The sequence below is a fragment of the Tripterygium wilfordii genome, chromosome 1 (genome assembly GCF_013401445.1).
Source record: "Tripterygium wilfordii isolate XIE 37 chromosome 1, ASM1340144v1, whole genome shotgun sequence".
Lineage (NCBI taxonomy): Eukaryota > Viridiplantae > Streptophyta > Magnoliopsida > Celastrales > Celastraceae > Tripterygium > Tripterygium wilfordii.
The window spans coordinates 5,492,485-5,564,573 of NC_052232.1; the positions used below are offsets into that span (position 1 = coordinate 5,492,485).

The 72,089-nt window shown below is 37.1% G+C and overlaps 2 protein-coding genes, 1 long non-coding RNA gene, 1 other non-coding gene and 1 pseudogene across 10 annotated transcripts; 3 read left to right on the top strand and 2 right to left on the bottom strand.

Moving 5' to 3' along the window:
• Positions 1-14,713: 14,713 nt before the first annotated feature.
• Positions 14,714-19,768, bottom strand: LOC119995913. The gene is made up of 3 exons (XM_038842391.1): positions 19,481-19,768; positions 14,890-15,352; positions 14,714-14,802 (listed from the first exon to the last, which is right to left on the bottom strand). The coding sequence occupies exons 2-3, from the start codon at positions 15,341-15,343 to the stop codon at positions 14,714-14,716; spliced, it is 543 nt and encodes a 180-aa protein (XP_038698319.1). The 5' UTR covers positions 15,344-15,352; positions 19,481-19,768.
• Positions 19,769-28,268: 8,500 nt separating this feature from the next.
• LOC120004254 lies at positions 28,269-28,375 on the top strand. The gene has a single exon (XR_005469475.1). It is a non-coding gene; the product is annotated as a small nucleolar RNA R71 (small nucleolar RNA).
• Positions 28,376-34,553: 6,178 nt separating this feature from the next.
• On the top strand, positions 34,554-55,439 carry LOC120000142 (fanconi-associated nuclease 1 homolog). Of its 6 annotated transcripts, none has more exons than XM_038848080.1 (16): positions 34,555-34,889; positions 35,087-35,258; positions 36,115-36,617; positions 36,706-36,810; positions 37,724-37,988; positions 38,080-38,142; positions 40,009-40,083; positions 40,177-40,295; positions 44,259-44,329; positions 44,432-44,519; positions 44,611-44,751; positions 51,694-51,920; positions 53,163-53,436; positions 53,563-53,796; positions 54,664-54,702; positions 54,794-55,124. In XM_038848080.1, the coding sequence occupies exons 1-16, from the start codon at positions 34,800-34,802 to the stop codon at positions 54,980-54,982; spliced, it is 2,655 nt and encodes an 884-aa protein (XP_038704008.1). In that variant the 5' UTR covers positions 34,555-34,799; the 3' UTR covers positions 54,983-55,124. The 6 variants fall into 6 exon arrangements, with proteins under 6 accessions (XP_038704018.1, XP_038704008.1, XP_038703990.1 ...); XM_038848071.1 differs by having other exon boundaries at positions 34,560-34,889; positions 51,694-51,760; positions 51,860-51,920; positions 54,664-55,439; XM_038848062.1 differs by having other exon boundaries at positions 34,559-34,863; positions 54,664-55,439.
• A 3,350-nt stretch (positions 55,440-58,789) lies between these two features.
• On the bottom strand, positions 58,790-60,965 carry LOC120013060. 2 transcript variants are annotated; one of them, XR_005471357.1, is made up of 5 exons: positions 60,565-60,965; positions 60,322-60,380; positions 60,101-60,200; positions 59,403-59,477; positions 58,790-59,004 (listed from the first exon to the last, which is right to left on the bottom strand). It is a non-coding gene; the product is annotated as an uncharacterized LOC120013060 (long non-coding RNA). The 2 variants fall into 2 exon arrangements; XR_005471356.1 differs by lacking the exon at positions 59,403-59,477 and having other exon boundaries at positions 60,565-60,937.
• A 7,519-nt stretch (positions 60,966-68,484) lies between these two features.
• The window catches only part of LOC119995923, a 10,075-nt pseudogene continuing 6,470 nt past the window's right edge, over positions 68,485-72,089 (top strand).

Below are 72,089 nucleotides of genomic sequence, written 5' to 3' on the forward strand. Positions count from 1 at the left end.
TATTTCCCCTACATCAAAAATCAGAGGTTCTAACTGTCTTCCTCCAATTCAAACGTATTGTTGAAAAACAATTTCAAAAACAAATTCGCACCCTCTACTCCGACAATGGAGGTGAATTTCAAAAACTCCAGTCCTATTTAAATCAAGAAGGTATCAGCTGGTGTCAATCTCCTCCCCACACTCCTCAGCATGTTGCCCTCGCCGAGCGCAAACATCGCCATCTTTCTAAAACTGCACGTACACTACTTCATTCTGCTGGTTTACCCGCTTCCTTCTGGAGTTATGCCTATCAAACAGCTACTTATCTCCTTAACCGCCTTCCCTTGGATTCCACTTCTCCTACAACCCCATATCAACGTTTATTTGGTCAAAATCCCAACTATCTCAAACTTCGCATTTTTGGCTGCAATTGTTTTCCGTGGTTACGACCGTACACTACAAACAAGCTTCAACCACGTTCCAAAATTTGTATTTTTGTTGGTTATTCTACCTCACAAAGTTCGTATAAGTGTCTTGACCCTAACACTAATCAAATCTATCTCTCTCGTCACGTTATTTTTCATGAGACTGATTTCTCCGCATCCCACCAATATGCCTCTTCCTTCATTTCACCTTCTCTGTCTCCTACACACCCACCTTCATGTCCCTCCTTAACTTCTCCAGCTGCCCCATTGGTTCGTCTTCCAAGTCCCAATATCACTCCATCTACTGGTCCATCCAATTTGCCCCCTTCTTTAGTTCCCGATTCTTCACCGTCACCAACTTCTCAATCTCACCTACCGCCACAAATTCCATCTGACCAACCTATTCAACCGTCTACCTTAGCTGCTCCGTCTTCTCATCCTATGGTTACTCGCTCTCGCAATAATATCTTTAAACCTAAACGGCTACATCACACCACTTTGCATCCTCTTCCTCCCTCTATTGAGCCTTCTTCCGTCTCTGCTGCTCTCTCCAATCCTCATTGGAAAGCAGCTATGCATCAAGAGCATCAAGCACTTCTTCGTCATCAAACTTGGATCTTAGTACCTCCTTCCCCGGATCTCAAACCTATTGGTTCTAAGTGGATTTTTCATATCAAATACAACCCCGATGGATCCATTGGTCGCTACAAAGCTCGATTAGTCGCCCAGGGTTTTGCTCAACGCCCTGGCATCGACTACACAAATACCTTTAGTCATGTCATTCGCCCTGCTACAATACGTCTGGTTTTAACCATCGCGGTCTCTCGAGGCTGGTCATTAAAACATCTAGACATTAACAATGCTTTTCTTAATGGTGTTCTCCAGGAAATAGTTTACATGAGACAGCCTAAAGGCTTTGAAGATTCTCAGCATCCTAAATATCTTTGCAAACTTCAAAAATCAATCTATGGCTTAAAACAGGCTCCCCGGGCTTGGTACACTGCGCTGCATAACAGTTTGCTATCCATTGGATTTGTCAACTCCAGAGCCGATCCTTCTCTTTTTATTTTACAAACTCAAAGTCACCTAATGTATATACTTGTTTATGTTGATGATCTCATTCTAACAAGTTCTTCTTTTAAACTGCTACGCAGAGTTACTGATGTTCTTGCTAAAAAGTTTTCTCTAAAAGAACTTGGTGATCTTGCCTATTTTCTTGGAGTGGAAGTCTCTTCTCAACCTCATGGCTTGTTTCTTTCTCAACAAAAATATGTCAGAGACATCTTGGAACGTGCTGATATGGCCGGTGCAAAACCTGTTCATACACCATTGCCTGCTCGTTTTATAGTCAGCACTCACGATGGCACTCCCATGTCTGATCCCACTCTCTACCGTCAATTGATTGGCTCTCTACAGTACTTGAGCCTAACTCGCCCCGACTTGTGTTTTGCCATCAACAGATTGGCTCAATACATGAGTCGCCCAACTGATGTGCATTTTTCTCTCCTCAAGCGATTGTTGCGGTATGTCAAGGGCACTCTGGATTTTGGCATCACTATCTCCAAATCAGCAACTTTGAATCTTCAGGCTTATTCCGATTCTGATTGGGCCGGCCACCCTGATGACAGTTCGTCTACTTCTGCCTATCTGATCTTTCTCGGCTCCAATCCAATTTTCTGGAATTCCCAAAAGCAGCGGGCCATCGCCCGTTCGTCCACCGAGGCTGAATACAGAGCCCTTGCTTCCACTGCCTGTGAAGTTGTCTGGCTAACTCATCTTCTTCAAGATCTCCGTCATCCTCTCCAACATTCTCCAGTTATTTATTGTTACAATCAAGGTGCAACTTCACTTAGTCTGAATCCCGTACTCCACTCTCGGATGAAGCACATCAAAGTTGATCTTCACTTTGTTCGTTCACTCGTGCATCGCGGCGTCTTTCGTGTTTATCACATCTCCACCACTGATCAACTTGCTGATCTACTCACCAAATCTCTGTTGCGTCCGCGATTCACTCTTCTTCGTGACAAGATGAAAGTTCTTTCTCAGACCTTCATCTTGAGGGGGTGTAATAAGGGATCCAGCCCAGTATAGTTTCCAATCTCTCTAAGGCCTTGGCAAGCCCAGTCCAGTATCAAAACTGTGCGTTTTAATGTTCTTCTTTTCTTCTTTAATCTTCTCCAACGGCTACTGACATCTCCCTGTCTTTAGTCTAATCAAGTTTGTATCCGTTACATTCATCTTGTATTTATATGTGCAAATGTATTCAGTTTGCGAGGTTAATGAAAATAATTTCTTCAAGTTCTCTTTATAGATATGGTAAATGGTCACGCCACTGAGAAATAAGAGGAGACTCAGAACCTTGCTTTACTATACGTATACATATATGGTTTCTCACTTTCTGTAGAATTTTATATTTACCTCCATGTTGTGCTAAGATTGAAAGAGAGAATGTTTGGTTTTGGCCGTGTAAGTAATACAGAGTTGTTATGCTAAATTGACGTCCAACAGTTTCAATTGAATACTTAAAACCTATTTTCTATATTTTTATAAAAATTGTGTTCAAACATATCAGAAAACAAAGTGCGCAAATTGCTATGAGAATTTGTCAAAGACCCAAATAAGTCACGTGACCGGCGCATGACCCCAATAGACTCGGAAGCACACGAGATCACACAAGCCTCAAAACAAAGTAAATGACACAAATAACTGAATATGAAAATAAATACAAGAAATTCCTTAACTGTGTTTAAGCGGAGCATCTAATATCAAAGTTTAACATAAAATCTGAGGTACCACTGAATACAGAAATTCCAACATATCAGACGCCAAACTCCTCCCCGGAGTGGTAGAATAGCCTAACAAGCTAAGGAAGTGTTGGACCAAGACTTAGTGTCTAGTCAACATTGTGTTTTTGATGATTGTGTATGATTGTATACTAAAATGTGTGTGAGCATGCTTGACTTGAACATATCCTAAAATGCTAGAAAACATGCTTAAATGGTTATTTGGTTAATTGTTTAATATCTTAATTGTGCATATACACTTAAATGAAGGATTATGCATATCTCTATGTGAATTTGATATCTATATATTTTTGAGATAGTGCTAGAAATTCAGTTTTGAAAACAAACATACATGGACTAAGTTAGGGCATTAATCTTCTAATAATCATAATTTATCTTAACCAACTTAGGTCCAAATGACTTGAAACTTGAACCACATGCACATAAAGGTCTAATATATGTTCTAGGACTATAATCATGATAAATTAAGTGCATCACATATATATTTGGTCATATGCTTAAATTCCGCCAAAACTAGGTTTTACCTAATTTTGTGCATATGTGTTCTTTGTGAACGTGGTGAACCAAATGAACTCCGATTTAAATGAAATTTCGTGTGCATCTTAGTTTTATCACTATGAACATATTTGACCTAGTAAAGTTTAAGAGAAAAGGTCATTTACACTGAGTTTGCAAAATGACATTGAATTTACACTTAGAATTCATCGGTTTCACTATTAGTGACTTATTTGCTTGGTTGAGTGACCAAACGATTTCCGATTGTTATGAAATTTTATATGGACATTCTAATATATATAAAATGATTTATCATGCAGTAATATGAATTTTCTGGGTTGTTTTTCTAATGTAATTAACCTATGCGCTCTATATGAAGCTCTTTGAGCTTACATGCAATTGGGGAGTTCTACCTCTTATTTCTTTGTAGGTTAATCATCATGAGGATATTATATCACTCAGAATTCAGTTTTCTCAAGTGAATTGAAGTCCGGTTTTCAAGTATGAGCTTGGATCTCTAGAAAACCAAGAAAAACCTATGTTCATCAACCTTCCACTAAGGCATTTTGATTGATGATTGGAATTAGCCTTAGGGCTGTATAATATGGATATATTGGTGCTGCCAAATTCAGAGTTTGAAGTCAAGATTGGAGGGACATGTTTGGTCACGTGAAGGATCTCTTATCTTCATCAAACAAGATCTTGCACATGCTTCCTTTATTGAGGTCAATAATCAGATTTTTGTGAGAAGACAATTGATGAAGCTAAAGGACAAATGCAATGGTTGATATTTGTAAGAGATGAGAAAGTATATTTTGCAACTAGACAAGACTTAGATTATGAAGATATTCTTGAAGACTACAAGCTCCAATGGTACACTAATCTATGGCTGAGATTGAATTGTTTTGAATTATGAATGGATCAGATTACAACAAGACTTGAAGGGTTAAGATGACCATTTAAAAGGTGAATCCAATGGTTGTGCATAAGACCATATTCTTGCTTGCAATTTTTGACTTAAAAGAAGATCTTACTTGATTTTTGGAGTCAAAGATGGTTGCAAGTTGCTACACATTTTGTAGGAAATCATTGGAGATACCAAGGCCAAGATTTGGTGTAAGTTTGATCAAATGGTCAAAGATGACAAAATTGTTGGAGATACCAAGGTCAAGATTTGGTGCAAGTTTGATCAAATTGTCAAAGATGGCTGCAAGTGCACATGACAACTCAAATCTTGGAAAGCTAGACTTGGAAAATGATGCAAGTGCAACGGCTACATATTGCAAGGTTGAGATTTAATGATCTATTCATTCAATGGCCAAGATTTGCACATGTAATTGAAGGTCGAGATTTGAAGATAGAAAAAGATCCAATGGTGGAAATCACAAGAGCTTGGTAAATTATAAAGCGGGGTTCTTCCTCATTCCAACTTGGAGAAGCCAAAATTACATTGAAGAAATTCTTGCTCTCAAAGCTTTCAAGCTAGTTTGTGCCATTGAATCCAAGCTTCTACCCAAGCCACTCTAAAGGCTTCCTCACTATTTTGCTTTTGCAAAGAGGGAGTGCTTCTCATTTGGCTTCTTATTTTCAGATTCGAAAATCCTCATTATTCTTCATTTTCTATCCAACCCGTGAGGTGATATTGTGATTCTTGAGTGTTCCTCAACCCCATTTGCTTAGTGCAAACCTTGAGTGAACCATTTATACCGAACACTTGTAAAAGTCCCTTCATTGGGCAAAAACCTTGTTGAGGTTGAGTTTAAGGGAGTGCTTGAAACCCTTGGTTGTAAAGTTTGAAGATTATCTTGAAATCTTCAGTTTTAAGGGTGACCTAAAAACCCTTGTGAGTTTTGTGGAGCTCTTGAGAAAACCACATCCTTAGTGGAGGTTGAAAAATCCTAGGTTGGTGAACCTAGGTAGTAGATGTAGGAGAAGAGTCTCCGAACTACTATAAATTGCTGTGTGGACTTTATTGATTGCATTGCTTGCTTGTTGATTGATTAAGTGTTTTGATTGCAGAATTTTCTGAACCACTAATCTGTCCATGCACTGTTCACATAGCTAAACTTTGAATTTTAATCTGAATTTTTGATATAGTATTCATTAGGGTGTTGTGATACTGCATACCAAATTTCATTGAATTCTGACTTGATTTGCTAGGTGAAATTTGAGTTGTAAAATCTGTGTGCAGTGTGTTGTTTAAAAAATCTGTTTTTACAATTCCTTGATTATTTGATAATTGATCATTCACCATATTGTATCACATCTTGCATTGAAATGAATATTGATTAAGATAATTATTAGAGTCCAAATTTGTGTGCTAATTGTTAATTGACATTGATTTCCTTTTAAATTATAAAAAGAGATTCCTATCGGAATTTGGGGACACAATTCACCCCCCCTCTTGTGTTAAGTACGATCCATCAGGAAGGTCCTGACCCAGCTAGCTCAATCCTATCTGAAAAAAAAAAATGTAAACAAAGAAAGCGTGAGTCACAAGACTCATTGAATGAACAGTAACTCAAACAACACAAAGGGGACAAGTCAACAACCATGAGGCAAAAACCGAACAATCAACAAATCAGAAGAGAGTACCATCATACAAAATCAATTAGAATATCATACAGCACCTACAGTGCCCATATCAAACAGTACACTAAGTGTCGATATCAGACAGCACTTGAAGTGTCGATATTAGACAGCACATGAAGTGCCGATATCAGACAACACCCAAAGTGCCAATATCAAACAGCACATGAGATGCCCATATCAGACAACACATGAAGTGCCAATATCAAACAGCACACGCAATGCCGATATCAGACAACACACGCAATGCTTATATCCAAACATATCCAAACTTGATGCACCAAGGCTAACGTATCTTGCCATTAGCGTACAGTATTCTGACAGATAGTAACTCCCAAGGAACTGATAACAATCAATCAATCAATCATCAAACTGAACCAGAATAGGATACGATCACAAGTCCAATAAGAACATCATTATAATTACAGAATCAGAATCTCATAATCAGAGTTAGGATCTCAGGGTCAGAAGCAGAAACTCAAACTCATAAACTAGTGCCAGAATTTCAGAATCAGGACAATATCAGAATCAACTAAACATACAGTACTAGAATTGGAATCGGAATAGACACAGTTTCAGAAACAATAATCGGACGATTAACATAATCAAACTGGAACCAGCATAACAAACTTGTATCCCAGTACCTGTCCCAACATGTATATCAGTTAAAGGATTTCAACAGAAGTCGATAGAACATAAGAAGAAACTGATATCAGATCAAATACCAGAATTCAGGATCATAGGAGTGTGTACAGTGTATCAAATAAGTTATCTATCCACTCATCTGATATGTCGCTGGCACGCTATCTACTACCACTTCTTGGAGTAACCGTATAACCCACCGAACTAGTCACCTAAGATATACAGACATTCACTTAGATACTTTTAAAGCGTCCCCGTTATTACAATCATTTTTTTGGAAATCCAATAGCATAACGGCGCCCGGTTTCAAAACCCCAAACTAAGTACATATCCATCTCAGTTCAGAACAATCAAACACTTCAATTATTTGATTCAACACATACCCACCCAAGCTGCCACCGTTCAATTTCAGGTATGGATTTAACTCAAATTCCACAAAATACTAGCTACAATCTGAAGTTAAGCTTACCCTTGCACCCGGTTTAATTTGTTGGATCATGTATTGCTAAACCTTCTCCGATGGATCTGATGTTGTAGTTTTTCCATGTGCTCAACTTGCTCACCACTAATGTTGAAATTCTTAAACTCCTCTCAAGATGCTCTCGGCTTGCAAGGGAAAGGTGAGGCAAAGTGAGTATATTTTGTCTCCCGTACCTTTCTCTCTTCACTGTCTCTAAGGTTCTTCTAGACTTCTCTCCAAAACCTTCTATTTCAACTGGTGTGTGGGTGTTGGCTTCCATGGAAGCCAAACTTGATTTTATTTAGATATATATATATATATATATATTTTTACTTGATCTAATTTCATTTCCACGCCCTTAACAAACAAACTCATTCACATCCCATTTTCCTCTCTCCTCTCATGCGCACCATCAACGGCCATCACTGCCATTGCTTGGTCCAGTCACTATTTTTGGACAATGATCTACCGAAAAGCTTCTCTCGACCCTCACGAATATAACCCAACCAACCTCGTTTCACACCGTCGCCTGTAGCCTCCGGAATTGTCCTTGGAAGAATGCGGTCATCGTGAAGAAAAAGCTACGATCCGGCTCTTGGCCGGCCAAAGCCCAACCCAGCTGAAACTGACACCGAAATGCCCGATTGGAGTTCACCGACCAGAGACTCGGGGTGGCTAAGGGCCACGTTTGAACTTTGGGGGAAATGAGGTGTCAATGGGAATCTGGGGAGTGCAAATAGTCCCCACCTTGTTTAATGGCCCTAACCAAAAACCATTATGACCTCAAGTTTTCAGATTTTACAATTCAACCTTACTATATTTATGATTTTGCCATTTGAAATTCAGTATCCTATTTGCCTTTTAAACCGGATATTACAAAATTATTGCAACAACTAATACAATTTCTGCATCTAAATATTGTTCGCTTTGACTACCTCTACATCTGAAAATATTATCTTATTTTCCCACCTCCCCACTGCTAGATCTAACGCAGAGCGGAAATTGATAAAGGTATGATCTTCGTCAATACTTTGAGTAACAAGTAAATCTAGAGAATACTCTGAAACGTGTGTCTATTTTATTTTCAAGATGCCTCTCCAAAGAGGTAACAATACCGTAAACCCTAATTGCGTCATCATTAAAAAAAGAAAGTAATATAATTAAGCAACAAACTAAAGGAAATCATAAAAACACACCGAAATTACTTTACTACGCAAAAAGTGGCCAAAATCCATCAACACATCAAATTTTGAGGCCGAAAATGATGCCTAAAAGCTTTGCCTTAAGCTTCCATGTTGTCGGGCCCGAAACAATATTCGATTTGATATATTATGGACCCAAAACAGACATATAAGGCCCAAGTTATGGCCATTTCAGTGAGCATGGGTCAAAGACCCCTACTTTCAATCTCAAGCCTTACAGAACACATCTATAGCCTGTTCTACATCAAGATCTCATAACATGTTGCGCAAATTCCCACCAAAAGTTGCGGCGGATTAGCGGCGAAATTTAGTAATGGAGTTGGTGACGGAACTTGAATCCGCCGCTAACTTAGCGACAAAATCCATTTCCGTCTCTAAATGTAATTGTTATTAAAAAAAAGAATTATGTCGCTAATTGAGCGACGAAATCTATATTATGTTGCTGAATTAGAAACAGAATTCAACTTTTGTCACTAAATTAGCCACAAAAGTTATTTTTCGTCACTAGATTCTATCGTTTGACACATTGTTCCTATAATATCGACACAACTTAGTGATGGAACTCAAATTCCGTAGCTAATTATAGAATTCAATATCCGTCCCTAATTTTTTAAAGTTAGGCAAATACCGTCGCTAAATTAGTGATATAATTTTAATTCCGTCACTAAATTCTATCTTCTAACAAACTTGCTTAAGAAATTTTACTTTTTTTGACACAAATTAACAACAGAAATTAAATTATGTCGCTATATTCTATCCTCCATCACATGTTACTAAAGCATCAAATTTTTCTGACACAACTTAGCGACAGAAATTGAATTTTATTGCAAAATCCGTCACTAAATTTAATCATTAATGATTTGGTATTTCTCCATACTGCCTCATTTGTTCATATCTCTATTTTTTTCATTCTCTAATTCCCTTTCATCTTCCTTGCCGCCAGTTTCTCCTTATTACTTCCACTCTTCCCATCTGGATTCAAGAATATAATGAATGTGCTTGAGTCTCTTATATGGATGTACTAATAGGAATAGTATGCTAAAGACCATTATTTTATGTAATATTCAAACTTGATTTATTTATTTGAATAAAATATATTTAGCATTCAAAATGAGAAAAGACATATTGACATCAGTGTCTTTTATTCTATATGGTATATGAATTGGTGTGTAGAGTCTAAGCTTACACACGGAAGATCAATTCATAAGTTCCTATCGAATATAAGTAAGCGATCACAGCTAAGATGGAATTGGACAAACCGTCGGCTTGGCTGTGGTATAGTATTTAAGTATACCTATCTTGGTTACGGAGAGCGGCAAAGCTTGAACTTACTATACCAGTACACTTGGAGTGTATTGATCAGGACTACGGGTGAGTCAATTTTCCTAGTCTGACTATATGAAAAATTGTACACTCACACAAACGTTATAGAATTGTTCATATTCTTAATTTATTAAAGATTATTGGTACATGTGCATTTAATGTACGGGACTTTGATTTACTAAAGGGTGAGGTCTTTTTGTACAGGCCAACAAACACCAAGTGAGTTGGGCCACCGCATTAATTGTACGATGGAATTGGACAAACCGTCGGCTTGGCTGTGGTATAGTATTTAAGTATACCTATCTTGGTTACGGAGAGCGGCAAAGCTTGAACTTACTATACCAGTACACTTGGAGTGTATTGATCAGGACTACGGGTGAGTCAATTTTCCTAGTCTGACTATATGAAAAATTGTACACTCACACAAACGTTATAGAATTGTTCATATTCTTAATTTATTAAAGATTATTGGTACATGTGCATTTAATGTACGGGACTTTGATTTACTAAAGGGTGAGGTCTTTTTGTACAGGCCAACAAACACCAAGTGAGTTGGGCCACCGCATTAATTGTACGATGGAAAATAATCTGTTAATAAAATTCACGTCCAATTATGGATTGATGATATCCTCTTGAGAATGCTTATAGGATTTGAGATTGTGTCAAAACCCTGCAGGTGGATTTTAATTAATCCGACACATTCAAATAAGTTAAGCGGTGAGATCAAGGAAATATTTAAAGATGTCAATTAAATATTATATGTTAGTGGCATATTTAATTGACGGGTATCTGTAACTTAACGTGAGGAATTTATGAACAAGTATAACGAAAGGCTCAGATTTAATTTGAGATAAAACGGGGAGTGTAATTATAATATTTTAGTGGAATATATTATAATTTATGAATTATAATTATGTCCATGAGTTTGGGCTGATAATTAAATTCATAGGAAGCCCATGTTTTATTTTTCCTAGTTGGTCCCCACTGTCGCCCAAAAGCCCAATACTAGAAGATACAGGAAAACCAAAACGGACCGGAATTAGGAGAGGGAGAGGCTTAGGGGCCGGCCCACCTAGGGAGAAAACCCTAGGTGTGGCCAAACCCTATAAATACACACATAGTGTGTGTTTTGTTAACACAAGTTTTGAGACACCAGTTGGCCTCTCTACTCTCTAATCGTTTCCACTAGTTTTGGTTTGTGTTCTTCAGGTTTTTGGAGAAAAGAGACCACCCTCTCAATCCAAGTTTGGGAATTGGTGCATACGGTGGAAGATCCGTAGGTTTGAGCTTAATATCAAACTCGCTGACTCCATCCTTTGTTCCTGATTATTAGAGATCAAATCAAAGAGATCTCAAGGTATATAATCTTCTTGCAATTAATTAATATATGGCTTGTGCTATGGTGATTACTATTTGATAATAAATTTTTGAAACTTATCTAGTTATCGTTTATGTCTATGAGGTCCTTATACGCTTCCGCTGCGTTGCACGTTTCCAACAATTGGTATCAGAGGCCGGTCATAGATACGTAATCGATGCTAAACAAAATCAAAAATTTGTCAAATTTAATTTGTCAGCATAATCTATGTTTTTCGGTGTTATTGCTTACTTGTTTTTGCAGGCTGAAGTTCTAACTATCATGGTCTAAGTTTTTTTTAATTCTAATTTTAGAATTGTTCACTCTGAATAATGGAGTAGAAATTATTGTAAATCGAATTTTAGATTGTGAACTCCGGTTTGGAGGAGGCTAGGATTTTTTTTGTAAAAATAGATGAAGAAACGAAGAGACGAAGGGTACCGGCAGCCTTGCTACAGCTGCCGGCTACTGCTGCCGGCACAGGCAGCTGCTGCCATCACAGGCAGCTGCTGCCAGCAGCAGCAAACTGCTGCCAGCGCAGGCAGCAAGTGCTGGCAGCAGCTTTGGTTGCAGCCAGCAGCTGCTGTACCGCGTCCAGCAGCCGGTGGTCACCACCGGAAGCTGCCAGACAGATCGGGCAGCGGGTGCGGGGCAGTCCGGGCAGTAGTATTTCGAGCAGTTTCCAAACAGGGATTCCTAATCAAGTTGAGATTCGGCTTGATTGAAGACCATGATAGCTAGAACTCTTGATTGATTTGGTTTCCTATTTTAACTATGTCTCTTATTTTAATTGCATGTGTGATTGTAATTAAATGTCATGCTAGATTAGGATTCCTATTTATTTATGGATGTTATCTAAACATGGAAAATAAAATATTAATCGCCCAAAAATAAAATATTAAGTGGGAGAAAGGTTACACATCACCCTACGGTCTCCATCATTGGTTCAAAGAAAAATATCACTACCAGAATCTGGGGTATTTTGCAGCGGTTAGAAACCGTTGCAAACTTACATTAAACAGTTGCTAGTAATATTTGCAACAGTTCATATCACCGTTACAGAAAGCGTCATTACAAAAGGTTATGGCAACGGTTTTGTAATTTACTATAACAGTTATTGTAATTGTTGCAATTGACTACTTTATGCAACGGTCCAAAATTTATTAGCAACGGACGTAACCGTTGCCTATATTATATTCTGCAACCGTTATTTAACCGTTGCATGTTATAATTGATATTTAGCAACGGTTAGAAACCGTTGCTAAATAAGATGCTTAGGGTGCAGGCGCAACGAGTTCAAACCGTTGCGATTGTATTGGGTAACCGTTGCTGTTTATTTGCAACAGTTTTGTAATCGTTGCAAGGTTAATTAACTCCAACAGTTAAAATTAGTAATTGCAATGGTTGTAGATTTTGTTTAGGCAACAGTTTAAGGTACTATTTTGCAACGGTTGCATATAGGCATGATGATAGTTGCAAAATCATTGCAAATCAATTTTCATATTTGATGCCTGTAATGCCTAATAAATTTTCAGAATCAAATCAAATGCAAATATTTCACATCATATAATCATCATAATCTAAATCAACCCACCAAATTAATATCCATAAATAAAGTATATGAACACAAAAATTCATATCCATAAAAGTTATAATCCGAGCAACAACAAAATTACTTATCGTATCAAACATAATGCAAAATAACAACTAATTGCTAGTTCATTAATAATTAAAACAAATTCCAAAGAGAAGTCAAGAGCTCACTCATAATCCCTATTATGCATCATCCATTATATCCTCTTCATGATCCTCCTCATCACGACCAACATTGTCATTTCTGGTAACCTACAAAAGAATGGAAAAAATTTAGATTTTAAGGTAAAGTTTTATTAAACCTACTCAAGGGCTAATATCATGAAGTAGGAGCACAAACTACCATAGATAAAGGGATGTCTAGCTAACAAGTGTTATTCTCAAAACCCAACTCAAGCATGTCCTCTATCATGTATTTTGAGTTCATTCAAACACTATTAAAGCAGAAAATTGTATCACCTCTCTAGGGCTATGTGTTGATGTAGATGAATGCTGTTGATCTACTCGAGGAGCACTTCCAACATCCGGAGGTTGGTGTCTATTAGCCAAAGGACTTTCCATCATCTCTGGAGGTATTTCAACTCCAGGGTAAGTGTGCTGAATTTGTGCCACAATGCTCTTTAAGCCAAGCATCATCCTTTCAAACTTTTCCTCCATCTATCGCCTTCTTTTCCCTTGCAGCTAATCCTTGAAGAACTTTATTGGATGCTTGAGTTGTTGATTTTCCTCTCAAATCAGATAGAGTGACACCTTTTCCATATAGAGGTGCTCGTCCAGGATGGGGTTTAAAGATTTTTTTCATGAAGTTTTCCCTAGCATTACTACTCTCAGGTGTATCATGTGATTGGGATGTCAATTGCTCCAATTCAACCTGAAAATAGAAGTTATAAAATACTCAATTTACTTACTTTATCATAAACTAATATTTTCAGTTTTAATGATTGAAGAATCTTACCTTTGTTTATTCATCAAGTTTCATTGTACCATCCTTTCTTTTACGAGTTAAGACAAACATATCAATCTCAGATGGTTCTTCCCCATTAGTTATTTTTTTCCTCTGTGTTGGAAAAACATAAATTATTATTAACACACTAAAAAATATTTAATTAACTACAATTAGTGTATTGAGAGTACCTCATCTTCTCGCACCCGAGCAAAACTCTTAGAGCCCATAGTGTGAGTGTATTTTTGTCACATCCGGTTCTTGGTATTTATTTCACTTTCAATCTAGAGTGAAATTGTAAAGAAAGTGTAAGGCAATTGACTTAGAATTATACCAAATGATAATAGAATGCATACAAAAAACACCAACTACGCCTTAATTTTAATCTCATAGAGCTCACAGTCACTTTTATGATGTGTTCAGCACAAAAATAAAACACATATATACCTTTGCCTTATCAGACATCCAAAAATCAACAAGCTTACTCCATTGTTGAAAAGGCACTTTGTTAGGGCGATCTCTTAAACAAGCCGACTTTCGTTTGTGAGGCTTAAAATGCTTTCTCTTAATACGACTTTTCCAAATTCTCCAAGCTGACCCTATTGTAGTGAATACCCACTTCTTAGCAACATCATCGATAACAAACTTTTCCTGCATCATTTTCAGGTTTTATAGAGAGAAAAAGAGTACAAAATTTTCATAAATAAATGAAGGAAATAAATGAAGGAATTTGAATGGGAAGTATACATTGATCATCTTCCAAAGTTCAGATTTCTTTTTCTCCGTGATTTTATGCCAATTTCCCATGTTGAGAGGGATCAGATGCGCATTCCGAGCCAATGTCCCACAGAAAGAGCTCAAATTTGCTACATCACCGATTGGACCGATTGGCTGATTTTTGTCATTTAATATTATTGTTGGTATCACCCTCCTCCCTACCCACTAGTTTCAAGCATCTGGTTTCCTTTCTTACAATCCTCTTCTTAGGAGCTTTGCCCAATGAAAATTTATATAAGTAAATCTCAAATTAAAAGTGAAAAACAAAAGTTAAATATTTCAAAATCTGTATTGTTTTACCTTCTGTAGATGCATTTGTAGCTTGTATTGCTGCAAGAGTGTCTTCTGGAGAATTACGTTCTTCAATTTCTTGCTCTTCTTCAATTTCTTGCTCTACCTCCTCTTGATCCTTTCTCTCAGTTGATCTTTCAACCTCTGAATCCCTCTCCATGTCACTAGAATCAGCATCATCATTGCTATGAGTTGCATCTGAACATGCTTCATTAGAATGAGATGTTGCATGCCTACGAGACCAACTTGGGGCCATTGTTGGCCTTTCTGTAACACGATGGGGTAGAGATGTTGATGCTATCCTTTTTTCTTTAACAACCCTCCTAGACAAGGATGTTGATGTAGTCTTCTTAGCATGACTATTAGACCCACTACCTTGGAACAATAGTTTGTGGTGCTTAGTCTTTTTAGCATGACTACTAGACCCACTACCTTGGGACAATAGTTTGTTGTGCTTTCCCATCTCAAAAACCTGCAAACTGAAATGGAAACAACATATAATTAGAAAAGAATAATCTTTGTGTATTTAGACATATTTACATGCACCAGAAAATTAAGGGAGCAGTTGTGAAATACAAACTCAAAGCAATTCACCAGAAAATGAAAACGAAAGCATATTTAATTAAGGGAGCTGTTGTAATTGACTCACATTATATGTCATGACACTCTCTTTGTGTTGCCTTAATTACATTGTACCAATCCCCTTCAATTGGGTCTTGCACATAGAAGACTTGATGGACTTGGGTTGCCATGACAAAAGGATCATTTTGATAAATTTTCTTTCTAAAATTCACCATTGGAAGATTGAATTCATCCCTCTTTCCTTGAAACCAATCACATTTGAAGAGTATGAACTTATGGCAACCATAATAATCCAACTCAACTATTTCATTTACTACTCCATAGTATGTTACATCACCAAGTATTGGATTTTGATCCTTATTACTTGCAAAACTTGGTGTCGAGGCTGTTACACCAACTCCAGAATTTTGAGTCCTCTTTCCTTTATCACGATCAAAGATACGGAACCTAAAACCATTTATCACATAACTTTTAAATCTTTTGGCTACATAACAAGGTCCACGGGACAACCATTTGACCTCTTCTGATACATGTTCATGTTGCACACGTGCTTCAAACCACTCATGAAAATCTTGGCTATGTCCATATGCTCTATTCCATGTTTTGGATCTCCCTCGGTGTACTATACTTTCCATGAGTTCTCGATGCTCTCTACAAACAAAGAAATTATATCCATGGGTCAATTGAAATATAGTGTTTGTAAAGAACAGAATCAATGATTCTATGGTAGTTTCTTACTCAAGATATCCACTGATTGAATCACAATTGAATAACACATATCGATGTGCTTGAATCCATTCAGTCTCCTTCAATGTAAACACTTCACTACTTCCTAACGGCCGACCTGTAGAATCTGAACCTTGTTCATGGTCACAACCTGCATAATTTCGAGATACTCTATTGAATCGTGTATCTACATCCTCATGTAGATACCTAGAGCAAAAGGCTAGACACTCTTCTGCAATGTAGCCCTCTACAATTGAACCTTCCGGTCGACTTCTATTACGAACATATGACTTTAAGACACCTAAATACCTATAGCAACAAGAGTATTCAATAAAGTGAATAGAAATAATGGAAAATCATTTCCGATCTTGACGTTTAATCTAGTTTTTTTATACTAACCTTTCGATAGGATACATCCACCAAAAATGGACCGGTCCACCAAGTCTAACTTTATGTGCCAAGTGAATTGGCAAGTGCATCATGATATCAAAATATGATAGAGGGAAAATCATTTCCAATCTACAAAGAATTATTGCAATTTCAGCTTCCATTTTATCAAGCTCATCTAATGAAATAACCTTTGCACATATACTTCTAAAAAAATCTCCTAACTTGATCAATGGCTCGGCAATATTGTGAGGCAAGGCTCTTCGCACGGCTAGTTGAAGTAAGTAATGTAAGAGAAAGTGGCAATCATGGCTTTTTAAGCCAATAATTTTGTGCCCCTTAAGTTGCACACAACGGGCAATATTAGATGCACATCCATCCGGAACTCTCACTCCATGTAGCACTTTGCAAAAAGTATATTTCTTTTTTGAACTCATTGAAAAACAAGCAGGTGGCAAATACATTTTGTTAGAGTCACCCTCCACTGCATGTAGTTCGTGTCTAACATCCATTTCTTCTAAATCAAGGCGGCCTTTTAGGTGATCTTTGGATTTGCCATGCATATCTAAAAGTGTACCAATGACATTATCACATACATTCTTTTCAATATGCATCACATCCAAATTATGGCGTAAAACATTCGACTCCCAGTATGGTAAGTCAAAGAATATGCTTTTTTTTCTTCCATGGATTATTTTCCTTGCCTCTTTTCCTCTTTTATCTCTTCCCAAACCTATTTTCAATGTTGTCTAACTATTCTAAAACATCTGTTCCAGATAATATGGGTGGAGCAATATCTAATTCTTTGCCCTCAAGAAATGACTTATCATCAAGACGCCATCCATCATCCAAATCTAAAAATCTGCGATGTCCAAGATAACAAAATTTTCTGCTATTACGTAAGTAAACATATCTAGTATCATGACAACATATTGGACATGCTAATTTCCCTTTTGTACTCCAACCTGAAAGCATCGCATATGCAAGGAAGTCATTAATTGTCCACAACAAAGTTGCACGCATTTGAAAGTATTCGCATCTTGATGAATCATACGTCTTTACTCCAACTTCCCACAACTTTTTTAATTCATCGATTACTGGTTGCAAATAAATGTCAATATCATTTCCTGGTGACTCTTTCCCAGGAATAAGAAGTGCCGTTATAAAGTTGGGAGCTTTCATACACATCCAAGGGGGAAGATTATAAGGTATCAAAATGACTGGCCACATGCTGTATTGAACACTCATTGTTCTGAAAGGGTTAAACCCATCACTTGCCAACCCGAGCCTTACATTGCGACAATCAGATGCAAAATCAGGGTAAACTGAATCTAAGACTTTCCAAGCTTCTGAATCTGCTGGATGCCTCATTTTATCATCCTTTATGCGCCCTTCTTCATGGCATCTCATATCTGCAGCAGTTTTAGAGCACATATATAGACGTTGTAGCCTTGTTTTTAAAGGAAAATGGCGCAATATCTTTTTTGCCACCTTTTTTTCATGTGGAAATGTGACTTCTTCAAGAGGTTCTACATTTTGGTTCTTAGCTTGACCATTCTCGAAATTACTATCCTCATTTGTAACCCATCTACATGCACCACACTTACGACAAAAATTTGAATTAGCGTGTTCCTTCCAAAATAGCATACAATCATTCCTACAAACATCAATCTTCGTTGAAGAAAGTCCCAAGCCTCTCATAATACTACGAGTCTCATTAAAATTTTTTGGAATGGTTTTCACATGTGGGAATGCCTCATTTAAAACCTCTAGAATTGTAATGAAAGATATATTTGACCATCCATGAAGACACTTTATGAGAAACAACCTAACAATGAAACTGAGTTTAGTCATTGGGGCTCCTGGATATAGTTCTTGTCTACAATCCTCTAATAAGCTTTGTAATTTCTCCATATTTGCATACTGTCCTTCTCCATTATGCTCATTGTTGCCATTCTCATCATTCTCTAGATGTTCATAAATTTATGGGTGTGCATCAAATAGCATTTGCTCCCCATCATTGTACGACCTACCTTCCACCGGATCAGTAAAATCGATATTGGAAGAAGAGAAACACTCTCCATGGAATCTCCAATTAGTATACGTTGGATCAATACCTTTGACAACTAAATGAGTGTTCACTACCGTCCGATTTTGCCATTCATTATTGTGACAATCGACACAAGGGCACAAAATTTTTCCTTCTTGAGCTGAATTGGCAAATGCAAAATCAAGGAACCCTTTAACCCCATCTCGATAAATTTCACCAGTTCTATCATAAAAGATCCAACTTTTGTCCATATCTAGAAGTATCATCAATGACTGTTTTACCTAATAATGACAATGACAGAAAGCTACATCACTACAATATCAAAACAGAGAGCACTTCCCACAAATCAAATCACATGAACAAATCCACCCCATTCAATAAATCCATTTCACACAAGAATGCACTTTCTCAATCATTTTTCAAGAATATGAAACTAATATTTGTTTGTGTATTTTAAACACAAATGCAACTGTGCAATAAATAATGCACACACACATCCAGAAATCCATACCGATATATAGACGTGAGGCAAAGTAGTCACACAGAGTAATACCAAACAATTTAATCCAAGAACTTGAATAAAAATGTTAGTCCAAAGGATTCAATAATTAATTATCATAAGAAATTTCCAAATAAGTGGCATCCATAAAAGAGCATCGCGGAGGGACAAAAACAAGTGCGAAAGAAGTACAAACAAATTTAGAGGGAATGCGAGCAACTGTGGAAGGAAACAGAGCTCACTTCGCAGCAGAGTGATGGTAAATTACTACCATACAACAGATAGTAGGAATTACTAGATCAAAGATCCGGATTACAACCCCAAAGTTAAATAAATTGAAAGTAGGAATTCCCTACCTCTTGAAGCGTGCCTAATTGTAACCAAAGCCTAAATATCGTCCCTTAGAATCTTTAAGAGCAGCAGTAGCAGCTTGTCTCAATCTGTGTTGGTGAACCTCCCAATTATACAGACGAGCAATAGTAACCTGCGTAAGAGAAACAAAATATGATGTGCCTAACAGTATATGAGAGTAAAAGCAAAAACCTCTTCAGATGAATATTCCAACATGACGCTCGCTCCCAGTCATAACCTACTAAATCATTATCCTCAATGCGTGCCCGTGAATATATGGCTTCAGAAATCAACAATAAGTGTTGTATTTAAATATAAAGCCAAATAAGAACTTAGTTCCGGTTACGCAATGAAGGACCACCTAGTTATTTGCTTAAGCTTGTTGCAAAATAAAAATATTGGTTGAAGAATTAATCATGGTTCTACAGACCTAGAAAATAAACAAGACTATGTTAGATTGTTGGCTTCTACGTTAGAGAAAACACCTGTCAATATGATATTGACATAGATTTATCAGAACAAACAAAAAGATATGAAACTAGTGACTTGAACTAAAATCATTCATTGTTCAACACTCATTCAAAAAACTTCATACTTGCACTCAAGCCAGCTCCAATTGGAAGATGCGCATTGCCACCTCAAGCTAGCTCCAATTAAGAATCGGTTTGCAAAAGCTATCATGTTTGCAATAGGGCGTTAAGAGTCTGCTTATATACCAATATTTATTGTTGAATTTGTTGATGAGAAGGTCATGCAAAATCATTGATATAGTTATTTACATAGTCATTGCTACCAAATATATATCATCATCAATAGTGACTTAGCCAAATACTGGCTGCAATCCCAATCTCACCAGAATATAAGACCATCTTCAACGGCTCGAGCTATATGACAGAGTATGAAACCTAGTGTCTTAAAATATCAATAACAATATCAACAGCACGAAAATAGAGAAAGTCAAAAATTTAGCACATATGAATTTTCAGTTCTTGTGGTTGTCAGAGATCAAGAAGTTCTTCCAGGGACAATATGACACGAAATGGAGCTTGAAAACGAAGAGAGAGTAAAGATGTATCTCTCACCTCCTTTTTGTGACTAATATTTCACAGGTTCCAAAATTTTTACCTAGAAGAAACGGAATCAACACCAGTAATTTTTGTAATTGCGATAGTATACTAAAATTGGTCAAAATTTTGACCTAGAAGAATCGAAATCAACACCATACCTAAACATCAAAGACAGGACTGAGAACAAATTACCAGCAATTTCTGCGATTGTGTTAGTATACGAAAATCGACAGCATAAGAAATTAAATAAAAATCAAAACATTTTGTATTCCTATAAAGAAAATCGACAATATACGAAGATGAAGAAGAACAGGAAAAAGAATAAATTACCTGCAATTTCTTCGACCGCGTCTTGCATTCTTCGAGAACTGAGAGAGAACATGTTTTTGAGAGATGAAATCCCTGGACTTTGGTTTCTTTGTGCGAGGGAACGTTGGGCAAAAAGTTGGAATAACCCGCTTCGTGAAAGCGGTGTCGTTTAATTTAGGGCTTGAACTGCTTTTTAATTGCGTAATTCTATATCCTAATATTTTACATCATAAATCTTTGTATTTGGAGTTAAAGTGAAAATTACAAAATTTTGAAGTCCACCAAGGAAACTTGGTTGTAAACCAAGAGTTTACCAAATAACGACCAACCAACAACTTAAATAGTCACCAGGAAACCCTAATTAAGTAAAAAGACCAACAAGGACATTAATTAATACAAAACAAACTCAAATGAAAAGTTGACCAAAAATAATAAAACTTTGACCACTCGCCAGCCTGTCTAAAATAGGTAATAGGAAATCAGTCTTCGAAAACATATTATAGTAAGAAATCTGTCAACCGAGTCAAAAGTTACGACTATTTCTTTTCTACAGCTCCTTTGAGTTTTCCCTTCTCAATTTCTTCTTGATAATTCCCATCAATTCCCTCCTCAAATGCAATCACCACTCATTCTCAAATGATGTTATGATCATAGCTAGAGAAGTTGAGAGAGGAGTACGATTACTATAGAAGATTGATAAAGAGTGCTCAATATAAATATGTGTTATCAAATACCCCCAAACCTGAACTTTTGCTAGTCCCCGAGCAAAATGGTAAACAGAAGATAAATAATAACCTAGGCCACTTTCGTAGGGAAACACGATACCACTTAGCGTGTGTCACAAGCCTTTAAACCTCTAGGTGTCCCTAGTAGGAGGAGTTGTGTCTCCTGAGGGTTTACTAGAACGATACCCACAAACATTTATGAAACCAAAATTGTAAAAGGGCATCCTTTAAACAAACTAATAGAAACCAATGTGTGTCAATCGTACTCAATGAACTAAGATCATGCCACTATAAGGAAATACATCACAATGTATAGACTAATGCAGATACTCATAAAATCCAAGCTTAAAGAAACACCATACCCGAATGCCATGGAATAAATTCGCCTCGACTCTATACCTCACATGATAACTTTCTTTCCTTTTCTTTTGGTTCACTCAGAACCTAGGGCTTGAAATCTCTCACAAGCATACGTGGCGGAAGTTATGTGAAACAGGTAAGGATATTCCACGTATGAATAGATGACAATGAAGCACATTTATAGAAAGAAGATCTCACGAAAGAAATCAGATACTAAGAACACAGATAAACCATAACACTTATCTTCACTTCCAAGAGAAATTCACCCAAAAATCAGTTAGGTCTTTTGTTATGGTTGTAACGTAAGGTAAGGCTTATGGGTAGGAAAGAAAGAAATACAAAGGGATCAGAGCTTGAGCTATACTAAAGTCTTGCATTCATGAAGTACAATAGGTTGGCCCGCTTATAAACTTTGTAATTGGTGTCAAGGCCTTCAGTGCCCTCTTTTTCTTTTTTTTTTCTTTTTGTTCTTTTTTTTTTTTCACTTGGGAGCTCAAATGATTTTTCCTTAATTTGTGAGCTCATATTCTTCTCAACTCCAATTTCGTTTCTTTTTTTTTTCATTACAACATATTTCTTTCTTCCAATCAAAGCACAATCTGCCTCGGTACACACCATATATTTTTTTTTCTTTTATTTCCAGCTCAACCTTCGAATTTCTACAAGATTACCTTAACATAGCTCAAGCTATAGGGTAGGTTCAGAACAGGGCAAGCTGGATAAGTTGAGGGTAATGAAAGAAAAGGCTTAAGTGTTTGGTTTCAACAGGGTAAACGGCGCACACAAAAGGTAATGAATTCAAAAGGTTTAACAAGGGTAAGACACACATAGCCTAACTTCATCTTTCAGGGTTCATTCAACTCAAAAGCAAAGGCAAGCATCATGATATCTGTATAGAGATTAGTTCTTTAGTATCCAATGCAAGGCCTAGTGAGATCAATCTAAACGATGAAGTTGAGAGTGTTTAAGAATAGAAATAACAATGCATCTCTCAGAAAAAATCAGTATAGGCTCAAAAATCTCACAAGGTAGTCTCCACTATTTTTCCACAGTTCATTCTGCTATGGCATCCTTGTCCACCAAGATATTAAGAGCACAACACAATTAAATGAATCATCTATGATGCAATCCCTACGTGACACTCTCTCAGTCAAAGATTATTGATCAATGCACACCATATACATCTCCATTAGTAAGCAAAAGTAGCACTTCAACTCAAGGTTTCAAAACAGTTTTTTTTTTATTTTTTTTTTATTTTTACTGACTCTAAACATTTCCCGCACCCCCAAACCTAAACTAAACATTGTCCCAATGTTAAGAAATTAAAACACAGAACAATCTAAGCCAAGCATGGAAAGAGGGAAACACAACTAACTATTAGAAATTAAAACTGAAAAGAAAAGAAAAGTTACTAGAGTGTGGCCTTTTTCTCCCTTGTTGGGTTGCCTCCCAAGTAGCGCTTGAGTTAACGTCTTCAGCCAGACGGCACCACAAATCATGCACTAACATCAGGGTCACGGAGAGGTACATTCTCCACCAACCGCTCTGTGACCCACTCAAGGTATGGCTTAAGCCGATGCCCATTCACCTTAAAAGTGCTCCCTGTTTTTGGATTCTGAATTTCAACTACACCATGAGAGAAAACATTAGTAACAACAAATGGTCCACACCAACGAGAGCGAAGTTTACCCGGAAACAACTTAAGTCGAGAATCAAAGAGAAGGACTTTCTGGCCAACTTCAAAGGTCTTCTTGGCAATTAGCTTATCATGAAACGCCTTCGTCTTCTCCTTGTAAATTCGAGAATTCTCATAAGCTTCAGTCCTTAACTTGTCAAGTTCGTTCAACTGAGGACGTCTATGATCACCCGCCAACCTCATATCAAAATTGAACTTCTTGATGGCCCAATAAGCACGGTGTTCAAGCTCCACTGGAAGATGGCATGACTTCCCATATAGTAACCGAAAAGGACTCATGCCAATGGGGGTCTTGTAGGCAGTTCTATATGCCCATAAAGCATCGTCCAACCTATCACTCCAATCTTTTCGGTTTGTATTGACGGTTCTTTCTAGAATGTGTTTAATCTCTCTATTCGAAACTTCTGCTTGACCATTCGTTTGAGGGTGGTATGGTGTAGACACTTTGTGAGTGATATTATACTTCTTCAACAAAGCTTCAAAAGATCTGTTACAAAAATGAGTTCCTCCATCGCTGACAATAGCTCGAGGCGTACCAAACCTTGAAAAGATTTTAGCTCGAAGAAAGCTGAGAACAACTTTAGAATCATTAGTCCGAGTGGCCTGTGCCTCCACCCACTTAGAAACATAATCTACAGCGAGAAGTATATAAAGGAATCCATGAGAAGAAGGAAAGGGACCCATGAAATCAATGCCCCAAACATCAAAGATTTCAACAATATTGAATGGGTTTAGTGGCATTTGATTTCTTGGGCCAATATTACCTGTCCTTTGACAACGATCACAAGTCTTACAAAAATGATATGCATCCTTGAACAATGATGGCCAATAAAAACCACTCTCAAGTACTTTAAGAGTTGTCCTCTTAGCTCCATAGTGGCCTCCATATGCATAAGAGTGACAGAAAGTTAGAATAGAATCAAACTCACTTTCGGGTACACACCTTCTTATCACTTGATCCGGGCATTGCTTCCATAAGTATGGATCATCCCACACATAGTACTTTGCCATCGTGACAAGTCTATCCTTTTGTGCTCTAGTGAAGTCCGCCGGAATCTTCTTGGTAACAACATAATTGATGATATCCGCATACCAAGGATCCGCAACCTGCATAGCAAAAATTTGTTCATCAGGAAATTGTTCTTGTAAGGGTAAAACCTCACCTTCCCAAGTTTGAGTATGTGTCATGCGGCTGAGATGATCCGCCACAACATTCTCACACCCCTTCTTGTCTTTGATTTCAATATCAAACTCTTGAAGCAAGAGCATCCATCGAATCAGTCTAGGCTTAGCATCTTTTTTTGTGAGAAGATATTTTAATGCTGCATGGTCAGAAAAAACTATCACTTTAGTGCCTATAAGATATGATCGAAATTTATCTAAAGCGAAAACAACAGCAAGTAGCTCCTTCTCTGTGGTGGTATAGTTGACTTGAGCCTCATTGAGAGTCCGAGATGCATAGTAGATAACGTGAGGCAGCTTGTTTACTCGTTGTCCCAAAACAGCGCCCACTGCGTAGTCACTTGCATCGCACATTAATTCAAATGGAAGGCTCCAATCTGGTGGCACAATGATAGGGGCTGTCGTTAACATTCCCTTAAGCTTGTCAAACGCCATTTTGCATTCTTCATTGAACTCAAATTCCACTTCTTTTTGGAGTAGGCGGCAAAGAGGCCTTGTAATCTTTGAGAAATCCTTGATGAAGCGCCGATAGAAACCTGCATGACCAAGAAAAGAACGAACCTCCCTCACACATGTAGGGGGTGGTAAAGAACGAACAAGATCTATCTTTGCTTTATTAACTTCAATACCCCTAGGAGATATAATATGGCCTAAAACTATGCCTTGTGTTACCATGAAGTGACACTTCTCCCAATTAAGTACAAGGTGAGTTTCTTGACAACGTTTTAAAACAAGTGACAAATTATGAAGACAATGGTCAAAAGAATTACCGAAAACTGAAAAATCATCCATGAATACCTCAATAATTTTTTTGACCATGTCAGAAAATATGCTCATCATACAACGTTGAAATGTGGCAGGCGCGTTGCATAAACCGAAAGGCATCCTCCTATACGCAAATGTTCCGAAGGGACAAGTGAATGTCGTCTTCTCTTGATCTTCCGGAGCTATGGCAATTTGGTTGTAGCCCGAGTAGCCATCCAAGAAACAATAATATGCATGACCTGCAAGACGCTCAAGCATCTGATCAATAAAAGGTAAAGGAAAGTGATCCTTACGCGTAGTATTGTTGAGCTTGCGATAGTCGATGCACACTCTCCAGCCCGTTTGCAAACGTTGAGGCACTAGTTCATTGTCCTTGTTCTTGACAACTGTTATTCCAGATCGTTTGGGCACAACTTGTACAGGACTCACCCATTTACTATCAGAGATAGGGTATATCATACCGGCATCAAGAAGTTTGAGAACTTCTTTCTTTACCACTTCCATTATAGGAGGGTTCAATCGACGTTGGGATTCTCTTGTAGGTTTTGATCCTTCCTCAAGAAGTATTCTATGCATGCATGTGGTTGGGCTTATGCCCTTGATATCTGCTATACTCCAGCCAATTGCTGTTCTATGCTCTCTGAGAACTCGAATCAGCTTATCTTTATCCTCTACCGAAAGGTTAGCTGCGATAATAACTGGTAGTGTCTCATTGTCTCCCAAGTATGCATATTGTAGATGGTCCGGTAGCTGTTTAAGCTCCAATTTTGGTGCCTCAATCACAGAAGGTACAAGTTTTTCATTAGAAATTGGAAGAGAAATAAAAGGAGAATAATACTTACCTTGTACCCGTGGCAAAGCTTCAAGGGCAGCCACCGAAGTCTCCAATTCTTCACACCAAATAGCTTCTTGGTTGGTCATTGTGATGGCTGATTGTTGGCATGGTAATAAACCCAATTCCAGCACAGTTTTTAAAGAGTCATCACCCATGCTTGTATTGAATGTATCCTGCACCAAATAATCAAAAGTATCAATGGAAAAACAAGATTGATCATCACAAGGATACCTCATTGCTTCGAAAATTCTAAAGCCAATTTTTTCTCCTTGAATTTCCATGGACAAGGTTCCTTCATAGACATCAATCTTGGTACACGCAATTCTCATGAAGGGCCGGCCAAGTATGAGGGGTAAGGAGACCGGCATAACAGCTTCTTCCATCTCCAACACAAAGAAGTCGGCCGGAAAGATCAATTCATTCACTCGTACCAAAACATCTTCCAACAAACCTCTTGGTCGTCTAAGTGATCTATCCGCAAGTTGAATAGCCACACTAGTCTCTTGGAGCTCACCTAGATCAAGTGCTTCATAAACAGAAAAAGACATTAAATTTATAGAAGCACCTAAATCAAGTAAAGCTTTTTCAAACCTTTTTTCACCGATGGTACACGGTATGGTAAAGCTTCCATGGTCTTTCAATTTGGGAGGTAGTTTACGTTGGAGCACAGCTGACACCTCCTCACTCAGAGCTACTGTTTCATGTTCTTCAAATCTCCTCTTGTTAGTGCAAAGCTCCTTAAGAAATTTCGCATACTTGGGAATCTGTTTTATAGCATCCAAGAGAGGGATGTTTACTTGGACCTTACGAAAGGTATCCAAGATATCTTTATCGTGTTGCTCCTTCTTGGTTTTCATGAACCTGCGAGGGAAAGGAATGGGCACAGTATACGAATTTGAAGCATTGGTTACCTGATGGTCGGTTATTTGCTTCTCCTCAATATTTTTTTCCATCTCCTTTTGCCCAAAAATTGTGTCTCTTTTGTCCTCCTCCTCTACCACATCATTCTTTCCTTTGTTATTCAACATTGGTTTGTCCAGAACGTGCTTTCCACTCCTCAAAGTCACAGCTGCTGCTTGTTCAGGGTTTACTCCTTTAGGATTAATTTCGGTTTGGCTAGGGAGTTTACCCGGTTCCCTTTGAGAAATAACAGTCACAACTTGACTCATTTGTCTCTCAAGGTTCTCTATAGCCTTATCTTGCTTTTGGAAACGACTATCTGCTTTCTGTATAAAGGAATTAGTGCTATCAACCATAGTCATAACCAAATCTTCAAGTGACTTACCAGGTGCACGTTGCAAAAGTGCTGGAGGATTCATAGCTCGAGCTATCTGTCCTTGGCTCGAGCCTTGAGGTGCAGTAATTGCTTGTTGGACATTGTCATTGTTACTCCATCTTAAGTTTGGATGGTCATGCCAACCCGGATTATAAGTATTGGAGTAAGGGTTATACCTTGACCTTTGTGCCGCATAGTTAGCTTGCTCCAGCTCTGTAGAATACATGTGACAAGTTTCAGTTGTATGATCAATATTGAAACATTTAGCACATACCTCACTTTGAGTAGCTTGTCTTATTGGGAGTATGGTCTTCATCAGCATGTCTAATTTATTTTCAATAGCTGTTATTTGTGAGGAAGATCCATCTCGAACATTTACTTCATAAACACTCCTACTCCTTGATCCTTGTCTTCCTCCAGTAGAGAATTGCTGAGAATTTTCACTTAAAGTCTCAAATATTTGAAAAGCCTCATTACTTGTTTTATTCATGAAAGCTCCCCCACATGCTGAGTCCACTAAGACTTTGTTGGCATCGTTCAAGCCTTCATAAAAGGATTGAGCTTGGTCATCTTTGGAAAAACCATGATGAGGACACTTGCGAAGCAACTCATTGAAATGCACCCATGCTTCATGAAAAGAATCTCCATCTTTCTGCTGGAAGGCATTTATCTCCTTTCTCAATTGCCTTGTTTTCTGAGCAGGGAAATACTTTGTGATGAACTTGGTAGCCAGCTGATCCCATGTGGTAATAGATCCTGCTGGCAAGGAATTTAACCACCACTTAGCATCATCCTTTAGAGAAAAGGGAAAAAGAATTAACCTGAGTCCCTCGGCATTTAGGTGTTGGATGTTCTGTGTCCTACACAGATCATAGAATTCCCGAAGGTGCATGTTCGGATCCTCCATCGACTTTCCATAAAAGTGTGGTACAGAATTGATCAATTGAGGAGATATGCTATATGTAGATGCCGCAGTGGGAGTAAAGGCAATGCATGACGGCTGAGCTAGATTTGTAGGGACAAAAGAAGCCTTGAGTGGTTTCTCCTCTTCAGCCATTGCGTTATCCTCAAAAATATGCTGCTCTTCCTCTTCGTCCGAACTAGATCGTGGCAATGGTGGTAGTGACTGAGAGGATGTGGATTCCGTAATTCGGCGTTGGGCTGCTTCTTTACGGTGTAGACGAGCAGTGCGTTCAATCTCTGGATTGTAAACAAGGTCCTTTCCTTGAGAACTTCGAGTGTGCATACACTGAAAAGAGAAACAAAAAGAAAATCAATTTGCAATTAAATAAAACAATCCCCGGCGACACGGCGCCAAAAATTGTTCAGCTATTTTCGAACACCAAAATAGGTGCTGAAAAATAACTCAATTTAATCCTTGCAACTTAAGAAAAACGTTGTTGAGTATAGTGAGAAGCAAGGGTATCTCCCGCAGAGGATTGGAATATAACTGCAAATCAATTCTAATTGTGATTCGAGCTAAACAGTATTGTGACTCGAGCTACACGACTAACTTAGAATAATCATTAAGAAGTAAGAAACTTTTTGATTCTTATAAGAGAAAGAGTCAAGGGAAAGCTATCCACCACTAACAATCATGTACTGCTGCAATCTTCAACTGTTATTCTTGATTCACGAATGACGATGTTTAAGATAAAACAATGGCATGTTGATTTTATCTTATTGCTCTCTCTTAATTAGTATGTCAAGTGCATGGCATGTACTCCTTAACTTAGTTCTTAAGATGCAATCTAGAATGGCATGTTCATAGATTCAACACTCAAGAATCATTAAGCACAAAGAAAGCAAACATCACTAAATTCACAAGATGTGGCATGCATCTTATATCACTTAGAAATCAATTCACATGAATATGAGCTATCTTATTCATTGGCTACTTAAGACTTTATGAAGATATGGGCGATCAATCATATTGTCCTAGCAATAGAATTCTAATACATGCATCTAAGCGTGCACTCAAAGAAACATATCTCAGATTTCATCAACGAGTAATATAGTGAAAAGATTTTCATTCGATCTCAAGAAATAAGATTAAAGATTAACGAAGCATCAGTACAATCATGTTCGGGCTTCAACCAGCCCCTTAACTGAAGGAAAACTAGCTACTCATCATCTGTTTTGAACACTAAAACACAAAAGAGAAAGAGACAACCAAGTAGTAGATCTTCGCTTGCTTGCTGCCGATTTCACCTTCTCTTTGCGTCCTCCGTTCGTTCTTTCCTCCGTCCGTGTGTTCTTCGATGACTTTTACATCCCTTTTATAGTTTCACAATAGGGCACGACTGAGACTTTTGAGACAAAATAGGAATTAAGTCCAATTACCATAGGGAAGTGATTCTCCTAATTGATACAGAACTCGACTTTCGATACACTTCTCCTTATAGAAACTGAACTTAATTGATTGAGAGAGTTGTCATTGACTTCTAACACATGATTCGAGTGCCCCGTAATCTCCCAAGATTTGTTCCTTGTCTTGAGTACCAAGAATGGTAACTTGAGGTATCAAATCTTCTAATTTCGTATATAATTTCTGCATTGAACCACTGATGCTAAAACTGATGCAACTTCCTCTAGGGAACTCCAAATCACGAACCGTAAAATTCTATGGAAACTAGACTTCTAGATCGGTATATCACTCGTTGTCCAATTACTCCTGAGCACGTCCAGTTTATTCCGTGAAATTGACGAATCTGTTTAGGAACCTGACTTGGCTTCAAAATTGTGAACATATTCATCTTTTCTTATTTCACCATATTTTTGCCTCTTTAGCTCTCAATCACTATTAGGGACGTATTCCTTCAAAACTTACACAAAACACATCAAAACAACCAATTTCACAAAGGAAACTAGTGCAAAGTATCGGAATAAGGGATGTAAAATGTGCATAAATATGTGTTATCAGTTTCCTTCAATAATAAAAGGCACGTAAACCTCAAAGGAAACTCCTAAAATAAGTCAAACTTCTATTTCTCAGATTTCTTATTATGTCGAGCAGTTGTTGAGCATCTATCGGACATTTGTTGAACATCAGCCATTGGCCAATATGGGTGTGCCTACGCTTGAGCATCTATTGAACAGCTGAAAAGCACAAAAGTATAATTTATGCAAAATCTGATTTCATTTCGATAAACAAAACACCAATTCAAACTAAAAGCACAAGCAAAAAAGGTGTATAATAATGTGCACATCACACAGCCGCGAGGGCTTTTGGAAATGTAAATCTATGTATTAGTTGGGATGGAGCCATGCTAAATAAAAAGATAAGTGGCCGGAGTCATACCTAAGAAAGCAAATAAAGGATTGAAGACGCTGGGTCTGTGTTTGACGTGGGATAGTTTGTTGTTTCTTCCTCTTCTTCTTTTATAGTTCTAGGAGATGAGCACTTCTCATGTTCTTCTTCAAAGATATGTCTTGGGGCATCATGGGAATCATGGTGAAACCACTCTCTTGTTGCTTGCTGGAGTGACTGGTTAGTGAGCTTTGTAACCGCAACCGCAACCTTCTCCTAAATGTGGGAATGATGGCATCATCTCTCTGGTCATGCTTCTTCTCTATGAAGGAAATAGGCTCTCCTGGATGTCGTGGTAATCTCGGCTCACGAGTCTTCAGGCTTTATGGTCGAAAATGTGAGAACATGGCTCATGGCAATCATTTTGTTGCTGCCTCTACATGAAAGATCATGTAATAATATGAACTTCTAAGATGTGCAGGACGAACGTGGGTTGAGCCTTGTGGAGTCGTGCTTTAGCTGGAAACATGTTTGAGAGAAAACTGGGTTGTTCAGCTAACATGATTCTGTTTCTCCAGGTATCTCTTTTATGTAATCTTGCTAAAATCTTAGTAATAATCCAACAAACCACGTTTGAAAATAATCTATTCGTTAGGACCAAAACAAATCTTGGACTATCTTGATTTCTGGGAAAAATCACTGGATTTCATGCCAGCAACCAAACAAAAAATGTACAAAATGAACACCGATTAGTATTAAATTCTCCTTGTCTTCACTAGGTGTCACTAGGATATTGATCGCTTTTTATGCATTGTGGGTCCCGCCTTGTCATGTGTTGACTTGTAGGATTTATTTTTGATACAAACTGAGTGTGTTAGATAAGTATGTGTAATAAGTGGACTTATGTGTACATATAATGACTGACTTCCTTAAATATAATGACAATAAATTTTTTTTGGTCTTTCTAATTGTGTTTTTATTTGTGAGTCCGTCATGATTTTGTAAGAGAGAAAATAGGGAAGAGAATTTTTTTTTTTAGTTTTGAAATATTGCAAGTAGGGATGGCCATGATCTGCCCCCGCCCCGCATGTCGAGGCGACTTTGACGCCCCATCCTTGCCCCTATTCAACACATGTCGGGTCGACTTTGACGCTCCATCCTCATCCCTATTCAACATTTTTGAAGCGACTTTGACGCCCCGCTCCTGCCCCTATTCAATATCTTTGAATATTGAAAAATTAAATTGCAAATCATAGGGCACCGCATGTCGAGGTGACTTTGACTCCCCATCCCTGCCCCTATTCAACACATGTCGGGGCGACTTTGACGCTCCATCCCCGTCCCTATTCAACATTTTTGAAGCGACTTTGACGCCCCGCCCCTATTCAATATCTTTGAATATTGAAAAATTAAATTGCAAATCATAGGATTCAACATTTTTGAAGCGACTTTGACGCCCCGCCCCTGCCGCTATTCAATATCTTTGAATATTGAAAAATTAAATTGCAAATCATAGGGCACCGCATGTCGAGGTGACTATGACGCCCCATCCTTGCCCCATTCAACACATGTCGGGGCGACTTTGACTCTCCATCCCTGTCTCTATTCAACATTTTTGAAGCGACTTTGAAGCCCCGCCCCCGCCCCTATTCAATATCTTTGAATATTGAAAAATTAAATTGTAAATCATATGATTCGAACTTGAGACTTCTAGTCTGTAGAGTAATTGAAAAATTAAATTTGCAAATCCTAGGATTCAAACTTGAGACTTCTAGTTTGTAAAGTAATGGACTAACCAACATACCAAAGATACTTTTATGTTACATTTGTCAACTAATTACAATATAATCTTTACATATCACATATTATATTTTTACCGCAATTAAAAAATTTTAGTTTTACTTAATGAGTATTGATTTTAAATTTTATACTATACACCTCAATAGTTTTAAATTGTTTGATTTTATAATTTATTTTATTAAATCTTAGGGTCTTAAGATTTTATCAACATCTATGAGTAGATTGTCACATTATGGCCTTAGGGTTTAGTGATTAGGTTTATGGTTTAGGGCTTTTAGGGTTTTGGAGATTAGGATTTATGAGTATAAGGTCAAATTTAACTTAAGGTTTAAGGCCTTTAGGGTTTTGGAGATTAAGATTTATGAGTATAGGGTCAAATTTAAGTTAAGGTTTAAGGTCATATGTTTTTTATCAAGATGAATTCAATTGACTTAGAAATAGAGACCAAACAAACATATTTAACTTAAGATTGAGGATAAGTTTTTATCAACATTTATTCAATCTAATTAAGAGTATGATAATATTATGTTTAGGGACTTAACATCTAGGTGTTACTTTGATTTTAATAATAATATCAAATTAATATATGTTTAGATAAATAAATATTTATCTATATTATGTTATATATATATATAGGAGTTTTTACCAATAAGGACAAAAACTAAAAGTTGTATTCCAACAAGGACAACCTAAAAAAAACATTAGAAAAAAGTACAAAACCTACCAACTTACCAAAATACCCTCTCTTCTTCTTATTCTTACTCTCTTCTTCTTCTTCCTCTCGTCTTCTTCCTCCTTCTTCCTTGCTCCACCATATATGAAGTTCACTTTCCGGCCACCGTTTTCAATGAACCAACTATCGAAATGAAGCTCTAGGTCAGCTCGATCAAAGCCCAGCCATCACCGATAATCGATTATCGCTTGAGTCGTCGAAAAAGCTTCATGAAATCACATTTACCATTTGAAAACGAGCTAGATCCATCCAATATGGCCAATGTCGGCGACTATCAACGCCCCCAATCAACTCCATGTACCAAGGCGCATCACCTATGAGGTTTTATTGCCTTTTCGAACTCTTTTTTCCTTCTTCTGAAATTATATATGAATCTGCAGATATTATATCTGTTTCAGATCTGTTCTGATATGTTACCTGTTTCGAAACTTCAAAAAAATAACATTTCATTAAAGACAGATAACATTTTAACAAGACAGATAACATTTTGCAAGACATATAACATTATGACAGATATCAAATTAATCGAAACAGATAACATATCACATGCAGTCTGTAGATCCCAAAAAACCACGAAAATCACTACAGAAAATCACGAAAATAATGATGTGATGATAAATCGAAGGAAAACAATAAGATCTAAAGGTCTCGTGGTGAGTATGAGTAGATCTAGGTCGAATACAATAAAAATTGAGATGAAAAATCACTAAAAAATGTCATAGAACTCTCGAATAAGTCATGAGGGGCGGAGAAGAAGCTTCTGGTGGCGGAGACGAAGTTTTCGACAGAGGTCAGAGATGAATCATGTGTAGGAGGCATGTGTCATGTTTGAGGATGAAGATGAGGACATTTTAGACAATAAAACCATATATTTTAACCTTTTGTCTTTTTTGGAATATTAATTCAAACCAATAGACTCTATGCAATAAGATTTTTAAAAATGTCATTTTCGGAACAAAACTCTTCAATAAGAGATTAATCTTTAATTTTCCCATATATATATATAAACATGTATAGCGGGGCGTGACGGGTTGAGAGTCATACCAATTCCCATTCCACCCCATAACGGATTAAGAATTTTTACCCCGTTCCCGTCCCGCACAAACCTCGGGTAGGGGATAAATTGCCACCCTTCATTGCAAGTTACGAATTACCATAACCCATTTTGGGTACCATTGGAGATACCCATAGGGATTTAACTTCAACATTAACGTCTGAAAGGGCGGGAGGGGACATGGTAGAAAAATATGGAGAGCTCACAAGGACCAATCAGCCAACAATAATCGATTCGGTGGCTCTGTGGCGGGAGAGATTAACGGTGTAAGAATGCTAGCCGGAAGAGAGAGCTTGGTCAGATTGGTTGGTAAACGCAGGCGATTCCTCCCTAATGGTCACTCTCTATCTACCCTAGTCCAGGTTCTTAATATCGTTCTTCTCTTCCGTCGCCAATGAATCTATAAATCTCCATTTGTTATTTTTTCCCCAATTTTCTACGCAAAAATTTGAACAATCAGGATGTTCTCTAGGTTGTATTTTCCAGAGAAGTCAAACCAGGAATAATTTAATTTAAATCATGAAATGAAAAATTAATGCCTTGAATTTATACTTTTCAGAGTAATGATGGAGAGGTTGTATCCGTAGAGACTGTGGAAGGATTATCAGAAAATAGTACTAAAGTGGAAGATGAAGATAGTGCGGTTGAGATGGTCACTTCTGATTGGGTCATTTGTCCTGTTTGCGGTAACAGAGTTAGAGGAGAAGCCTACAACGTCAACTGTCATTTGGGTACGCATTTCAGTATATTCTTATTTATTTTGCTTCATAAAGTGATGAGAGTTAAGTATAAGAATGATGAGAGTTAAGTATATTCTTATTTAGTTTACTGTTTTTGATGCTTGTTTGTGAGGCTTGTTTTAATGATGATAAGTTAAGTAGGATTTAGGCTGGCATTGTCAGTATAAATGAAGGCAATGGCATAAAGAATAACTAAAATACTAGATAGGTACGATGACCAAGACCTCAATTTTGATGACTAAATCAATCTATTTTCTCTGATAGTCCTTGAAAATTAAAATGATGATGAATTTCTACTTAACATGTCTCAGCTGAGGAAGATGAAAAAATATCTTGGATATTGTGTCACGGTGATTATCTTTTTAACTTGTGGAAAATTGGATATGATATCCTTTCATTGGCCTAATATAGAACAGAGTTATATTTTTTAAAGGTTTTGAGGGGTTCAATGAGATTAAGGTTTCTATCTTAAAGATTGGCTTTTGCATTGCTTGTGGGTTGTGTTTTCCCTTTCTCTTACTTCAAAAACAATTCTTCAACTTCTTGATGATAATTATTAGCTTTAATGTTTGGCCTCTGTAGGATTGTCATGTATTCAATTATATCCATTTAGAGAATATTTTTGGGTTGAACTTATGCCAAGTCCCTTTTCATTGATTATGACACATTGATCGTTGGATTTTATATTTCATTGAGGGACTTCTTGCTGGGAACCAAATACCAGCATTGGGAAAATAATTGTCCTGTCCTATATTCATCAATTGTTTTTTGAATTGCACAATGTCGTATTTTACCTTAAGCCTAATAGTGTAATATCTTTGTTCATTTTTTGGACCTTACCTTCCAGATTCATGCCTATCTAGAGGGACCAAGCGGAAATTGACTCAGCGCACTCTTCTTCAGATGAAATTTTGCTCTGGATCTGTAGCTCATACAAGTTTCTGTGAATCAGAACAGTTGGAAACCAATGTGGATTTGATGGGTCTTGATAACAACGAAGGAAAAACTGCTTTATCTGGATTTATCTTCTCTAGTACCATCGAAGGAAACTATAGTAATTGCGTCGTCATACCATCAAATCCAGAGTCCTCTATGGAAACTTGCATGGATGGTTCAACTGTGAACGGAATCAATAGTGATGGGGTTGACAACAAGGTTGAAGCTTCGCTGGCCATAAATAATGAGGTGCCTAATTGTGACATGGCTGTTTCTGTGAACAACTTATCCGGGCTGGTAATTGAAACTTTTATAGTTGGCCGTCGGTTTAGTGATGAAAAGGAGATAAATCTTGGGGCAGCCATCTCTCTTTTAAGAGACCCTAAGAATGTTAAGGATCCCAATGCTATCAAGGTACATAAAAGTTATGATCTTATTTTGGTTGGAATCTTAATTTATTTTCTGATTCATTTTAAGTACCTACATGTCCCTTTTGAGCCAGGTTATTTCTGCAGATGCTGGATGCTCTAAAGTTCTTGGTTTTCTGCCTCGAGATTTAGCTCAGCATTTGTCTCCTTTGATTGATAAGTACTCCCTGATATTTGAGGTAATAGGGTTATGAAGCTGAAATTTTAGTATTCAGCAGGATTTACATTTCTTGTCTTATGCCATGCATGTCTAGGCATTAATTGTTCAGTTATTAGTTCCAATGGAAAGAAACTCACAAATAAGTTAAAAAATATACTTTTCTCAGGCAACATTAAATGCAGTGAAGGTTTGGTGTGGGTGGGGTGTGTTGCGGGTTGATAGTCCCTTTCTTTCAGTTTATCTTTTTCCAATTTTATTTAGTTCCTCTTGGACATTATTGCCTTAGCGTAATATGTGTCTCTCTGCTCTCAGCAGATAAGTGAGACAGTATGTTGATCTGTGATCTAATTGGTCTTATATTGTAGTCCTACGAAGTGCGAAGTTAAAGAAACTTGAAAAACAAATCTCAATGAATTTGTTGCATACATATCGTCTTCAATGCTAATATTACATATGATTATCCACCCTTTCTTTTTTATTATTTTCATGTTTTCTTGTTGTGGAGGCTAAGTTGATCATGTCTATGATTTTTTCTGTCATTTTGATACTTTTTATCTGCAAAAGAACATGACGCTTGTCCGGTAACAAACTGATGTTAAGAAGTGGAGATCTGCAAATAATTATTTGTGTGTCCAGTGTCCTCATGAGCCATGATTTTCTAGTGAATATATCTGTAGATATTCTTACTGCTGTGGTTCTTCATTTATATGATTGGATGATGTGTCACGTGATCAACTAAATATGCCTCCTTCGAGGTTTTTGAAACTTTGGGGCCTTTGCTTGACCTTTCCATTCTGCTGTCTGTGCTCATCCTTTGGACATTGCAATGACTTACACTTCCAGTTGAACTTTATAATTTTATTCTGAACTAGACTTATGTTCAGATCATCATTCCTTTTGTTATTTCTGAATCAAAATGCACATGCTTGCAGGGGTCTGTAACTTCTATTCCAAAGCATTCTTTAAATGTTGTTCCCATCCAGATCGTTTGTTGCAATATGAATTTGCAAAGTTCTATGGAGTCTGGTGACATTGAGGTTTTCACATTTTTGTGGAAAAATGTTCTTACTGTAGCTACCTCTGCAAAAATTCATCCTCCTGATGTGACAAAATATCAGCAGAACTTTTGTTTGTTATTGCAAGAGGTGTTGAGGAGTAACCCTCACCTTTTTACTGATGATGAGAAAGAATACATGGGTATTAACTCCAAGATAGGGTGTCATTTTTTAATCTATATTTTAAATCTTTCTGAATGGATGTAATAATGCTTAGTGTTATCTGCTGACAGAATCTTTCACTTCACTCCCAGTTGACAGTCAGAGGCTCTTTGTTCGGCTCTATATGAGGAAAGGTTTGTAATTAGTCATTGTAATTTCCTATTTGGTTCTAACTTTGCATGTAAAGGTGGTTTCCTACATTGATAAATTTAGTTTTTCTGACTTTCAGTTTCACAATGGAAAATAACCAGAGCTATGAGGTTTCTTTTACTTGTGTAAAGTAAAGCATTGTGGAGCTGCTATAATGGCTGCCAGATATTTACCATAGTCATGGATAAGACATGCTGCAGCCTTATTTGCCATTTGATAATAGCCTGTATGCCTATGTTGCTAAGGTGGCTGCGATGTTCTGAATAATTATTTCTGGCTCCATATTAGTTTATAAGAGAATGCATATTTGGGAATTGTGAATTTGATAGATGAACGAGAAGTTAATAGGTGGCACATATGACTTGGAAAAAAAAAAAAGAAAAGGGAAAAATGTGGATTGAAGCGATTAGAATTTAGAATGATGTATGATTATAGATGAGGACTATTTGCACCCCCTACTTAACTAAGTACATCCCATTTTAAATAAACCCCAGTAAAAAATATAACATTTATTAGTACACCCCAATTTCAATTTTTTTCAATTTTACAGTCTGCACCCCATAATTTCAGCCGTTGATCTCATCAACGGCGGAGATTAAAGAAAATAAAAAAATAAAAAAACTAAATAAAACTAAATCCAATACCCTAATTTACCCAGTAGCTCTTGGAGTGATTTCCTTGCCTTTCAAAGCAAAATTCTTCTTTCCTTGGACTATCTACTCTTTGACTGATTCACTTTGTTCAGTTACTGAGATGTGAGTGGCTTTTAATGTGAGTGGCTTTTGTTCAACCTCCCGTATAGATCTCACACTCATACTGAAAGAGTAAAGTGGAGCAGAGACGAAAGAGTAAAGTGCAACAAAGACGAAGGAAGAGAGAAGGAGATAGGTTGAGCTATGACGCTGTCGTTGCTCACACCAACCTGTCGAAGGCCTGTCTTCATGTAAGGGAAGGAGGAGAAGGAGAAGGAGAAGGAGGGGAGGAGAAGGAGTGATGGGTCTGGTGTTGCAAGGGAAGATGAAGAGGGAAGGGAAGAAGGAGAAAGAAGGGATGGAGGTAGGGTCAGCTGGGGTGTTATTAGATTGAGTTTTTTTGTGATTTTGGGGTGTTCTTAGTTAACTCTGGGGTGCAAATAGTCCTCATCATGATTATATCTCAAATAATGTTATGAAAAGTGGATAATATTGCATCAAATTCAATCAAGAGACAGGATTGTCATGCTATCTGCTACTAGCTAGTGGCCAAGGCTTCTGGATATGAGTTGCAGGCTTCCATTTGAGTGTTGCTAAGTATTCATGTGTAACAATGGACATTTGCACTCTCCTTCGCTTTTGAAACAAATAATGCATTGTGGCTATAGTTATATATCTGGTTAACTTTATGATTATGTGTATGCTGCATCAAGCTCGGTTTGCCAAGCTGCAGATGGCTTATTTAATCGGCTGCATTTTCTTTGCAGTGTTTTAACATTTATTGAGAAAAATTTAGTGTTGCTCCTATATGTGACATATGCAAATTCTTAGAATGGATCTCTGTCGCCCTTTCATTTGGATTATACGAATTAAAAAGTTACAATTTCAGCAAACCTGTTGAATGATTCAATTTGCATAACATAAATCATGTATACATCTTTGTTTCTCAATTTCCATTTCCTAATAAAATGTAAAGTTTTTTGAGCAACATAAACTATTCTTTGCTTCGTCTTTCTTTATTCTTCCCTTTTCTCCCTTAATCTGCTAAAGTAACTGAAAATTTTGCTGAGGAACTTGAGCTTAGTGTATCTTCATTTTTTTTTTCTATCTTCTTCAATTATTACTTCAAAACGGTGTGATTTTATAACTTAATGTCAGGGCCATGGTTCCGAATGTCAAATATTTTATACCGAGAAGTTTTAAATTCTCAAGAAGCAGTCAAGGCGCTTTGTGGTAATTCAACAAAAAAATTATTTGCTCCCTACTGAGTTATGACAAATATCCATTTTATCTCAATTTTAAGTTTGTTTCTTTTGGAATTTGCAGCAGCCGGTTACTTACGTCGCTTTGAAGACTCATATGGCATGCATGACAATGAAATGAAGGAGATTTTAGATTTAGTCACTTTGTCAGAGCTACGTGAAATTATGTGCATGCTTAAAAAGGTTTGTATATATCAGTAGTTTAATTCGTATTGCATTATTTGAATACCTTTCTTAATGAGAGGAATATGATAGATTTATATTGAGTTAAATAAGTTGTGCATTTGTGACATTCCATGTAGGTTTTGAGGAAGTGGGATTATCCGTAGACAATATGCCTAAGACAACGGTTTTGTTTAGCATGTTATTGTTTAATTTTTTTTCGCCTATGATCTTGGCCACGAGTAAGCAGCCTCTTAAGTAGTGTGACATGATGGGCTTAGGAGATGTCAACTTTTTATCCGTTGTTCTATATCCTTTCTTTTTCTTTTTCTGCTATGTAGCTTTTCAAAACAAGTGCAGTTTTTTCAGTACTGATGAAGGTGTGTAATGCCTGGTCAGTAGCCAGGACGAGATTATCAATGCGTGTATGCAAATCTTAAAATAACTGAAATTTTGTAGCCTAACTTGATGCAGTTCTGCTTAGACTTTGTAAAATTTGCTCTTTGTATCATCTGCTCTTCTAGATTTATCAATTTTTTTTCTTCTCCTGGACACCCTTATTTCCCCTTTTAATAATTTATATCTATAAGGTTTGTGTTCTTTTGTCACCTTGTTTTGTGCATCGACAGATTATCTGATCTTTTCCCTGATGTATAATTGTGCAGAAACTTAAACATTGATTGCTTCTCTTGCCCTTATGTAAACAGTTGGTTATGAATGGAGGATCTTATTTTATTCTCTTCAGATGGTTCACTTCACTATCTTTATTTTCAAATCTCCAATTTCTTCCTCTTCAAATGGCCCAGAATGCTCAATGATTGTTGCCAACCATACTCTCCTATCGGTCTTTATTGGATGTCGTATTGCCATCAATAGGCATGTTTTAACATGTTATAAGGCATCACCTAAGGCACAACTGCGATGGTAAAACAGATTTGCCAAAGTTCTTTGGTAACAGGTGCAACATATAAACAAGTGATTACTATCCCCCGTCTCTCTTTTCGCAAATAGCATCTGCTGACTAAGAATATACTAGCTCAACTATAGAATGGATTCCCAAGCTGCTATCCAGTCTTACGTTGTCCTGTTATGTTATGGAGTATTTTGGATGGATCCTTCTAAATTTTGTTGTGTCCATAGTTTATGCTCCGAAAGTGAGTTGGCTTCTGGTGACTACACAGAAAGAGATATTCTGTGTAGACAGGTACGAGCCAAACATTTTATCTATTCTTGGTAGTGAAATTTAGAAGTTATAACTTATAAGTAAATATCGATGAACAATTAGCAAGTCTTATTCTATAGGAACCTTTTTTGGCTCCAGACAGGTCACATAGAACCTTTTTTGGCTCCAGATAGGTCACACAGAACTTTTTATGGCAGTTCAAAGCTATAATTCTATGTTCTGTGCGACTTCATTTTTTTCTATTTCAATATCTTTTCTAGTGATATAGAGGTTTTGATGGAGGTGGATTGATTGTATTAATCCTTCATTATTCTTTTTTGTGTGTTAAGATTAGTTATTTTGCCATTCAATTCAATAAGTTAACTTGTTGGGTTGGGGCATTTCACATCTTTTATATATATTCTAATACTCCCCCTCACATGTGGGCTGGACAATCCAACACGTGCACAACAAACAAGGCACAACACTAGGGATACTTTCACACAAGGCCCACACTTGGGGAACAACAACTGGGGATTTCAATTGCAGGAGTTAAGGTTTGAACTCAAGACCACCTACTCCAATACCGTGTTAAGAACTTTAGATGAGTTATTTTTCCATTCTACCCAATAAGTTAACTTGTTGGGTTAGGGCATTTCCCATCTTTTTTAGATATATATATATATTCTACGTTGTGTTTATATTTTGAAAAATGGTACTTTAGAATACCTTAATTTAATTAAATAGTCATCATCATCACCAGCAGCCCTCAAACCTATGACCTCTACACTAGGAAGCACGGACGTTCCTAGAATGGTCACGTCATGTACCAGTGTCGAACACCAACACGGCTCGGACACGTGTCGGGGACATGTGTTTGGACCGTGTCCTGTTTTTTCTCCTCTTTTTTGTGAAGGACATGGTATAGACACATTTTCTAATTGAACCCCAAAACAGAATTCGATGATGTTCATGTGAAACAAATCTAATATTCCAGTAAGGCATGGGAGCGGGAGAACAAAAGTGCCAAAGCTGTGTCCTTGGGGGAAGTGGGTTCCATCACCGATGAACTTATTCTAAATCAATACAGATGTCGCTGTTAGGAGTGATTTCTCAGGTATCGCAGCCATGTGTCAAAGTGTTGATGGACAAATCCACTTTGCATGCTCGATCAAGCATAAGCGTACATGCAACCATGGGAGAAACTCTAGCAATTCAGAAAGCAGTTCTGGAGGGGAAGAAGTGAGGCTTGTGGAGTTGAAGAAGCGAGGCTTGAAAAAGCTGCTGGAAGGTTGGGATAATGAACTGTTGTTGACAGAAGGCAGAGGTCTCTTGGATAATGAATTGTGGGCTTTAGGAAATTTGGGATGTCATTTGGGATGGGCTTAAGTTCTTTCAATCAGGCTTATTATATGACTACATAGTAGAAAGGAGGGTAATATGACTACATATTGTGTTTGGATTTACAGTAGACAAATATTTATTTATATTAATTATCATATATATTTATGTATGTGTGTCCTTGTCGTGTCCGTGTCCTATAAATTTTGAAATTCTCGTGTTGGAGTGTCCACGTCGTGTCGCGTCCCGTGTAGGTGTCGGTGCTTCCTAGCCCCTACACCAAAACAATGATAGGGGGTATCTTGTAAATTTTCTGGTTAGCTGAAACAGGTTCTAGTTTCAGTTCATAGTCTCTAAATCTTGTGTGGTTTTGGGTCTCTCTGTGTCAGTGCAATCAAGAAGTCAAGGATTTTCAATTGTTTAGTTTTACAACTTACTAGTTATCCTGTTAGAATAAGGAGTCTATAAGAAAGTTCAACTGTTCAAGTAATCATGGTACCCCTAGCATAGTAAATTGTAAAAATTTGGTCTGAATCCCTATTTCAGAATCATCAATAGAGTATCCAGGCCTTTATATCCAAGTCCAGCTTCATTACAGAAGTGAAAGTGTAATGCCAAAAATGGTTTGACTTGAATAGCAATAAGATAGGTAATATGCATATTAAGATCTAAAATATTATCTAGGATGCTTGATCCACACCATAATCTTGTTCATGCAATGTGTAACTCTGGCCTGATTTTGCTTCAGGCATGAATTTTAATTCAACTAGGCTTTTTAGATATAGCATTTGTTCTATCTTTAGAAAGAGCTAGACTTTGAGTTAGGCAAAGTACTGAAAATCTTTGTCTATAGTGAAATTACTTAAACAAGGTATGCACTCTTTTTCATTTTAAGATTTTATACCCATAGCATTTGTAAGTGTACTTGTTCTACGGATATCGAATTAAGTATTAGAGACAACACATTTGTCAATCTAAGACCACATAATAGGGAGGCAAATGTAGTTGAAGTTGTTTGTGTATGTATTTTCTGGTATTCCTTTTTCCTTTGTAACTGGGTTTATTTCTTGGGAACCACATAATTTCAGTTCTGGTGGTAGTTACAAAGTATAACTTGCCTTTATTGGTACTGAAAGGCTTTTAATGGGTTATTTCACCAATGCTTGACCGGTTGACCCCATCATGCCCTGCAAGGTGTTGGAATAGCTAACATCCTGCCTTAAGTGAATTTGGCTACAAATCCTATTACTTTCAAGTATGGATGACATTCCTGGCGTCCCTTCTTTAAATTCTATTTTTCCTTTATGTTTCAGAGTGGGCATGGGGGGACATACATGACATGGTTTATTTATTGCAGAAATGGTTTATACTGGTGCATGTGTACATACAAGTATTCTGTCGTAGTTCCATATATTATGTTCCTTTTTTGGGCTCAGTTTCCTAAATTCTTACAAATTTCTATGCTATTATTGGGGTATCAGAATTGCAAGCATGGTACAAGAAAGCAAGACCTTATTGCGTCCCTTGTTTCTTTATACAAAGATGGGCTATGGTAAGAATCAATGGCTTGCTTCAGAGAATTTAAATTACTTTTCTGATTTAGTGAATATATTGCTAAATTATGTGTTGCCTGTTATTGGCCTCTCATGTGCAGCCTTTTGCTGCCCAATTTAATTCTGGACCGTACAGGAACTTGTATCAAGATATCTTCGAAAGTAGAATCTCTTCTCTGGCGCGCTGAGGTATTTTCTTAGCTTCTACCTCCTCATGCATATAGGGCACTCTTCTAGATTTTGTTTACCTTTGAAAATTTTCAATTGGTTGTCCATGCAGAGGCTTTTCTTCCTAAATTCAGAGCAGGATTTGTCGGCATTTCTTTTAGTTGATATGGGCGTAGTTAAATATCCTACATACAGGTGTATAATATCGGAACCAATTTTTACAGATCGAGAGGATCTGCTAGCTTATGAAGAGGTGAGCTTCTTTCTACATTGAAGTACTTGTAACTTGTAAGTGATTAAATAAAATATTGATTCAATATTATTCGATTTATAACGTAGTACAAAGAGAGCGCTTGTGTAGGGGAATAGAGCCAAAGTCAAACCTAGAGACTAAGGAGACCTATAAATAAAGGAAACATAGTCATATCCTCAGTCAACATAAACTAGGAAATCTAAATCAACATAAACTAGGCAACCAAATCATAATAATATATTCTAACATCCTCACGCAAACTCAATATGGTAGCACAATATTGAGTTTGCAAATGAAGATCTTGTACTTCAGTCAATGGCCATCCGCCATCAAGCAAACTTCAAATCAAATTTAAATCCAAATCATGGTGTAAAGTCCAACCTTAGGCCCCCGCCTAAAGGATGGACAAACCCTCTCCAAAACCTAACTTCGACACAAATCGAGACCAACAATCTCGCATCCAACCTTCAATTCAACCCAGCTTGCGACCATCAATCTGGATCCTTGTTTTATCGTGACAATCAATCACCAGAAGCCAACTCATACCGTGTATAGAACTCCACCAATAGTAACCAACCAATAATTCTTTTTAACACCATCAATCAATTCACCAAGAAATAACCACCCAAGCAAAGAGCACCTCAACACTGTGCACGCATATTCATATTTGCCGACCATGCCCTAAATTCCATGCACCAGTGATACCAAAATTTTAATAAGAAAGTTAGCCACTAATGATGACTTAAATAGGCCACCAATTTGAATTCAACATTAGATGGGTAAAGGGACTGGGGTTCCCCGTACTCGTTAAAAAAATCTTACCCATCCACGCTAAAATACTTGTTGGATTTTTTATTTTCACTCCATCCCTATATCCGTCGGTATGGGGCAACGACCATCGGTATGGGGAATTCTTGCCCCTTTATTCGTCCCACCAACTATAACAGTAGTAAGTGTAAAACTAAATGAATTAAAAAGAAAACTTGAATGTATGAATCAAACTAATGAAGCAAGGACACTCCTACTGGCATCCAATGCAAGTGTCGGACACTCGTTGGACACAACACTTGCCCGACATGGCGACACGTGTCGGACACTTTAGTATTAATATCTTATCTTTATCAACAACTCTTCTGACCATAAATATCCTGTGTGTTGGTAACATATACTATATATTTGTGTCACTATGTTAAGAACAATGCCATGTGTGCGCCCATACACACACCCAACTGGCCCTTACATTTCTTAACCAACCACACGAGCCCAACCACTACCCATATATGGGTGGTTGTAACTAATAAGCCCAATAAGCCACTACCTAGAAAACTTGTTGGCTGATTGAGGAAGACATTTGCCCTCCTTATCAATAGATCACCAGGTCCCTTATCGCGCACTAGAAAACTCACCAGAAAGTCCGACTAAGAAGAAGTCCACATCTGATCGGGAATATGCTTGGATTAAGTTAGAGTTACCTCTGTTTTCTGTGGATGATCTGATAGGGTGGCTTTTCCTGGTAGAGCGTTATTTCACGGTGAAAATGTTTTGGAGGTGGAAAAAATCTCTGCGGCGGTGGTTTGTTTAGAGGGCAAGGCCTTTAGTTGGTATCAATGGACTGAGACACACTCTCCTATCTCGTTATGGCAGGAGCTCAAATCGGAACTATTGCGGCGTTTTCGCAATTCACAGGAGGGTTCCACCCATGAAGGTTTGGTCGCTCTCCGTCATTGCAACACCTTCGCCGATTATAGAGAACGGTTTGAACATATTTTTGCACCCCTGGAGGAAATGTTATTTGGTACTTTTTTTAATGGGCTTCCTGAAGAAATTAAGGCAGAAGAAAGGAATTAAGGCATAAATTAGGCTAAATCCACCAACTACTCTAGTGGGCCTCATGGAACTGGCCCATAGAATTGAAGAGCGTAACGTGATAGTGAACCGTGCGCGACCACAACTCGATTTATCTTCGTTTACATCACCTTCATCTGGGATTAGCAGAGGAGGGCTGTCTTCGAATAACTTGGGGAGACCACCGGATTCTTCTCATTCCACAACATCGATTAAAAATGACCCAGTCAAAGAGAAATCTAACCCAATACAGGAAGCTCGCACCACAAGAGTGAAGCGAGACTCATTTCGTCGCTTGTCAGAAATGGAGATTCTACACCGATGTGAGAAGGGGTTATGCTTCCACTGTGAAGAGAAATACCACCAAGGCCACAAGTGTAAAAATCGAACACTGCAGATCCTGATTGTTGCAGATGATGAGGGTGAAGGAAATACCCCTATTGTTATGGAGGAAGAAAACTGACAACAGTCCCCAACTAACAATAGTGAAGCTGATTCTCCTTTGGAACTGTCTATGAATTCTATCCTCGGGTTCTCGGTAAGTAAGAGCACTTTGAAGGTTAGGGGAATGATGGAAGGCAGGGAGATAATTGTTATGTTGGATAGTGGAGCCTCACACAACTTCATATCTCCTGAGGTTGTGAAATTATTGAACATCCCTGTGACTAGTACTAGGAGTCTAGGAATTTTGAGGTGTAGGTAGGGAATGGAGTGTGGGTAAAAGGGGCTGGAATTTGCAGCGGAGTTTCTTTGGAGGTGCCAAGGCCTAATTATTATAGAAAAATTTCATGTGTTTGATTTAGGGAGTGCAGATGTCGTGTTGGGCATTGCGTGGTTGACCAAGTTAGGAGACATTTATTCAAACTATCAGAAGCTAATAATGCAGTTTATTTGCAGTGGGAAAAGGCGAGCTGGCAAGGGGATCCCTGGCTATCCAAAACCATTCTCTCTTAAAACTATGTTGAAGCCTCTACAAAATGGGGGATGTGGGCTTTATGGTGGAGTTTGGAGAATGTAGGGTGATTGAACCGCAAACTCAACAGTCAGTGTGTAAGGTGCTCTCAATGGAGGAATCTCGTATTTTGCAGGGGTTATTACAAGAATTGAGTTCAGTTTTTACTCCTAATGGTAGGCTACCATTGTCTATGACACATTATCATGCAATTAGGTTGAAGGAAGGGGCCTCTCCACCCAATATCAGGCCGTATTGTTACCCGCATTATCAGAAAATTGAAATTGAGAAATTGGTCAGGGAAATGCTAGCAGCAGGCATTATTAAACCTTGCATCAGTCGTTATTCCAGCCTGGTTTTGCTAGTGAAGAAGAAGGATGGAGGGTGGCGAATGTGTGTGGATTATAGAGCCCTCAACAAGCTTACGATTCTTGATAAATTTCTTATTCCAATCATAGATGAGTTGCCGGACGAATTGCATGGAGTTTAATTTTCTCTAAACTCGATTTAAAATCGGGTTACCACCAAATCCGCATGAGAGCTAAGGATATTGAGAAGACGGCCTTCCACACACATAAGGGGCATTAAGAATTCCTCGTCATGCGCTTTGGTTTGACAAATTCCCCTTCAACATTTCAATCTTTGATGAATGAAATTTTCAGACCATATCTACGCACTTTTATTTTAGTGTTTTTTGATGACATTCTCGTGTTCAGCAGGGACTTTACTTCTCATGAGCTCCATTTACATACTACCTTTGGCATTTTACAATAACAAGATTTGGTGGCCAACATGAAGAAATGCATTTTTGCCCAACCTAGTGTTGAATACTTGGGCCATATTATTTCGACCAAGGGAGTTGAAGCTGATCCCTCTAAACTCTAGAGTATGTTACAATGGCCAATATCTAAAAACATCAAGGCGTGAGAGGTTTATTGGGTCTCACGGGGTATTATCAGCGCTTTGTTAAGGATTATGGCAAGTTGGCAGCCCCATTAACTGGTTTACTCAAGGCCAATGCTTTTAAGTGGAGTGAAGTTGCTCAGATGTCTTTTGAAGCATTAAAGACTGCTATGACTTGTGTGCCTATGATGGCGCTATCAGATTTTATAAAACCTTTTGTGATAGATACAGATGCGTTGGGAAGTGGGGTGGGGGCTGTATTGATGCAGGAAGGTCATCCGATTGCATATTTCAGCCAAGTTTTATCACCACGAGCTCAAGCAAAGTCAGTTTATGAGAGAGAATTAATGACCATTGTTTTTGCAACTCAAAAGTGGCGACATTATTTATTGGGTAGAAAGTTCATTGTTCGATTTGACCAGCACTGCCTCAAGTTTCTTATGGATCAGAGATTGATGCACGAGGGCCAGCAAAAATGGATTATGAAGCTTCTTGGGTTTGATTTTGAGATTTGTTATCGCCCGGGATTGGAGAATAAAGCTGCGGATGTATTGTCCCACAGAGGTGAGTTGTTGGAGGTGGACAATCGTGAGAGTTCTACAAGTTCTAAACTTCAGTTGGCTACCCTGTCTATTGTATTATGGGATGATTTGAAGGAATTGCAAGAAGAAATCTTATTCGATACGGTGCTCAAGGAGATTGTCCAGTCTTTTCTCATTGCTCCTACTAGCAAACCACCCATTGTATGCGCGGGGGATGTTTATTCCATCAAGGGAGAATAGTTTTGCCCAAGAATTCACCTCGTATTGCGGCTCTTATACACGAATTTCATGCTACTCCCCAAGGAGGGCATTTCGGCTATTTCCGCACTCTAAAACCCATTTCGCAGGTATTGATCTGGGTAGGCATGCGTAAGGATGTCAAGCTATTTGTCGCACAATGTGATGTTTGTCAACGACACAAATATTCGACGTTAAGTCCTCAAGGATTGCTGCAGCCTTTACCCATTCCAACATCTTCTTGGGAGGATTTGACAATGGATTTCATTGGAGGTTTACCTAGAGTGAAGGGTATTGATACGGTGCTTGTGCTGGTAGATTGTCTCACTAAGTATGCCCATTTCCTCTTGTTGTGGCATCCTTATTCTGCTAAAGATGTAGCGGCTTTATTTATTAAGGAAGTCGTCCGCTTGCATGGTTTTCCACAATCAATTATTTCGGACAGGGATAAGGTCTTCTTGAGCAATTTTTGGGCAGCCCTGTTCAAGCAAGCAGGGACAACTCTGAAGATGTCAACAGCCTATCACCCACAAACTGATGGGCAGTCCAAAGTTGTTAATCGATGTCTAGAAGAGTATTTGAGGCGTTTTTCTAGCCATCATCCATGCCAATGGCATAACTGGATTTCTTGGGCTGAATTCTGGTATAACTCCACCTTTCATATTTCTGCAAATATGACTCCTTTCCAAGCCCTTTATGGGCGACCCGCACCTACATTATTAAAATTTTATGGGGATCTTTCGGTAGTGGAAGAGGTGAATGTGTTAATGAAGGACCGTAATATCATGTTGGAGCAGCTTAAGGAGCACTTAGTTGTGGCTCAAAATCGTATGAAGCAATATGCTGACAAGAAGCGCAGGAATGTGGTATTCAAACCAGGTGATAGTGTGTATTTGAAACTACAGCCTTACAAATTCAAATCTTCAGCAAGACACCCCTTTCAGAAGTTGCGCCCTCGCTATTATGGTCCGTATTTGATTTTGGAGAAGATAGGAGAATTAGCTTATCGTCCGGAGCTCCCTTCGAATACGGCAATCCACCCAGTTTTTCATGTGTCCCAGCTCAAACAAGCTGTTTCACCATAGAGCATCAGTCAGCCTCTACCAGTAGCCTTGATTGAAGAATTAGAGCTGATAGCTATGCCTGAAGATATCCGTCAAATAAGGACTTTGGAGAATGGTAAAATAGAAGTGCTTGTCAAATGGTGTGACCTACCTAAATTTGAGAATTCATGGGAATTGGCTGAGGATATCAAGGACCAGTTTCCTTCTTTCAACCTTGAGGATAAGGTTAAACTTTTAGGGGGGAGTATTGATAAGGTTGTTATGAAATATTACAAGAGGAAAGGCAAGAAGAATCAAGGGGGGACAGGTGGATGGTCTTGATCTCTACACATGGGTCTCTTTTACTGGTGCAAGCATGTTGCTGTTTTGTGGCAGGGTTTATAGTAGTGGTAGGGTGGCTAGAATCAAACAAACTGGGTTTTGGTTATTTGTAAGGAGGTACTAGCTCCTCGAAAGCTAGGGTTCTTGTAATCATAGTTTCCTATTTCCAGTGCATATCAATATCACTATTTCTATCCTGGATTTGTGCTTCTTTCTTATTCCTTGAGTATTTTCTAGTATTGTTACTGGGTGTATTCTATCACACTACTTCCAACCTTGTACTGATGTACACATATATACTCGAGTGTATAAATTTAAATGAATTAAATTTAAATATATTCATTAAATATTTATTTGTCGTATCCCTGACGTGTTGTTTCCTTAGAATGTTGAGAATTGTCGTGTCGACGCATCCGAGCAATGTCATGGCCGACACCCATGTCCGTGTCTGTGCTTCCTAGATCAAACTAATATATATGTGACTGTGTGAGTAATATATCAAAGTAAAACTAATAAGTATTATAAATAATATATATAAGGGTACGTGGCAGGGTGGATTTCAACAAATCTGCACCTGTAGTTTTCCCCATAAAAATACACGTAGCTATTCCTCGACCCGTTAATTAACGGGGTGCACCCGTTTGATTCGGGACGGTTTATGCGAGTACCCGATGAATAGACTAAACCCTCGAGACAGAAAGAAAGAACAAGAGAAAACAAAAAAAAAAAATTGGTGCTGCCACTGCCCTCAATCACCAAGAGTGGTGGCTGCGCAACGAAAAAATATAAACCAATGATAAGGACCCTTGCTTCGATACCATGAAAAAATAAAATATTGATTCAATATTATTCGATATATAGCTTAGTACAAAGAGTGCCCTTATATAGGGGAATGAGCCAAAGTCAAACGTATATACTAAGGAAACTTAGAAATAAAGGAAACATAATCAGAACCTCAATCAACATAAACTAGGAGACCTAAATAAGCATATAAACTATATGATAATAATATATTATAACAGTACTGCTGACCTGTCTTTGCCTGAAATTTAATATATTCAATCACCATATATTACAGGCCATTGGAGTGGCACAGCTAATGGATCAATCTCTTGATGATAATGACAAGGAATCAGTGTTAAGATGTATGAAGATAGCTGACTCCCGTATGTGCGGCTCTAGTACTAACTCATTTCGGTCCACAGAATCTGAACCTCTGGTTATTTTTCTTTCATGCTTCTCAGCATCATGGGTATACTCCAAAGTGGTGCTGTTAGGAGTGTCCTTTCTTGAGCGTGAGCACAGGTGTGTAATATAGAATTATGTGTTTCCTTAGCTTTGCTGGGAGTCCTTTCTTATGTTCCCTCTTTTCTTCTGGGGTGAGGGCAATTTGAAGCTTGCCAAGTCATTAATCTCCGGTTTTAATTCATGTATACTGCCACTCTTTTCCCTCAACAACACTATTATCAAGGCAAAGTAAACCTACTAAAGTGTGTTTTGTACTTGTGAGCGCTCCTCTCTTTGGCTGCTTGTCTCAATCACTATGTTCTAAACATGTCTTTAATCAATATAGTTGTGTAGGATGTAATACAAATATGTCAGAAGTTGACTCTTGATAAGCAATGCAGTTAGTCTATCTTTTGGGTGCTTGCAGCCATTCAATGAATGAAATTGCCTTTGTTTCTTCTATTTTCTGCATATTTTGCGGCTTTCAGAGTTTCTTTTGTACTATGTTTCTATTTAGTTTTTTGAGTCTAACAATCTAGGCATGCAGCAGGGTTGCACAATTCATTCATATTTTTTCACTCTGTAAGTTCTGTCAGTTTCACTCCTTGCTGGGTGCTCTTGGTGTTTCTTGTTAAGTTCTTATTGAATTTCAGAACCACTCCAATTCGTATAATTGTATTGATCAATTATAATATCTCTATCTTCATTGAGATGACAATTAATAAGAGTAAAAATAGCATTTCAGGCCGTAGTTATGTCCACTGGATGCAGATGAAGCTTCTTCTGATGACGTTAAATGTGTATAATAAATAGCCACAACAATTTTGTGAATGTTATGCTTTTCATGGTCCAAACCATCTTCCAAAAGGTGTATTAGTGCACATGCATTATTGGAATGCTTGGTCTTTTTTCTTGTCCCTATATTTTGAGGCGGCCCATGATGTAATAATCAGAGCAGAAGCACTGCTCATTTATTAGTATGGTGTCACTGGCCCTGGTCTGCTGTGGATTGAACTCCTGTGACAGGATAAGACCCCTTTGTTGGTGAACCATGCAAGTAACATTTATGCCACATGCATTACACCAATGAAGGGGGAGCGACTATGTGTTGCATAGACTCATGTATAAGTGGATTTTTTTTTTGAGTGCATTGTGTGATTTGTTGATCTTGAACATAACTGACTGGTCTATTTTTTTGGCCAATACTAGAAAGTGTTATATTGAAATGGTAAAAGTAACTTTGGGATGGTGAATTTTTACGATTACTTGCAATTTGGTAGCATTTTTAACTGTATAGAGGATCTTACTTCTCATCCTCAGGTACAATGATGCAATAGTTCTCCTCAAGCGGCTGCTAATATGTTTCCCTCATGATGGGAGAAGAGGATACTGGAGAATGAGATTATCTATTGACTTGGAGCATATGGGTTGTCCAAATGAGAGCCTTTCTGTTGCTGAAGATGGACTAGTGGATCCATGGGTGCGTGCTGGTTCAAAAGTGGCACTCCAAAGGAGGGTTCTTCGGCTTGCAAAACCACCAAGGCGCTGGAAAGTTCCTAGTTTTTCCCAGTCTGTCAAAAGGGAGATAAGAGAGGTAATTTCTTATTTTGTTGTTCCAAGTATTTTATTGTTTCAATAGTTTTTCTTAATTAGTTCATAATCACACTCGACAAATTCCAGCTTTTGCAATTTTGACCCATTATTCCGTGGAACAAGATAGGTTCATATTCAAGGGAGACCATTGAATTGTGAAACTGGTATGAAGAGCAGATTCTATGGAGAGGATGGAGAGCAATGTGGGGTGGAGCAACTTGCTCTGCAATATTATGCTGGAGAAGGAGAGGGGTGGCAGGGTGTTCATACAGAGAGTGGCATTTGGTTGACAATATTTGGGCTTCTCATGTGGAACATTTTATTTTCTGATGCTCCAAATGTCTTCCGCACTAGATTTCAGGTATGGTTTAATGTTGATGTCATGAAGCTCTCATCTTTTTCCAAAATTTCTTTAGCAAAATAGTGTTGCATTGTTATACATATGTACCTAAACTGCAGAGAAGCGGTCTCACAAATAGCAAAGCTTCGACCTTTTCTCAGGGTTTCTGATGCAAAGTGGCGTGGCTTGGTAGTTTGATGGCATTCACATTCACACCTTGACGCACTTGAGCAAAAAAAAAAAAAAAAGGAACAAACATGTATATTGTTGTGCTCGCGCATATATCATTGCTATGATCTGATTACCTTTTTTTGTCTTCCATATTATACAAAATATTATCTTATCTATAACCTTTAGGGTTGTGGTTGATGCCATCTTGTTGTGTTAGTTTTTGTTTTCCTTATGGTGACTGTTGCATTAACTTGACTTTGATAAATCATTGTTATTTCCTTGTTAGCCCGTTTGTTGTAGTTGAGGTGGTAAAGAGACTGGCGGGTTATGTAACCTGGATAGAAGTTTAGGGAAAAGTTGATAAAGGGAGTCAAGGGTTGCATTACTCTTTGATTTTTGTTGTTGACATTGAAACGAGTGGTGTGCCATGAATGCAAGATGAAAAACGATTTATTCTTAGAAATTCATTCATCGTGGTTTTCCATTCATGTTGATTTTTGCTCACTATCATGTTGTTTCAGATTGTTGAGCAAATTAGGAGTCATACAGCGGTCATGGCTGTTGATCCTGACTTTTCAATTTTGTAGATATTGAATGATTTCCACCCTTTTGCATTGGCTTTGCAAAATTTCATAACCTGAGTTGAAGTTTCTGTGTTAACTCTTTCTGCCTTCACTATTAGACAGTAGATGAAGAATCTTACATTTTGTTTTGCAGACTGCTCCCTTGGATTTGGAAACTGATAGCTTTTACGAGGTGAGAAAAGACATTATAGAATCCCACTTACAGAAGATTCAAGATGGAATGGCCGAGGAAATCTTAATCACATCATGGGAATTGTATTTAGGAACCGCATGTAGGGGAGTCAACTGGGAGCGGAATTCTCTCTCTGAACTTCGTGCTGTTGTTACATGCTCTGGGGGCCCTTTTTTGGCCTCACTTTGTCGATATCTTGCTCAAGATTATAGAAGCTGGTCTAGTGGAATGCCAGATTTGGTTCTGTGGCGCTTCCATGGAGAATACATGGGTCAGATGAAACTTGTTGAAGTGAAAGGCCCTCGAGATCGTCTCTCTGAGCAGCAGAGAGCATGGCTATTGCTGTTAATGGAAATTGGATTCAATACAGAAATTTGTAAAGTAAGCCCTTTGCAGGTGTCAAGTTGAAGCCATATCCCGTCGGTAGAATGCGGAGATATGTCTACTGATGAGTCCCATTGATTGGCAGACAATTGGTCATGATTTGGCCTTCCATCAGTTCTTCCAGGCAATGCCACTGTAGTTAGTCATGATGTGCTCTTAAAGAGAGAATTTTTTTTCTGGAATCCATGGATGACCTCTCTGACGTTATTTTCATGAATCTGTTTAGCAATTCAGTAGCCACAGCAGTTAGTCAGCTAAGGAATCACTTAGACATCTATATTCCCCTCCAAATTGTTCCACACTTGCTCATATTTATTTAGAGACACAAATAAACTCACTTTTATTGATACAAATTCGAATACACACACAATTTATTGTTACACTTGCATTCACTTACAAATTCCATTTGCATTTGCTACCCAACAACACACTGTGTCTTTTTCTGTGTGCTTCACTCTGTTGCACTCATATTCACTGCACATTAAATACACGTGTTCGTCTACTCGTTTAATGATGTCTGATCTCGATATAGAAAAATCTATTATAGTCGGTTCCTAAAGGAAATCTAGAGAGAAGTGTCTAGAGAGAATCAATTAATCAAACCATGGTTTTTGTTGTGAATCTTTTGATTGTTCTAACTTTGTAGTTTTTATTTTTTATTTTTTTTAACTCCATCCTTCATTTCGTAAAAGCAAACATTACACATAATCTCATGTTGGCTTCCCTGAGAATCTATTTTTCTCCAAGCTCCAATAGCTATCTCCAAGGGAGAGATAGATCCCTAATTCCAAAAGATCCCTTCAAAATGATGTCTCAAGCCCTTTTATATCCCCTAAACCCTAGTGTCGTTTATTTTGCAAGTTTATGTCTGATGACACCGACACCATATGCAAGTAGCCAATTCGAATGTGACATGTGGCAAATGCAAACACATTGAAGACATTCATATTTGAAAGCCAACCAGAGTGTTACAAAGTCCAGAACAAAGCCAAGGATGATCTCGTCATCGAGAAGCTATTCTCGGATCAAGGTAATCATCTCAATTGAATAGAATTTTCATCTGAACATGGTGCCTAACATTATGATGATCATGCTGGCCTTAGTATCGAGAAAGAAATCATTTCATTATCGAGATGAGCATTATCTCATTACCGAGATACTTTCTACCGTAACATATTCAGGTAACAAGTCATTAAGGATGAGAATTCTATTGTAATACGGAGAACAAACAAAGTAAGTCTCATGAATCATGTAGGAAACAGGAGTTCGACTCCTAATCAAAGAAAGATCATTCCAACACTATAAAAAGATATTTTTCTCAAGGTAACAGATTCATTCACAACTCTGCATACTTTCGTGCTAAGAGCTTTGCTTCCTCAAGTTCTTAGTGTTTGCTTTCCTACTTTTTGACTTAAGCATCAGAGGTCCTTCCCAAGGAAAACACCTTGGGTTTGATATGATAGCTTACATTTGTTCATCTTCTCAGCTATCCAGTCAATCGTGCTTTGCCTGGTTTGATCTATCTGAGACATTCGATAACTTAAGATAGATTTACTCGTCATTACATTGGCGCCGTCTATGGGAAAGAAAAACATCTTTTCACAACAATCATAGTTCAAAGCAGGTCTACACAACCGCCAAGGAGATCATCAAGATCCAACACCTCCACCTAGCTTGCCAATTGAAAATCTGGTCACTGTCGGATAATCAAGCACTACACCAGCCATGGTCACTACTGACCATCTCTCTATCGCCCTTCAGTAGATGCAACAACAGCTCCAACTGCAGATTCAGACCCCAATGCAAGCCATCATCCAAAAGTCGGATGCCCTCCAACCTCCTCCTTTGACGGATGCAACTCTGTCTAGGGTTAGCAGTCATGATCATACTGATAGACAACATAATTCAAGTACTGAAGATAACCGTTTGCGAGATTGAAATAAAAGCTCGGTGGAGAGCAGCCGCAAACTCAATACCACCGCTCAAATTTTGGGGATAAGCTTCTGAGAATTTTTTCAACAATCTTCTGATCTTGAATGGTGTCACCACAACTTTTGATTTGATTGACCATTTCCGCAACTCTTGAAAGATAGTCACACACACTTTCACTTTGAAAGATAAGTGAAGTATCAAAGATGGTGCTATGTATAGAGTTTAAGAACTTCAAATGCGGGGATTTGAAGAGTCTATGAGTGTAAATTACTCGAAATTTGAAGGGTCATCAGTTTGGGTCGGAATCGTTGTTTATGTTTATGCATACCTTCAATCTTCAATTAGGTCAATAAGATAAAAGGTCTATACAAGCTTGAGAAGGAGGAAACTAGCTAAGGATCATATATATATATATATATATATATATATATATATATATATATATATATATATATATATATTATACAGGGGTAAATATTGTCTTTCATTGGGACCTGATCGGACCTCTATTTTGAAGTCCTAATGACCTTTAATTAGGATGCTCTAAACTTATATGATGTATTTATGTTTAATTTAGTTAGTTTTACTCTTATAATTGTCTCTAATTGGTTTTGCAGAAAACAAGATTAAAGTGGCCAAATTGGATACATACTGGAGTAGTGGGAGTGCAAATAGAAGACTAATATGTTTGGACACCCTCCCTGGCTGTCCGAACAGAGCAAAGGGTGTCCAGACAATTTCAGTGCATATTTACAAGATAGAAGACAATTTGTGTAGACACCCTCCACAGGTTGTTCGAACATCCTCCATCGGTGTTCGGACACCTAAGGTAGATTTTGCCTATTTTATGAAAAAGGGTGTATGGACACCCTCTTGAGGTATCCAGACACCTGTCGTGGATCTGGAACTTCCAAAGCAATTTTTAAGGGTGTTTCAGGCAAAGCTTGATTTGTAAGGATAGATAAGTATTTTTACATGTAAAAAGAGGGCAAAAAACTGAAGATTTTATTTTTTCCCTTATTCAATTCCCTCTTGAACATATATCATCCTTGTAGTTTCTCCCTCTAGTTTTGCTAAGCTTCTTGTGATTTTGATTGTAAACATTGATTTTCTTCTATAAAATTGGTTGTTTATCTTCATTATGATGAGAGGCTAATTTCTCTTTTTAGTTTCTAGTTCCGAACGGTGGGTACGAGGTTTCGATTACTCAAGATATGCTTAAAGAGTCATAGCTTTTATCTCTCTTCTTTAATTTCGTTATAGTTGTGTAATTTTTTTCAATCCAAATCTTGTTTACTTTGGTCACAATTGCTTTTAAATGCTACCGAGTCATTCGGCTCATTTCATTTATTTGCTTTTATTTGCCATTCATATTTTAGTCTAGATAGTTGTTTGCATTCATCCATCTTCAAATTTACATATCGCTTCCTTGTGAATTCGATCTCGGTCTCATCAAGTTATTACTTGCTAACGACCCTACACTTAGGATAAGTACACACGCACTATTTGGTGTCGGTCAGGCCCCATTGTGTTGAATATAGAATAAACAAACGCGAGAGTACACTTTTAGAAATATATAAAGACTAGGGTGTAACCCGTGTGTTGCTGCGGGCCGGGTGACTTCAATTACTACGGATGAGTGAAAACATAATGTTCTTGCAAGTATTTTGCGAAACACCTTTAAGCATTATCGTGGAGCGAGTGCTTTCATGAAAACATAACTACAATAGCCGTTTATCAAACAAAAAAAAAAAAAGAACTCCAGTAGCCATATAGAAACATTGCACAAAGTTTTTTGTATTCGCCGTACGTGACAGTTAATATCTTCTTCAAATACAAAGATTAAGCCTTACAATGAGGTTGAGCCAAGTACTAGCATTACACTTACACTGGAGAGTTACTGGAAGCAAGCCATGATTTGTAAAATTTTTATAATGAGTTATCTAGGCCTTGAACCTTCATTAAATGTGGAGGATGTAGATAAGCCTGAGAAAAACAGAGATAGGAGATCAATTAGACAGAAAGTATCTTTTGGCATAAATAATCTCATTCTATTGCTACTTCTAAAATTGCTGCCAATTTTCATATTTTTGTAACAAAATTGAGATCATGATGATGTATGTTAGTCAACAGTTTATATGGTTCTGCTCTTGTATTCGTGGGCACTTTTAGTGGCTAATGGATACCATTATTAAGGTACCTGTTGAATAGCTAGTTCAAATAAGCAACAACTGTTGAAGATAAGATTTCCTTGTTGTCTTCTATCTAGCCATTCAGTTGATATTCAGTTGATCCGACTTGGAAATAACGGTTAGTTACTTTCTTAATCCAAGCACACATACATAGACAAAGGGAATGAAAGAGGCGATGGAAAGAATCCAGACCATATTCCTCAACACCCCAGTTGCATGAAACAATTGCTTGTTGATTAGAAGTCACCAAGACTAAGAGGGTGAGGCCTAGAAAATAAATACAAGGAACAACAGCGAGATGCCCAGACTTGTTTTAGCAAGCGAATCATATGTAAAAAACTATCATTCAGCTTGCTTTCTCGTCTATTACCATCCTCTATGCAGTCATAGAAGCAAACATCATCATAGGCATAATTTGCTTTAATGTATATAGTAGTGTCAGGGTAATGTATTTCAAAGCAAGTCTATTTGTGATTCATGGTCATATAGTTTCAGTTTCTACTCCAAATTGTCCATGTCCAAGGTGAGTAATGATAACTTTGTTAGGAACTCAAATCTTTGAATGAATTGAAGAAGTTGTCTGTTTTTCCATACTTCCTAGAAACTAAAACCAACACACAACTATTGAATTTCAAAAGAGTACTTCGGCCATAAAGTTTGACACATATAGACATGAAATACAAGTATACAACACACAAAACTTATGAGCAATAGAAATTATGTGCATATAGGTTGCACATGTTACTTGCCTTGAAAAAAACAACAAACAAACAGTAGGCACTACAGTAAAGCATTGTAAAACGAAGGCCTCTATGGCTCTATCAATAAAGCAACTTCGAGAATATTTTAATAAAGGTTAACAGAAAGTAGGAACCCTCGTAACGTCTTACCTTGAGCAACAGAAAAGTTCTAGATTCATCCTGCTCCAAATTCCATAAGCTTCTCATTTGGTTCTGTCATGCAGTTCAAGAAGAGTTCTAATACATTGATCTATCAAAAAACATAGATTGAATAAGTTTACAGCTTATTCAATCCCTCAATTAATAAATCCCAAATCATAAGCAATGGAATAACAAATCCCTCAATTGATCACTTGCTATAATAACTTTACCATATGGTAAAAGTGCTCAGAACTTAAGCAAATAGAATCCTTCAGAAACCTAAATGCACCTGCAGTACAAAGCAAAGTTGCAGGATGAAGCTGAGATAGATCACAACATTAGAAATTGATCACACGCGTAAACAAAAAAAAACCTTGCCATACATAAAGGCCAAAACAATTTTTAACCCCTAAAACCCCTAGAGAGACATCCGTGTGGAAGAACATTGGCCTGATCAAAGCCATAAAACTCACCAAGCGTTCATTATCTCACTTCTTCGGCTTTGCCAAACTCTGGATCTGAAGATCGGTGACACCAAGAATAATTTGCAGACGAATCGGACCTGTTAACCCAGTTGAGAGAGAGGAGGAAGAAAAGGAAGATGAAAAGGCTACAAGACAAATCGAGTAGAAGACGCCATTAACCCATAAAGAAAAGCAGATGCATGCACTAGAATCTTTCATCCAAAGGACGCCATCAACCCGTGAAGGAAAGGAGATGCACGCACCAAAGCCTTTTGTCTGTAGTGAGCCTTTTTTTGTTGGTAGTGGAATTCTATGAACGACATCAGATGAAAGGAGAGTAGAACGAATCCAATGGACTCGCCCTAAAAGAACTATACAGGCAGTCAAAAAAAGTAGAAAGCAACTCCTCGAGGGATAATGCAAAGCAATGGACTATCAAACAACATAGTGATGCATATCAAGCTACTGGTTGCCACAACTTCCTATGCTAAGGCTATATTGCAAGGCACATTCACATTTACATTCACACTAAAATAGGCAACAATCCCATAAAAACTAAATCCCAAACTTTAAAAAAAAAAATCTAATCAGAGAGTGAGGCTCGAAAAAAATATTAAATAGAAAACAAAGAATCAAGAGGGCATTACCAAGCTCAAATGATCGCAAATAGCTAAATAGAATTAACAATGCAATATGAAGAGTAAAAATTAAAACCCAAACTTCAAAAAGATCATCGAATCAGATAGGCTTACTCAATTTGTGCAAATAGCAGATTGATGGGGTTAATACCACTTTTGCACACCCAAAGACAGTCAATGTTCCAATTTGCACATCGTAGGTTAAAACGTTTCAATTTGGTCATTCAACGATTGAAAATGTGTCAATTCCATCATTTGGGTAGATTTTTCAAGTTTTGGGCAGTCAACCTGCCCATGTCGCAGGTTGATCGATCTAGGTGGAAAATAAATTTTTTTTCTCAAAAACAAAAGACAAATGCCACAATCAGAGTCATACATGTGTAATGAGACAAAAAAAATAATTTATATATTATCCACCTCAGAAAAAAATTTAAAAATATAAATTAATCAAGAAAAAATTTTCTTCTCCCCTTCCTAAACAGAACTCTGAAGGAATTTTCTTCTCCCCTCCCTTTGCCCACGGCAGTTCCCAACAACTACCATCACTACCCGCAACAGCAACCACCACCGCCAATACCACCAGTCCCTCCGTAAGCTTCCTGGTATTCCAACCAATTTCATTACCACCAATCTCTCATCAGATCAGAGCCAAGTATTCCCACCAATAATTAACGATTTCTTCTCAATACAGAAAACAAAAGGCAAGGTATTCAGTTTGGGTCCCGTCGCTGCACCCTCAAATCGAAAAAGTTCTTAGTCTTTTCATAGGCATGATGTATTGATTTCTTCCATCTGTCAAATTTCTTTTTGTGTTTATTTGTTTATCATATGGTGGTATGACAGCCATAAGCAGAGGCATGGGTATTCATATATACACGCTAATAGAGAGAGGAATAAGGCCAAATTAAGGGTATTAGAGAAGCGCAGGTGGGCTTCCACGGCGGCCTCCTCTTTGACTTAGGGTTAGAGAGCAAGGGAAGAGAGTGTGTAGGAGAAGGAAGACAAATGTATGGTTTGATTTCTGACATCTGTTATTTCATTTGAGAAAAAAAAATTATTTTCCACCTAGATCGGTCAACCTACCACATGGGAAAGTTGACTGCCCAAAACTTAAAAAATCTGCCCAAATGACCGAATTGGCACATTTTCATCTGTGGATGATTAAATTGAAACGTTTTAAACTACGGTGTCCAAATTGGAACATTGACTATCTTTGGGTGTGCAAAAGTGGTATTAACCCCAAATTGATGCATATCAAGCTACTGATTGCTACAATCTCCTATGCTCAAGCTTTATTCAGATCCACAGTGGAATTGCAATGAGTGCAAGCATCTCCCCAACCTTTGGCTTTAACAAATCCCAATATGATATCAGCATACTTATTTGAGGGTAAAAATACTAAAATCCAAGGCCCCTACATGTCAGTTCCCATTCTCATTTGTAGACTTCCAGTCATCTTTTAAACCTCAATTGAAAATCTCTCAATGGAGGGGCACAAAGCTACAAGTACAGTTTCACTATTCTAAAAGCAACACGATAAATTGAAAATTAAAATATAGATAAAATTACAAAGAGACGAATCTATAGTGACAACACCTGCTAATTAACTTTGATCTCGCGTGTAAAATTTGATATAAAACTCGCTAATTGAAGCTAAGTTTAGCATTATTAAGCATATATACGAAATAAAGAAGGTATACCAACATAGTACAAATTTACAATTGAAGCTAAGTTTAGGGCCTGATTGTTGTATACCATGAGTCCTCTCTGAGTATATATCATCATAACACAGAAAGCTTTTCATTGCCCTGCAGTAAAACATGTCTCATGAATTAGTAACCGACGATAATAATTAGCCGACACTGATCAACGGTAGTCAATAAATTGTTAGTTCTAATACTTGGTTACAATGATCATTATAAAATTTGTGACCCAAAGCTATGACAGATAATCAATTTGGATTCTTTAGCAAATAATTAAGGAGCAGCCTAGTAATTGGCTCTTTGCTGGAAGCTGCCGTCTTGCAAACACAAAAAATATTTCATAAACTGAGATGCAAAACTTCTGCTCTTATCGCGGGAGCTCGAAAAAACCATTAGAAGCTAAGATCAAATAAGTCTACATAGTGAACAATTCCATCATCATTGAGTAATAGTGTCAATTTGCAATCAACAGTCTGAAGTTAAGACATGATCAAAATTTCAAAAAAATAAAACTAAAATATAAAATACCTTTTCAGCAATACAAGCAGCAACATGAAGCTGTCTGTTTATGTCCTCCACACTGTTCTCTAATAGAAATTTAGAGATTTAGAAATCTACAACTTCCAATTTCATTGAGATTATAATGTAATTCCAAGGATTACCACTTCTTCCATTAACAGAAACTTGAGATATTATTCACATGAAAGCTGAGATCCTTTCTACTGTTCAAAGAGCAAACAAAGATGCATAAAGGCAGAAGAAAATGTAGGGAAGCCACATAAAACTTATTAAAAAAAAAAAAGGTTAGCACTTGACAGGCTCGGGAACAAAGCTTAAATCTTCAAGAGGACTACCTTGGACATAACGATGGACCAAATTGGCTGTCTAGCTATCAACAATGCAAAAATAAAAGATGAAGTCAATAGCATGTCATATAAATTTAATTTTTATGTTCTTTTATTCTTTTGTTGTTTCCTTTACGCCATTTCCCACAATTTTCCAAGAGAAGAAATAGAGTTAAAGCCCATCGTTATTAAAAATTTCATAATCCAAAACTTCAGGAGTGTCGTAACCGGGGTCACGACGTGGACCGGCAATGAAAGAATGAAAAATGTTTAGAGTCGCCACCAATTGATTTAAGTGCAATTGGACACTAAAAATGGTCTACGAACCAGAGAATAGGTAAGGGGGTCTATTGAGTGTGGGGAAGGTGTTAGGCACCCCACAACTCCCTAAAAGGTTACCTAGATTGATCTATGTGCTTTTTCTTGAAAAATTGTTAGTCCAATATAAATGATATTTTGATTTGAAAAGATAACATAATTAAAGCATAGCCAGGAGCTGAATGTCATCAAGTCCTCCTCCTAATTAACTTCAATTTAGTTACCATTATGTTTTCGAGTACAAATGATACCTTAATTTGAAGAGATAACATAATTAAAGCCTAGGCTGGAGCTGAATGTCATCAAGTCCTCCTCCTAATGAACTTTAATCTAGGTATCTAGTAAATTAATTTATCATTGTGTTTAGAAATACAAATGACACTTTAATTTGAAAAGATAACATAATTAAAGCCTAGGCAGGAGCTGAATGTCATCAAGTCCTCCTCCTAATGAACTTTAATTTAGGTATCTAGTAAATTAAATTACCATTTACATTTGTTTAAATAAGGATAACACAATTAAAGTCTAGGCAAGAGCTGAATGTCATCAAGTCCTCCTCCTAATTGACTTTAATGTAGTATCAATTAATTTGTTTTTGTGAAAAGTTGGTAAAGACGTGGTTGTTGAATTGACGGATTTGCAGAAAATGATCTATGCATACAATTCTAATATACATTATAAACATGCATCCTAACTAATAACCCCTAACATGCATACTAATCAATTTAAATATGCATAAATATAAATTACACTACTCTACACTATTTTCATTATTTTTCCACTATCCTATTACATGGCTTACATTTACAAGCATATACATGCCAAATAAAAATAAGACAAAAAATATATACAAATAATAAAATATAAAGGTAAAAATACAAATATAAATATGGCCTATGAAGCCCATTAACTGCTCAAACCCAGTCTCATCTCCAAATGAACTCTCCGACCCAAGTCAAGTTACCTCTCGGCCCAAGTAGTCCACTCGGTCCAAACCCAACATCAAACACAAAAAATAAGGGGGGGTTAAAATGGTGCTCAAATATCATAGAAACTCAAATCAAATTAGGCCCATATATATTATAGATATATAACCACCTATACAAATATGCAAAATGGTATATATTCATATACAAACACATATACAATATACACACACACACACTGTATATAGATACACGCACACCACATATATGTACATATACCCACCATGCATATATATATGCACGCACACTGCACATATCATATATATATATATACATCCCATATATATATACACGCATACTGCACATATAAACATAAATATTCTGAACCAAAAAAAACTATACAGCAGATTCCTAATGTTGCCAGGGATTGAACAAAACAAAACATATATACAAAACATCAAATATCAAATATACTCAAACCGAACATGAAAAAAAACAACATATACACTAAGTATATTAGCATACCATATTGACTGATTATGAACAAATCAAATCCAGATCCAGTATTGCAAAACCAAGTCCAAATCCAGTACTAGTACTACCGATTATCATTCTATATAGAACTTGATAATTACAAGACCAAATCCGGCACAAGACCAGCAAATTAACTACAACTAGCAGGGTAAAAACAGGGAATAACCTCAATCAATCATTAGCAACATCGAACAAAACAAAAACCCACATCATGAACAAGATTTATGAACAAAGGGTTTGAGCAATAACAATGACATATTAGCAACGAGTCCAGACAAACACATAAAAATGAAACCAGATTTGAATTAAGGTATTTGAGTCATTACCTTCTCAAAGAAATGGAAATGGAGAAGATGAAACCCCTTTTCTCTTTTTCCTCTTTTCTTTGTATTGTTTTGTCGTTACCCTCCTTCCTTTCCACCTCTCAATCACTCAAAACCCTTCTTCTTATCTCTTGACTTTTTCTTCTCTCTTTCTCTCCTCTGTTTTTCTTTTTCTTCCTTTCTTCACTTCGGCTGCCCTCCTCCTTTTCTTTCTCTCACGCCACCTTTCTTTCTCTCCTTTTTTTTTCTTCCTTTCTGCGGCTCCCACTCCCTTTTTTCTTGTTGTGCGGCTGCTTCCCCCTTACAAAAATCTCTCACTTATCTTTATATAATGACCACATAAAACCCTACTTTCTCTTTTTACCAAAACGTTCCCACAAACCCTACTTCTTCTCTCCTTAAAAATACTAAGAAACTAATATTTTGGTATTTTTCAATGTTTTTTTGCAAAACCTAAAAAGGAGTCACCTTTCCTTTTTTAAGGTTTTATTTATTATTTATTTAATTTTCCTATTTTTTATATATTTTCTAGGGTTTAGTTATATTGGGTTTGGGTTGGAATTTTTATGGGCTTATGGTCCAAGAAATAGGCTTTAGGATTTTTTGCATGCTTGTGGGTCCAAGAAACAGGCTTTGAATTTTTTGTGAGCTTAAGGGCTCCAGAACGGACTTTTGAATTATTATTATTATTATATTTTTAAATTTTTCTAATTTTTCTATTTTTTTTTGGGCCGGACGAAAACCGGGTACTACACTAGGCAGCTACGCTAAGTTACATTTATAAAACGAACTAACCCATGGAAACGTTGATTCCTTCTTTTCAATAGAAACAACTTTTGTGCAAACGTATATTATAGAATCGTCACGTATTGAATAAATAAAAAAATACAAACCAAACTAATGCAGTTGGAAAGTGTTAAAGATATTACCTCAAAATTTATAAAATAAGGAGATTGAACAGCAAATTTAAAACCGATCACTCTCTTTAAGACGATTCATGGCTCTGCCTCTTGTGTGTAAGTAGTAAATCAGCTACGTCGTCCCCAGGATAAAACAAGCCCAAAATACTCTCTCTGTATCAATGATCTTTACACACTTAGAACACTGTTCGAATTTTGTAGTGTTTCTATCTGTCTTTCTTTCTCAAAATATATATATATATCTAAACCAGAGCTTTCTCCATTGTTATATATCCAAAAAAAAAAAAAGAAACGTTCGGATCCTTTTCCAATAAATCAGGGAAACGTGATTATGTTCATCATTAAGGAGAGAATCAAGGAAAAAGTGTTTTCAGTTATTGACAAAATCAATTTAGAAAAAATAATTAAGGAAAAAATTAACTCAAGTTAGGAGATTATATCAAACACCCAAGAGCCCTGAGGGGCAAGGCCCATCTTTGACCTATGTATTAGGTATGGTAAGTAGTAGGACTTGAACTTGGGTGGTCTTTAGAGTAGTCTAAAACCTTTACCATTCTACTACCCTTTAATCTTTATACATATAACACAAAAGTTTCTTGTAAATATACTAAGAACATCAACAAATTCAAATAATGAATATTGCATCATACACTATGGTATATATTCCAAGCTTTTGACCTTTTCCTTGTTTTCGAAACAGCTACAGTACTGCTTCTTCTTCTCCGTTCTAATTTGACGAGAAATTGAGAAAAGAAGACCGAGACGAGATTGAGGAACCTCCAATGCAAATGACACTATTTCTTAACGGGCAAAAGATTGTTTCTTCATAAATGATATGGCGTGCTCAGGGGGTTGGTCACGACTTGGAATTACAAGCTAATTATGAAGAGCATTGATACCATATTATAATTTCAATTCCTAACCATCAACAATATTATCCATTTTGGGTTGTCCGGTTCCATGTGCGTACGTAGATACATTGGGCTAGTACGGCATTGCCTTCCTAGGAGGTCACTCATCCCTATAGTGCTCTAGCAGAAGCACGTTTAATTGCAGAGTAATTACCAGATGTTTTTCTCCAGAAAAACACGTTATTGATGGTTAGGAACTGAAATTATATTTATATATATATATATATATATATATATATATATGGCGTTACATTACATTACACAGCTGCCAATGAAGTTAAGCTCAAAGTCCTTCGATTCTTTTTAGGCGACCAATGACACAAATTATTGGTTTTAGGTGATCCCAAGTCAAGATGCACCCAAGCAAGTCGCTAGAAAATGACATAAATTGTTGGTTTTAGCTTGACCCCAAGTCAAAACGCGACGGCAACAAAGCAAGCTGCCAGCTAACCTAAATGATAGGTTTTAGCTGGACCCCGAGTTAAGATGCATTCAAACAAGTTGTCAACTAATGACAAGATAGAGTTTGCCTCTTCAGGGTGGGCATAGGATTCTCTATTAGGGTACACAAAGTTAAGCGGGGTTCGGGGACAACGTCCCCAGAATTATTATTTTTAGGTTATTCATTAATATGTCTTTGAAAGTACGAAAAATAACAATACAAATAAAAAGTTTATAAAATCACGATAAATAATAATTGAAAATTAATAGTATCAAAAATATCTTTCTAAGTCTGCACATCTAAATGATCACTTAACCGTAGGCTACAAGGCTACCATTATACCTGGACTAGGTCAAATGACTTATTAGAATGGACAAAAGTTGGGCTACTGGGTGGGCAAGAATTGAGTTACATTGTGAACAAAAGAATGGGTTGAAGGTCAAAATAAAATTTTGTTCGACCCCTGCCTCTTATAATGGACACCATAGGTTGCATGAATCATATAAATATATGGACATAACCTATGCAATCTTGTTCGATTATCCACGAATCTTAATGATTTTTCATTGCTTGAACTCAAATGTCAGGAATAACAGGGGTTAGTAATGGAAATACATTTGGTGTAACCAAGAATGAAGCATTCAATAGGATATAGAAATCGATTGTCAATATAAGTAGAAATTAGCAGATAATATGCCAAAGGAATTGAATAAGGAGGAAGGAATCTAAAATTGTAGCCAATGGCTTAAATGGAATCTGAAACTGTAGCCAATGGCATAAATTGTTGGTTTTAGCTTGACCCTAAGTCAAGAAGATGCAGCCAAGCAAGTTGCTATCTTTGTAGGGAGACCATGTAAATAAATGGGTTGTTAAGAAGACATTGGCACACTAGTGCCTCTCCAACATCTATAAAAAAATCCTGGAGGAACTTGGATAAATTTCATTAGTTCCTTATATATGCATATAATCATTAGAGCGGACCTATTGGAATTAAAATTTGATTTGAAGGATCTATTGCTAATTAACCCCTATGTTTTGGGGATGAGTGTGATTTGTTCGTGGTTGGTGGGGAGGGGTACCCATATCTTAGGAATTTTTTCTCAACCATTGTACCCGTCTTAGGACTGGGTTTGGAGCTCTTTAGGGTTGAAATGTTGGGAGCTTCATTCACTAACATGAAAATTCAGGGATATTTTGTTGTGTGTTTGTACCTTACACATCTAGAGGTTTAAAGTTCAATCAATAATGCCTTTCTCGGATCATAAGTCTGGTTTTGGCTTCCAGTATTTTAGAGGCAGTTATAAAATAAAATATGAAGATGGAGAATAAGAAATCATAAAGTAATCCTTGTGCTATGTACATGTAAAATCTGTCAAATTCATCTTCTTCCGGCTTAGTTATTACTAGCCGGAATCCCACGCGATGCGTGGTTTGTGTTTTTTTTATTGATATTTTTAGATGTTGTATTTCATTAAAAAATTTGCACTACTCATCTAAATTGATATGGTTTTTTTTTATTGTAATACATATGTTTTTGGATAATAAACTAGTTTTTTAAACAACATGATATTTAGAATTTTAAATGCAATTTATTTTAATGATGAAGCAACTTTTTTTTATAGCTTATACAACTCTACTTGCACCTTGTACATTTTGATTTTAGTTCCACATTTCCTAGAATGTATTTTTTTGAACCATTCCAATATCGACTTCGTTGTTCAATGCATAGTAAATCAATCGGGATTTTCTTGCGATCTGTTCTTGGCAGCATTTGTGTTAATGCTCTTCTACATTCTTTTTTTGGCCTTTAGTTGACCAAAAAATATGGCCCTTCATTATATGTCTCTTTCTTTTTCTTGATTCTATTATATTTAACACTTTTATTCTTGTTTAAGGAGGCCAATATTGATTTCATTTTACATAAAAGTTAAATGCTAAGGTGTTTATACCAAAATTGTTAATCTATTTTTTTAAAATGAGATTAGAAATATACACCTTCAAAACTTTATAATACGCATATTTATATTTCAATATCACTATAATTATATAAATTATCATTAGTTAAATATGTCATTAGATTAAAATATAAAAAAATATTTTTTTATATGATAAAACAATTACCGGATAAGATTATTTTTTGTAAAAGTAATCAAATGTTGATACTTTGCAGTGTATTTTATATGTCTTGTATTATATATTTCACCTATGTAATATTGGTAAATGTGTTTAAATTATTATTAAATTATTTAGTTGTTGTCTTATCAAATTCCATAACCATTGATTAAATATAATGAATGAAATATATTTTTATTTAACAAATACTGATTACTTTTTAAATTCCATAACTATTGTGTAAATATAGTAATTGTTACTTTTTATTTTGTTATTAATTTCTTACATGTTTTGAATTACTGCTTTCAAAGTCTCGTAAGGCTTACAAAATGAATAGAGAAATTTTAGGAGTCCACTTGGACTCCTAACAAAATGTAAAGAGTCTATGTGTCAAATAGAGAACACCTTTTTAAAGTTTCCTCTTTATATATATGTATGTATACATGTATAGATGATGAGAACATTTTTGGTGAATAGGTATTCCCCCATAATCTTTTTTAGTTAGCTCTCTGAATTCCTTATCGTCTATTCAGTATTGGTAGCATGTCTACTTATCCACATTTCGCTGAAAAGAAAAAAAAAGAAAAAGAAAAAAAAGGTTCTCTTTGGTGACCATAAATCCTAAAATTTGGCATCAACTCAGCTGAAATAGCACAAAACTTTAATATATTCACCAAACACAAAACCTGATGCCTATTGCCTGGTAAGGAAAAATGTTGGACATGCATTGGATATTCTTCTTCCTAATAATGCAATTCAAATGATGAATATTGCATCACACAACATGGTATATGTTCGAAACTTTTGACATTTTCCTTGTTTTTGAAACAGTTGCACTGCAAATGACACTATTTGTCCTCATACTGTTGTTTATTTGGAAATGATATGACGTGCTTAAGAGGCAAAAGATTTTCATCATGACTTGGAATTACCAGCTAATTATGCATAGCGTTTCTAACAAGTCATTGATGCCAAGTCAAGAAGATTGTAATCAATCTGGGCCTCATATTCTTCACCCTAAAAGGCCTAATAGAGGGAAGAAAGACTTGCTTCTATATACAGGCCCTTCATTTGGTTCCCAGCCGATGTGGGAGGTTTGACACCCCCCTCACGTGTGTGGGTCGTGTGCCAGACTTGGCTTCCCACGCCACGCACACGTGCAAACAAGAATGGGATCCACATCGAACTGGGCCTAAACACTCCGATACCATGTAATAAATCTGGGCCCCATATTCTTCCCCCTAAAAGGCCTATTAGAGGGAAGGGAGAGTTGCTTCTATATACAGGCCCTTCACTTGGTTCCCAGCCGATGTGGGAGGTTTGACAAAGATGTGTATCTAAGCAAGTTTCTAGCTAATTAATGACGTAAATGATAGGTTTTAGGTTGACCCCAAGTCAAGAAGATGCATCCAAGCTACTTGCTAGCTACGTGTGATATCAGGACCCCAGTTCTAACATAAGATAATGTAGAAATTCTTGGATGAATGATCACATCCATTTGTAAATTTTTCCTAGCTAGCGTGATTTATGGATACAGAATCTTAAGTGGCGTGCTTTAGGGGGCAGAACATTTTCTTCATGGATTGGACTAATGGATTTTTCCATTCTAATACTTTATCCCATGTTATCAGTATTGATCAAATTTGTTCCTATCTAACGAAACGCTATTGGATCAAATGACAAAGACAATACTGTTGAGAAAAATATGGTTTTTTTCGAATTTACCAGATACTTATGCAGAAAGTCTTCTCATCCTCAATACTTTTATATAAACTGGTCTTTTCCTACTTTGATGGATGATGTGCTAATTATATACATGTATAATATTTATACATCCTTTTACACGTAATCTTGTATCGTTT

Excerpts from the sequence above, each read along its gene's own strand:
- LOC120000142 (XM_038848046.1), top strand. The coding sequence starts at position 34,800 with ATGCTAGCCGGAAGAGAGAGCTTGGTCAGATTGGTTGGTAAACGCAGG. Across the intron at positions 38,143-40,008 it reads TCGGCTCTATATGAGGAAAG|GGCCATGGTTCCGAATGTCA; the intron begins GTTTGTAATTAG and ends ACTTAATGTCAG. Across the intron at positions 44,752-51,693 it reads ATCTGCTAGCTTATGAAGAG|GCCATTGGAGTGGCACAGCT; the intron begins GTGAGCTTCTTT and ends CATATATTACAG.
- LOC119995913 (XM_038842391.1), bottom strand. The coding sequence starts at position 15,343 with ATGGGAAAGCACAACAAACTATTGTCCCAAGGTAGTGGGTCTAGTAGT. Across the intron at positions 14,803-14,889 it reads TACAAATGCATCTACAGAAG|CTCCTAAGAAGAGGATTGTA; the intron begins GTAAAACAATAC and ends CATTGGGCAAAG.